Below are 59,488 nucleotides of genomic sequence, written 5' to 3' on the forward strand. Positions count from 1 at the left end.
CCAGATACTCACGGCGGGGTGACCATAGACCCTACCTGGAAAGTTCAGTGGGCTGACGTCAAGAGGGACGCCCGAGCCCTCCTCACAGCCACCAGCTGGGTACATAATGGTCTGATGCCCTTAGCATTAAAGGGAATGTGTCATTATAAAATAACCTGCTGTTTAAATCACTTTATGTATAAAAATTTTGATGATTTTTTTAATTTTCCATGTACTCCATATATTTAAACAAAAAAGATAAAATGTTAGTTTTTGCACTGGCCACTATATCTAGTGATTGGCACCACTTCTTGGTTTGTACAGATTACTTTACTGCAGTTAACTCATTCTAATCCTGCCTGTAATAATATCACCTCTGTGTATAGGTAAGTCAGGATTCACCATTCACAATAGGTGATTGTCAAAGCTTAAGTATTCTGTACAATGACCTCTGCACAGGGCACAGAGCATGCCTAGCAATTTTCTTAATGCTTTCTAAATGCTGCTAAAAACAGATCAGGTAAGATGGCAGCCCACATACTGTAATCACGTTCAGGACATAGAATTAAAAAAAATCTACACTGTGGTATTTGGTTCTGCTGAGGCTAAAATCTGTACTGCACTGTGGTATTTGGTTCTGCTAGGGTGGTCTTTGTGCTGCACTAGTACTGCTGGCCCCGCCTACTTCTGGTGCCCCTGCCTACATACGCTGGTCCTATCTACTGGTGTTGATCCACCCTTTGTCACTTAGGACCTGCCCACAACATGGACTACTTTTAGTTTCTTTTTCTTCCAGGCGCACTTTAAAGAGGATTTCTGGGAATTTTTAACTGATGACACATCCTTTGGATAGGTCATCAGTATCTGATCTGTGGGAGTCTGACACCCGGGACCCGCAATTATTAGCTGTTTGAGAAGGCACCAGCACTATGGCCACAGTCTCCTCTCAGCTCACCAAGCGCCATCCATTGTACAGAGGCCGTGATTGGAGTGAATGGGGCTGAGCTCCGATACCAAAGAGGCTGAGCTGTGTCTAGGCCATGTGACTGTCATGGCTAAGCGTAGAGAAGGCAATGGCACTACTGAAAGCACTGGTGGCTTCTTAAATAGCTGATTAGACACTGATTAACTACCCAGCATAGTTAATCAGTTAAAAAGTCCTGGAAAACCCCTTTTAAGCTCCCAGTCCATGCCTGCAGATACTCCTACTCAATGTATTTACCCTTTTCTCCATGATTTAGGCCCCATGCACACGGCCGTGTTTCACAGCCGTGTGTGGGCCGTGGAACCGCGGCCTGGATCCCTCCTGAGAGCAGGAGCGCACGGCGTCACTGGTTGCTATGACGCCGTGCGCTCCCTGCTGCCGGCACAGTACAGTAATACACTGGTATAGATCATACCAGTGTATTACTGTATTGCGGCGGCAGCAGGGAGCGCACGGCGTCATAGCAACCAGTGACGCCGTGCGCTCCTGCTCTCAGGAGGGATCCAGGCCGCGGTTCCACGGCCCGCACACGGCTGTGAAACACGGCCGTGTGCATGGGGCCTTAAAGTGAGGAAAATAACATGCCACTTTAGAAGCGGATTTTAAAACAGTTGGGTAACAATTCATGTGCACCAAGGCGTGCATTTCCTATTGGAAACTGTTTACTAGAACTTAGAATGCATATTATGTGGCACAAAACACCCATTTTAAACTACCAAATTTGGCTGTGTGAACATAGCCTTATAAGCACCATTTTCCATAGTGGATCTGTTTCCTAAATCTTCTACTAATTATATTATAAGCACAATAAAGAAAACCATAAACACTGAAGGCTAAAGAAATATTTAATCTGACATATAAGTTCATTCTAGTAGCTTTCCATGTATCTGCCAGCCTAGTAACAGGACCTGTAATTTTAAATACAGCAAGGAGATAACGCATTCTAATTTTGCAATCCCAAAGCATATATAAACATTTACAATGATTACGTAGGCTTATCAATACAGTAGCTTGGTTCATTTTTTATGCAGCCACTGTGATGCAAGACAGTCGTACCAAACTGGAGGAAAAAAAGTAATACTGTTAAAGTACAAAAATAATTAAATTAATTGGAGAAACAAGTTATTGATATTAATATAATATAACCGTTAAAGAAATCTGCTCTCAAGTACGTTGAAGGGACAGCAAGAAGAAAAAAGAAACTATTCCTTTCCCCCTAATTAACATGGAAATTAGAAAGAGGCCCCTGAGAATATCAATGCAGGCATTTGTCTTTTTAATTTGGATAAATTATGACTTTTGTGCTACACATAATACATTAAAAAGGCACATCAATGCAGGCAGTGTAATATTGTACGTAAAACCCTACACTATAATGTAGTGTCTGGCAAAAAAAAAAAAACAAAAAAAAAAAAACGCTTCCCATAACCATTTTCAACATCCTTAAAGGAAACGCTACCAAATCAAACATAGCTTAAGGCGTTTGTCTTAACCATTCCACTGCTGAAAGAACTCAGGAAAATGGGTAAGAGTTTGCATAACCGTCAATTAGCGATTTGTCTTGACACAACCTTCGGTCTTTGATGCAGAGTCTTCCCCTTGGGTAACTTGGATTCGGTTTAAAGTTAGCTATATACAACAGTGCCCGGTATGTGGACCTCTATTTGGTGGCATTTGTTGAACGTTACAGACTTTGAAGCAATCGTTTGAGGACACATCACAATTTACATAAAAATCATAAAAAGGGCTAAACAAAATCTACAAGATGCTACACACTTTACAAAGGGATCTGTGACAATTGTACAGAATTCTTTTCTGCGCAGAACAGCAAAAAAAATTAAAAGTACAGTTTAGTTCAAGTCTAGAAAATGATGTGCAAGTTACTCCATTGCATTCATGCTACAATAAATTATGACACTTTCCAGTGCATAAATAGCTCAAACTAGAGGTGTACTGAAGGGCCCTGCACTTCACTGCATGGCAGCAAGGGGGCAGAGCCTTCCAGCACCACCCAGTTTAGAATGGACCAGCTATGGCCAAGGCTACACCCACAAAACATGTTTTAGTACCATGGAGAGGGAATAATCACTCGCTATCTGTCTCAAATTCAGTGTCGGACCATTCCACAGGGGCAAGGAGGCCTTTTCTTTGTGCATATTCAATAATTGCCATATAACAAAAGTAATATTGATCCCATGTTTGAATACTGAAAGCGCGCTGAGTTCTCATCCTCTTCACTGTCTGTAGAACATCCACCGTGCCAATGTTCTCCAGCCTGGACAAACAAATATCCAAAGTACAAAAGGTACCTATTTATACAAGAAAGGGACAAAATTAGTACTAAATCTAAGTCTTCAGCAACTTCTTCTACCATATCTATATATGTGAGTACATAGAGCGTCAACAGGCAGATGAAGTAGGGCGTCACTTATCTAATAAATCACCACCCTTGAAGGGGTTTTGTCACTTCAGAAAGTGGCATTTATTATGTAGAGAAAGTTAATACAAAGCACTTACTAATGTATTGTCATTATCCATATTGCCCCCTTTCCTGTCTGGATTAATTTTTCCATCACATTATTTACTGCTTGTTTCCATGGTTACAACCACCCTGCAATCCATCAGCGGTGGCAGTGTTTGTACACTATAGGAAAAAGTGCCGGCTTCCCTGTTGGCTGGGACTGTGGGAGCTCTCATAGGCTGGTGTTTTATTTTTATTTTTTATAGTGTACTTGCACGGCAACCACTGATTGATTGCAAGGTGGTCATAACCATGGACAACGTGATGGAAAAATTAATCCAGCCAGCAAAGGAAGCAATATGGACAATAATACATTATTAAGGGGCTTGTATTAACTTCCTCTACATAATAAATGCTATTTGCTGAAGTGACAAAACCCTTTTAAACCCCTCCCAGTGATATACTGCATGAAATATAGTATACACAGGAAGGGTCACATCCCATTCAACACAGGCACAAAAATGGCACACATATTGACACACAAATGTAAGTGAATATATCAAAACACTGAAGTCAAGGATCACCAGAACAGGTATAAGTCCATTTATTTCCTTGTTTCCTCAAGTCTGGGATCGCAAAACTATCGGGCCGAAATACATATGCACCAATAATTTAAGATGAAGCTTCACAAGGGAGATCAACTAATGTTTTATGAACAATCAATTTAAATCTATTAATGCATCGCTGAGACTTATAAAGGAGAGAATTCTCATAAATAGAAGTATATTCCATTAAAAGGGGTTATCCCATCTTAGACAATGGGGGCATATCGTTAGGATATGTCCCTATTGTCTGATAGGTGCGGGTCCTACCTCTGGGACCCGCACCTACAAGGAGAACAGAGTCGGGGAGAGCTGTGGCTGGAGGTCCCCGGGGTCAGTCTACCACCAGGCGCAGCTCCCCGCCTCTCCCATTGAAGTAAATGGCAGCGCTTTGCGCATGCGCAGCCACCGCTCCCATTCCTTTCTATGGGGCCGACGGAAATAGCCGAGCCAGTGCTCAGTTATTTTCGGCGGCTCCTTATAAATGAATTGAGGGCTGCTGCACATGCACGGTGCGCCCTCCATAACTTTCTTTGCGCCGTTGTTCTTGTAGGCGTGGGTCCCAATGGTGGGACCCGCACCTATCAGACAATGGGGGAATATCCTAGCGATAGGCCCCCATTGTCTATGATGGGATAACCCCTTTAGGTCAGTAAAACAATTGTTGAAATTTATCAATAACTGCAGTCAGTCAGTTTTGCTTGAGCTTCTTTTGGTGTAGCTTGCACCAAATGTATCAAACGTTGCACTTTGTAACATTTGGCGCATCTTTAAAGGGAACCTGTCATCAACTTCATACTACCTTTGGTATGGGCAGCATAAAGTAGAGACAGGTGAGTTGATTCCATCAGTCTGTCATTTATAAGTTAAAAGTAAGTGGTTGCCGAGAACCAACATCACAATCATTGCAGACTAGGCCTGGAAAAGAGTCCGGCCACCTGAGAAGAGTCCTGGTTATTCATGGACTCCTGCCCACCTGCTGATGGCTGACAGTCTTCTACCTAGTTTTCTCCCTTTCTCTCTAGGAGAGAACTGCCAATCAGCGGATGGGTGAGGAGCAATGATTATGATGCAGGTTCTCAGCAATCACTTACTTTTAGCTGATGAGTGACACACCGCTGACATCAGCATTTCTATCACTATTTTATATTGCCCTCAGTGAGGTCAGCATAAAGTTGATGACAGGTTCCCTTTAAACCTAACACTTTTCTCTAGAAATGATACTCTTTTACTGGAGTGAGTTGGCGACTTTTTAGGAAAGTCTCAGTGATAAATCTGAAGTAAAAACACAAACTATGCTCATTTTACAATCCACTTTTCAAAACTGGAATGAGTGGTCAAAAAAAAATAAAACTTTTGCAAATTATAAACCCAAAATGTTGCAAAATCCCTATTTTGCAATGTTTTAAAGGTATGGCCGCTTTCTTCCAAAAACAGCCCCATACCTGTCTATAGTTCGTGTGTGGTATTACAACTCAGCCACATGTACTGCAGTGAAGCAGAGTTGCAATATCACACAGTCCATGGATTGGTGTGGGGCTATTTTTTAAAATAAAGCAGCCATATTTTCTAATCCTGGACAACCCATTTAAAACCAGAATTCTGGAGTGCAGGACTTCAAATATCACCCCTACACCCTCCCAATGTTCATCAAGGTTGAATCCACACTTTAGAGCTGTGCATGTACCCCCCACCACCCCATCCCCCACTAGTACAGCCTGAGTACTGCAATATTCACCTGTTCTGCCAATGCCTGCACTGCAGTGAATCACGATGGGCGGCCCCGCAGGATGTCCAGCCCACTCTGACCCCAAAGCTTGCACAGCCATGGCTTGATGTTGCTTTACTTGGGCTCTGAAGTCCAACATGGCAGAAGCAGATTTAGGCACGCCAAAATCAGGCCAACTCATGTACTGGTAATGGGCAACACTTCGACTTTCATTGGTCTAGAAAAACAAGACAATATAGACAATGGGAGATGCTGAAGTCAAAAGAACAACACCTAATGCATGGCATACACTACATAGCATTTCTCACTTCTACTGCTTTGGCTTATTTAAAGATTTCATTTGATTCCAACCATTTAATAAATGTATAATTTGTTTGAGAGACCGTACTCGTTTCTTGTCCACAGTATAGGGAAATGCACAATTTTGATAGAACCAGCTGACACCAATGACTGCATATAAACACTGGACCACCAATGATTATTAGTGGGTCACACCACAGTCACCATTAGACAGGGCTATTTTAGGGTCGTCAATCAAAGCAGAGATATAGCGATGCTCAAAGTGCTACAGCCCACCCCAATACTCCAACTGCCTGATTTGCATGAGGCTTCATTCACACGTCCGTAGTGCGTTTTGCCGATCCACAAAACACAGACACCGGCAATGTGCGTTCCACATTTTGGGGACCGCACATCGCCGGCACTAATAGAATATGCCTATTCTAGTCCGCAATTGCGGACAAGAATAAGAAATGTTCTTTTTTTGGGGGGGAACGGAAATGCGGAACCAGAAGTGCAAGGTCCCCATTTCGGACAGCACATCATGAAGCCCCATAGAAATGAATGGGTCTGCAATTCCGTTCCGCAAAACGGAGGAACAGAATTGCGGAAGTGCAAATGGAGACTAAAGATAAAAACCCTCTTATCTCCACAATGTTGCAACCTGCAAAGATAACTAAGGTATGGTTTTAATCAGAAATATGCCTGGTTTCATAAAGGTTCATCATGCTGACAGGCTCATTAACCTATGCAACCAAGAAAAGCTCTTCCCCCAAACCAATCACCACTTAGGCTGAATGATGTGGTAAAACTGGTTCTTCTTTCCAACCATCTACCAGACACCCTCCCTTTTGAACCCGTTTTCACAACTTGTGCAAAGGTCCAGCACCAGAAATAATCCAATAAAATCCACGTCCAGTCAACCATTTCCGCCAGCCCCTAGAAGTGAATGGAAGTGGTAGCCGCACAGGCACAATGCACTCCAATTAATTTCTGTAGGGATTCTGAAAATGGCCGAACGTGTCAATTGGCACGACTATTTTATTTGCGCCAAAATTCAGCTGAAAAGGCAGTTTTGTGAACATGCCCTTAGAGATAACAGGGAGGAGGAAGTTATACACAGCAGATGTGTGTGGAAAGTGAGGAGAGGATCCAAGGAGGGCAGCTCACAGGCTGTACAATACATTCAGCAAGTCTGAAACTAGAAGCAGGCTGCAACATGAATAGGGAGAGCTGAGAACCAATGAAGAAATGATGATTGTAATTTGTCTTTTATCAAATCCAGAGAAACTCTGAAATATATTGTCCATATCAGTGTCACAGTGCCCATAGCCTTTAAAAGGGTTTTCCAAAAATGTTGGTACTGATGGTCTATCCTCAATAGGTCATCAGTATCTGCTTGGTGAGGGCCTGATACCCAGGACACCCACCAATCAGCTGTTTGAGAAGGCAGAAGGGCTTGCAGTAGCGCAGCTGCCTTCTCACTGCTTTCCCGAGGCCAGTGACGACACATTCATCGGCCACATGGCCTAGGCACAGCTCAACCCTATTCAAGTGAATTAGGCCGAGCGCAATACCAAGTACAGCCGCTATACAATGTACGAAGCTGTGCATGGTGAGCACAGAGAAGGCTCACAGGGCTGATCGCAAACAGTTGATCGGCTGGGTTCCCTGGTGTCGGACCCACAACGATCAGATACGGATGACCTATCCTGAAAAATCATGGAAAAGCCCTTTAATACTGCACAGCTGAACTGTCCTTCACTACAGTATATCAGATTTTGGCTACTTTCACAATCGTGTTTTGGGCGGATCAGTCATGGATCTGCAAAAACGCATACGTTACAATAATACAACCGCATGCATCCGTCATGAACGGATCAGTTTGTATTATCTGTAACATAGCCAAAACGGATCAGTCATGACCATTGAAAGTCAATGGGAGACTGTTCCGTTTTCTATTGTGCCAGAGAAAACGGATCCGTCCCCATTGACTTACATTGTGTGCCAGTTTCGTCAAGCAGACAGCAAAACGCTGCAGGCAGCATTTTGGTGTCCACCTCCAGAGCGGCATGGTGACTGAACGGAGGCAAACTGATGCATTCTGAGCGGATCCTTTTCTATTCAGAATGCATTAGGGCAAAACTGATCCATTTTGGGACACTTGTAATAGCCCTGAACGGATCTCAGAAACAGAAACCAAAACGCCAGGCTGGAAAGTTCATAGTGTACCTGTTTATTGTAGAGATCCAGATGGGTTAATTTGAAGTCTTGGAAGAGATCTATATGAATGTTCCTGATAATAAAGTGCCCAGAATCTTCGCTTCTTCCAGCTTCAAGAGGCCAGTATTGTCCACATTTTATCCGACCTCTTTCTATTACTCTTGAGGAAAAAAAAAAAAAAAGTATATAATAGAAATATAAATAGTGGTAAACAACTATGCTAGACCAAACAAACAAAATGCAACAATAAAAATATATTTCTCATCTTCAAATGAACGTTTACAGAATGCTAAAGCAATGTAAAAAATGCTGATAAAGCAGTTTTTTAGATGGGTTCTCCGGGAATTAAGAAAATAAGGTAATATTTAAGTATTTGAAGTTACTTTATTATGAATATATTCCCAAATACCCTTCATTGGTTATAATGGCTCATTTTGTCTGCGCGGCAATGATTAGGAGAAATAAAATGTCCGCTGTCCTATTACCGTAGTACACATAAAACCTGTCCTGATCACACAGGAGGACAAGTTACTTCACAACACTGAGGTAAAGAGCTGCCTCATCCTCCTCTCCGCTCTCCTTGTCAGGGATTATCATGCTGAATACAGATAAGATCTTCAGGTGAATCTCTGTAGGAATGGAGGTCATTAGGATACCTGACAAAACGAGGCATTATAACTAATGGAAGGTAATGAGGAATATCTTTATAATATATTAATATTTAAGTCTTTTCATTTTCTTAAGGACATACTGGGAGATCTTATACATGTAGATTTACCTTGTCGTCATAACAATTATTAACACTCTTTGTTCCCACACCATACGCCAGAAATCGTCAAACGTTTTTGGCAAGGGACCTGGTTAGAGAAAAACAGCTTTAGATTTACTAGTGTTCAGTTTTGCAACACATACAAAGAAACAAAAACTGTATCTTGCAGTTAGTGCCCCCAGGGCCCCCCAACAAGTGGAGGTTGGTGGTGAAATCACAGAAAGGACTTGTAACAACTACAAAGAACACAAGAGGCTGAGTTAATACACATTTTATGCATATCTACATCACAAGTAACGCTGTAAAGAGGGGAGATTTCTCAAAACTGGTGTAAAGGAAAACAGCCATAGTTGCCCAGAGCAACCAATCAACTTCCACCTTTAATTTTTGCAAAGGAGCTCTGAAAAATAAAAGGTGAAATCAGATTTGTTGCTATGGGCAACTAAGTTTTCCATTGCACCATTTTTCAGAAATCTCCCCAAGTGTGTTTTAACCCTTTCCCGACCAGCGCTGTAATAGTACGGTGCTGGCCAGATCTTTAAAGATGGTGCCCGCTCCTGAGCGGAGAGGGTGGCATAGCCACGGGTGGCCTGCTGTTTCTTACAGCAGACACCCGCGGCTAATGTCTGCAACTGGCAGTAATGCTGATCGGGGACATTTAACCCCTCAGATACAGTGGTCAATCCTGACCACGGCATCCGAGCATGTCAAACACCGGAAGCGTGCGCTTCCAGTGATGCTCCGGCTCCCCCGCTGCGGTGCATTGGGATATATGAGAATAGCAATCTAATGATTGCTTGTTATAGTTCCCTATGGGAACTATAAAATAAAAAAAATACACATCATGGGTGTCGCGATGAGTGAAAATGCCCATAGTATAAAAATATATTCCCCATACGGCCAACAGCAAAACTGAAAAAAGGGTCAGAATGGCCGATTCACCGTTTTTGGTCGCTTAATTTTCTAAAAAAAATAATAATTTAATAAAAAGTGATCAAAGAGTCGTACATACCCCAGAATGGTATCAATGAAAAGTTCAGATCGCCCTGCAAAAAATGACCCCACGCTGCTCCGTATATATAATTACAAAAAAGTTATTGGGGCCAAAATATGGCGACTAATAAATAAAACGGATCTTCCCCACTTTTGTTTATTGTTTTATCACTATCAAAAGGCAAGAAAAACTATACATATAAAAAAGGTATCGCCGGATTCATACTGACCTGTAGAATAATAGTAACTGTCCAGTTTTATCGCACATCGTAAATAAAAAAAAAAAACTTAATAACTGTGGTGGAATTTCTTTTTTTTTTTTTTGCAATTTCACCTTATTTGGAATTTTTGCCCCCGCTTCCCACTACATCATATGCAATATTAAATGGTGGCATTGGAAAGTACAAATTGTCCTGCAAAAAACACGCCCTCATATGGCTATGTAAACAGACAAATGAAAAAGTTATGGCTCTGGGAAGGCAGGGAGCGCAAAACGAAAATGCAAAAAAACAAAACAAAAAAAAAACAAAAAAAAAACAACTCTGCGGTAGAAAGGGTTTATCCAGTGCTGCATTCACAATTCTGCAGGTTTAATAACTGAAACACTCCTTGCTGTCTTGAAGTCTGCACAGGGTGCTCTAGTGTTCTGCCTATAAAATAGGCACTGTACAGTAACTTGATGTAAATAGAACTACTTTAATTTGGGCACACATCTAGACGAACTTTAAAATAAAAGGGGGTAGTCCATACGTTCTGCATAAAAAACAGAACATGGTGTACAACGGTAGAAAGCCATATAGCGTACCAGTATGTTTTAGTCTTAAGGGAGTGTATACTACAAACAAGAATTTAAAGGGGTAGTCCCATCTCAGCCATTCTTGACCTACACAGGAACATGTGTCTTTTGTGGTGTCAAAGTTGTGGTAGCAGCAGAACATGCCATTTTAAATCCCATAGAACTGGAAGCATTGAGAGTCAGCATACCACATCCTGCTTCGTTGTTTCCATAAACCTGGTCACCACATAGTAGGGGCATTCTGATCTCAGACATGAATGAGATGGAAAACCTCCTTTACATAGTAACGATCATGTAGTTTTTTTTTCTTACTATGACATAGGGACAAGGTTTTTTGGAATATACTTTATTAGGGATTAGCGTTTCCTCTTCCACCCTGCCTCTCATCTCACTACTCCAGCCCCTGCCTCCCTAGCTGTGCCCTCTTTACTTGTCACGCTGCCCGACTTATTGCCAGTGTTAACCGCTGGCAGCTCTGTTCATTTAGTTCTATTCATTATGCTTCTCAGTTACCAAGTACAGGGAAGAGCAAGAACAGAACTGTCGGTGCTTAGCGCAGACAGTGTGCATCACGCACCCGTATTCCCAAATATCAGTATTTAGTGGTGGCTACATTCACATGACATTAAAAAACAGATGCAAGACTTTTATTTTATTTTAATTTTTTTTTTTAACAGCGGTCACACGTTCATTTTAAGAACAATGGATGTCTAAGGGGTTATTTACATGGCATGTGTTTGACGGCCAGTGAATAACGGACGTAAAAAAATCAGAACAGGTTTTCTTTCATTGGTTTTCAAATGACCGAAAGCCCCCGTACATTTGAAGGGGATCAGTTTAACGTCCACTTCTCAGAAACTTTATAATGCCAGATTCTGAACATCAAGTCTAGTGTCTGCCACATTCTCAAGACTTCTCGACTTTGGGCTCATGTTCACTAGTGTTTTTGCACAGGACCAATGCCAAGTTGTATCAAGCCATACTACAGCACCCATAGAACTCTATTGAGCCTTACAGTAGCCATGTATGCCTGCCATTTCATACAGAGGCAGATTTTTTCTTACATTCCATAAGAATAGTTAAAAATTTTTTTGAGGGGGCGTGCTCAATAGTACACAGAATGATCAGGGAGTAGTGAATATAGCAGAAGCTGGTATTACTGACACTCCCTGGTCTTGTCCAAGTGCCGCGCTGTACTCTGTCCTGACAGCATAGTGTGTGTGTAAGGAAATAGTCCAGCGTAGCAGGAAGAGCACGCTGGATCTCGTGGGGGCCATGAAGATTGGGGAGCCTGGTCTGGGGGGCCATGAAGATTGGGGAGCCTGGTCTGGGGGGCCATGAAGATTGGGGAGCCTGGTCTGGGGGGCCATGAAGATTGGGGAGCCTGGTCTGGGGGGCCATGAAGATTGGGGAGCCTGGTCTGGGGGGCCATGAAGATTGGGGAGCCTAGTCTGGGGGGCCATGAAGATTGGGGAGCCTAGTCTGGGGGGCCATGAAGATTGGGGAGCCTAGTCTGGGGGGCCATGAAGATTGGGGAGCCTAGTCTGGGGGGCCATGAAGATTGGGGAGCCTAGTCTGGGGGGCCATGAAGATTGGGGAGCCTAGTCTGGGGGGCCATGAAGATTGGGGAGCCTGGTCTGGGGGGCCATGAAGATTTGGGAGCCTGGTCTGAGGTCCGATGAAGATTGGGGAGCCTGGTCTGAGGTCCGATGAAGATTGGGGAGCCTGGTCTGAGGTCCGATGAGAGGAAATTTTTCTCTCTTTTTTTTTTTAAATCATCATTTTAAAACCTAGGTGAATCTTGTGGAGCAAAAAATACAGTATGTATGCACAGTTCCTTTTCTGCTAAATAATGTAATCTATACCATTTCTAATGTATGCAGGGCTTAGGCCAATGGTTTGGATTTTGTTGCATCTGTCATCTGTTCCTATAGTTCATCCTGAAAAAGCTTAACACAAATTACCTTGAGTAGCAATATAGGCATATTTTCTTTTATATCCATCCATAAAACTGGCATTAATGTAGTCAGTCGTCTATAAAAGCAAGATCAAATGAAAGGTTAGTACTTCTAAACCTGATGTAAATTAAGACAATATACCCAGACACAGATGAGAAACTGCACAGCAATACAGAAGAAAAAGCAGTGGAGTACTAGAAACTAGGGTACTACTGATTTATAGAGCAGTATAACGTCTGGATCACATTTAGGCCTCATGCACACGACCGTTGTGTGCATCCGTGGCCGTTGTGCCGTTTTTTTTCGCGGACCCATTGACTTTCAATGGGTCCGTGGAAAAATCGGAAAATACACCGTTTTGCAGCCGAGGCCGTGATCCGTGTATCCTGCCCGTCAAAAAAACATGACCTGTCCTATTTTTTTGACGGACAACGGTTCACGGACCCATTCAAGTCAATGGGTCCGTGAAAGAACACGGATGCACACAAGATTGGCATCCGTGTCCGTGATCCGTGGCCGTAGGTTGCTTTCATACAGACTGATCCGAAGATCCGTCTGCATAAAAGCTTTTTCTGATCTAAGTTTTCACTTGGTGAAAACTCATTTCCGACAGTATATTCTAACAGAAGCGTTCCCATGGTGATGGGGACGCTTCTAGTTAGAATACACTGCAAACTTGGTACAAGACTGCCCCCTGCTGCCTGGCACCACCCGATCTCTTACAGGGGGATATGATAGCACAATTAACCCCTTCAGGTGCGGCACCTAAAGGGGTTAATTGTACTATCATATTCTCCTGTAAGAGATCAGGGCTGCCAGGCAGCAGGGGGCAGACCCCCCCCCCCTCCCCAGTTTGAATATCGTTGGTGGCACAGTGTGTGCCCACCATCGCCCCCCCCCCTTCCTCCCTCTATAGTTAAAAATCGTTGGTGGCACAGTGTGCGCCCACCATCGCCCCCCCTTCCTCCCTCTATAGTTAAAAATAGTTGGTGGCACAGTGTGTGCCCACCATCGCCCCCCCTTCCTCCCTCTATAGTAGTAACAACCATTGGTGGCAGTGGGCGGCCTCCCATCTCTCCCCCCCCCCCCCCCCCCATCATTGGTGGCAGCGGAGTTCCGATCGGAGTCCCAGTTTAATCGCTGGGGCTCCGATCGGTAACCATGGCAACCAGGAAGCTACTGCAGCCCTGGTTACTTAGCAATAGTACAATAGTAGAAGATTCATACTTACCTGCTTGCTGCTGCAATGTCTGTGACCGGCCGGGAGCTCCTCCTACTGGTAAGTGACAGTTCTTTAGCAATGCACCGCACAGACCTTTCACTTACCAGTAGGTGGAGCTCCCGGCCGGTCACAGACATCGCAGCAGCAAGCAGGTAAGTATGAATCTTCTACAATTGTACTATTGCTAAGTAACCATGGCAACCAGGGATGCAGTAGCTTCCTGGTTGCCATGGTTACCGATCGGAGCCCCAGCGATTAAACTGGGACTCCGATCGGAACTCCGCTGCCACCAATGATGGGGGGGGGGGGGGGAAGATGGGAGGCCGCACACTGCCACCAATGGTTGTTACTACTATAGAGAGAGAGGGGGGCCGATGGTGGGCGCACACTGTGCCACCAACGATTTTTAACTATAGAGGGAGGAAGGGGGGGCGATGGTGGACGCACACTGTGCCACCAACGATTTTTAACTATAGAGGGAGGAAGGGGGGGGCGATGGTGGACGCACACTGTGCCACCAACGATTTTTAACTATAGAGGGAGGAAGGGGGGGGGGGGGGGGGCGATGGAGGGCGCACACTGTGCCACCAACGATATTCAAACTGGGGAGGGGGGGGAGGGGTCTGCCCCCTGCTGCCTGGCAGCCCTGATCTCTTACAGGAGAATATATGAGTACAATTAACCCCTTTAGGTGCCGCACCTGAAGGGGTTAATTGTGCTATCATATCCCCCTGTAAGAGATCGGGTGGTGCCAGGCAGCAGGGGGCAGTCTTGTACCAAGTTTGCAGTGTATTCTAACCTGAAGCGTCCCCATCACCATGGGAACGCCTCTGTGTTAGAATATACTGTCGGAAATGAGTTTCACGATGTAGCTCATATCCGACAGTATATTCTAACGTAGAGGCGTTCCCATGGTGATGGGGACGCTTCAAGTTATGTTCGGGTGTTCGCCTGGCCGTGCGGAGGCAAGCGGATCCGTCCAGACTTATAATGTAAGTCAATGGGGACGTATCCGTTTGAAGATGACACACTGGGGCTCAATTTTCAAACGGATCCGTCCCCATTGACTTGCATTGTAATTCAGGACGGATCCGTTTGGCTCCGCACGGCCAGGCGGACGCCAAAACGACTTTTTTCATGTCCGTGGATCCTCCAAAAATCAAGGAAGACCCACGGACGAAAAAACGGTCACGGATCACGGACCCCGTTTTTGCGGACCGTGAAAAAAAACTGTCGTGTGCATGAGGCCTTACAATGATAACTGCCATGATGACATTACAGGATGGAAAACCGTTTACCAAAGTGGAGGGAAGTTTCTATGTATGAATATGCAGCAACCTGGGCTGCAGTACAAAAATGCAATATACTAAAAGTGGAAAACATCTTAGGCTACTTTCACATTAGCGTTTTCAATTCCGCTATTGAGATCCGTCATAAGATCTCAATAGCGGGAGAAAACGCTTCAGTTTTGTCCCCATTCATTGTCAATAGGGACACAACTGAACTGAACGATACAGAATGCTCCAAAATGCATTCTGTTCTATTTGGTTGCGCTCCCATCGCAGTCGGAATAAAGCTGCAAGCAGCATTTTTCTGTCCGCAATGTGGTGTGCAGCAAGAAGGATTCGTCAATGGGGACGGATCCGTTTTCTCTGACACAATAGAAAACATGATACAACCGGATCCGTTCGAGACTGACGCATGCGGTTGCATTATGGCAACAAAAAGTGTTTTTTTTTTCAGATCCATGACGGATCGGCAAAAAACGCTAATGTGAAAGTAGCCAAACTACAGTAGTAAATAGTCAGAATGGTCTGTACATAGGGGAAACAGGGCCTGGTATTGCAGCTTCCCCCATCCGTTTGTAAAAAGCCAAGAAGCTTCACAATAAGGCCCCATTCGCAATTGCATTTTTGTTCCATGCCTGATTTTTTGTGGATTTTATGTGGACCTATTCATTTCAATGGGGCTGAAGATGATATGGATGTGAAGAGTGTGCGCTCCACATCCATATGTCTGTTCCAGGGCCCATTACAATATATTTATGCAGCAGGACGGTGGCATACATTTCTACAATTGTCAAATGACTAAATGGGGTTTGTAAAAATCCTTGCTGCAGAAACAATCCCATTCAGATTTAAGGAACATAATTTCAGATGACATTTCTGGAACATGGTACACTACTATCTAGGCTATGAGCCACGGCGCCACATATGAAGCTTTCGTGCTGCGCAGACATTGCTCACCATCTTAAAGTGCAATATAAGCTCTACTCCAATCAGCTCTCACCCAACCAGGGAGGGGGCACAGTTGGCTCTCACCCCTTAATATTAGCAGCTACCCAAAAATAACTGAAGATACTAAAGTGCAAATAACTGCATAATGCAACTTGCCACTAGGATCAAACTATAACCCTGGCTCTTTATGCGGCACTTGGCACTACAGCCACAGATAGATAATGAACCTGGCACCAAAACAGCAACACTGGCAATAGACATGCTCAACACTGAAATCCATGTATTTGATGTACTTTCCCTCCTTAGTGCTTAAATTTCATCAAAACCATACATATACTGCAAGAAGGCATCTGTGGGCAGAAAACCAGCACTGGACAACATGCAGATCACTAACATCTTTGACTAACATTTAGCTCCCCCTTCTGGAGAACTTACATAACACAGCTTGTTTTCTGAAATCCTTCCAAAACCATTTGCGTCTGCCTAGAGGTTGATTTTTAGTTTGGGCACGTTTGTGTACATCGGTACGTCTATGCAGCAGGCACAAGATCACTAGGAGGCCGCATCTGTGTATAGCTGAATAACTGCTAATCACTGCTCTATATGGATTCTGTACAAGCACGTATATGGTTTATAAGGATTGCACTATGAATAAAGCAGGCATGCGCACCACATTTGGTGCATTGCTCTTCTGAAGTAACTGAAAACGCAACGAGCACAACAAAAGCCCCATAAAATTATTCATTTTAAAAATACAAAAATCGGTAAACTGCCCATCAAAAGATTACCATGTGCAGACCACTCAATAATGTAGTCTCTGGCCTAAAATCTGCATTGTCCCCATCCCTACACATGTTCTTAAAATGTTTCACCTGTTAAAACTGCATGGGCAATTACCGCACCACAAAAAAGCTGCAATAATGGAGAAAACATGGTTTTTATGTTGCCTTTCGAAGGAGCACGTCCTAGGAAAATTCACTGCTAAACCAGGCACAGTGGGAGTTTGCCAGTTTTTTGGCGTACAAAAGTCCTAACTTTTTGTCCCAAACTGAATTTTTCGCACAAAAAACGTCAACCTTTTAAGTTTTGATGCTGATCTCACCACTCTCTTAAAAAGTGGCCTAACACATTTACTATAATTTATACTAGGAAACTGGTGGAGGTTTCAGGTGCATAGACACCACAGGTAAACTGGCTGCATGACACTGCAGCCTTTTTACTATATGACCCTCAATGCTAGCTCAGCTGAATGTAATGATACCTTTCACTTAGCGATCCGTAGCTTCATTCTGGTGAAGTACATTTATTCCATATGCAAATAAGCAGTTAAGTGCACTGAGGGGGGGCACAAGCCCCCTCTGTACACCCTTGCTCCTCCCAGTTCCTCTGCTAGACCCATCTTCTCCTTCCTGCCTAGTCATCTCATCTGGCCCTTTCAATCAAGAACAGAGAGGGGCTGGCAGAGGAAGCAGGAGGCAAAACAGTGCACAGAGCGGCTTGAGCCCAACCTTGGTGCACTTAACTGCTAATTTGCATAAGAACTTAAAGCCACGGATTACCCCGAAGGTATCAACAGCTGTGCTTGTTGTACAAGGCATTCTGCCTGCTTTAATACTGAATTTACTGGTGACCGATTCTCTTACCCTTCAATGATCCTGTGCTATTCATTATTCACATGGCTTCAGTGGTCATGTGAACAATGAACATGACACCACTGGACCTGGTAACCAGAGGGGTGAACCCCTTTAAACCATCTAGCAAGAGTATATTGGGGAAAGACCACAGCAGATAAGCCCTGCAACATAGTCCAAATGGAGTGGTTGTGTCAAGGTTGCGAAGTGGCCATAGCAGCCCTAATTAAACTAATGAGGAGCACACTGTTTAGTAGGTTTGCATAGTTAATGGCCTTGTGGCACCCGCAATACTGTGCGGCCATTAACAATGCATAACCTATAAACAGTGCAGTCCTCATTAGTTTTAGTGAGGGTTTCTATGGCTTGTACAGCTCCGTAGCACCCGACTGCGCTGTGTGGCAGTGCCCTCTAATGGAAGGTGATTTTCTATCAATTAGCTGAAGGTTACCTCATCTGTGCCAATAAGTCCCAGCTTAACCCTGGACTGGTCCAAGCACAAAACATCACTGTACCTATTCTTGGCTTGATTGTAAGGCTTCCTGTGAGAAGAGAGGGAAATACAACACTAAGAGGCAATCCAATACAAACATTAATCAAAATCAGGAGCATTACTACTAGTAATGAATATAGTAAAAGCTGAAAAGAGACAAGTCCATAAAGTTCCACCTATCAAATGTTTTGTGGTCGTTTTCATCATCACCCTAAAAGAAGGTCAAGCCCAAGATACTTTTCCTCCCTTGTGTATCCACTGGTGTGTGGAAAACGCTGCATGTGCGAGTCCAGCCTTAGTACTGCTTGATTCTCTAGGATCTTTGCTTATTCCAACAATATTCCAATATTATTTTAAATACAGCAAGAAATATTGCTAATGCCACTCATCACAATGGCACATAATGCGGCCTGCACACCTTTACGTTAAGGAATTTTCTGGATCCACGTGATTGTAGCTAGTCAGCTGCTGACAAATGAGGCCTTTATGGTTAGTGAGGGATGAGAAGGTGAATCAGGCAATTGGGCTCCAACAGTGAGGCGTACTGATCACTAAGGAAGTTCCAGGAACATCTAATTACAGTGCTTATTAAGTGGGTCATAGAGAACACCTACTATATTATCAGACAGGCCATGAAGGGTAAGGCTCAGCTGTAGCAGTGGAGTTCTCTACCAGCGACTTTGCTCTACATTTAGTTGCTAAAAAGGATACCACAGGGAATTTTAAAGGGGTTTTCCAGGTTAATATTGATGGCCTGTCTTCAGGATAGGTCATCGTTATCTGTTCACCTGTTTGAGAAGGCCGCTGCAGCCTCCTCTCAGCTTACCGAGCCTTCATTGTACAGTAGCTGTGCTTAGTATTGCATGGGACTGATGCGCGTCTAGGCCTCTTCAAACTTCTGATTGACGGGGAAGGGGGTGCTAGATCATCAATATCAAAATCTTGGACAACCCCTATAAAGCCTTGTTTGTGTATGATTGAGGCCTTAAAGAGCTACTCCAGTATAACCTGACTCCTATTGAAAGTATGGAGGTGCAAAGAAAAATCCTATGAATTGTTACATAAAACCCACACGAGAACTCACCACTTACTGGCCCAAAATGTGGTGTTTATGGCTCCTTGCCTAGGGCTACAACCTGTAGTTCAGATTGCAGGTCGCACATGCTCACTGCCAGCACCTATATCAGACACTCGGGAGTGAGGAAGCACAATATGAAACACACAAGAGCCAGGGGAAAGCTGAGGGAGTAGAAGAGCTAGGAATAGAGATCAGCAATAGTTATAGTCTACTACCTACATGGTGTGGTGCTAAAGACACTGCCACTCCTGCAGCACAGAGAAGGAGCAGCAGTGCGACAAAGAAGGTCATTTTGCACATTTAGGATGTGATATTAGCATCAAACTATCTTATACAGCCCTTTTTTCCCCAAGTTTCTTATTTGACTCCGGAATAACTCTTTAAGGGCGCATGCACACAAAAGTATTTTTAGGAAAGCAACTGTAAAAGATGCAGACAGCACACCAGTGCAACATAACAGAACATGCCCTATTCTTGTCCGTTTTACGGACAAGAATAGGACAGTATGTTACGTTCGGCAAAATGTGAATGAGCTCTAAGACGGCCAATCACAGATCAATAGATCCCAGTGACATTAACCTAGGGCCTCATGCACACAGCCGTTTTGGTCCACATCCGAGCCGCAGTTTTGGCAGCTTGGATGCGGACCCATTCACTTTAATGGGGCCGCAAAAGATGCGGACAGCACTGTGTGTGCTTTCCGCATCCATTGTTCCATTCAGTGGTCCGCAAAAAAATATATAACCTGCCCTATTCTTGTCCGCACTTTGTGAACAAGAATAGGCAGTTATATTAAAGGACCGCAAAACACACAACGGTCGTGTGCATGTACGCATGTCATATCAGATGTATGACTGTATAATAAAGGACAAATGAAGACATACATCTGGCTGAACAGACGACAGCTAATGAATATGTATGGCCAGCCTAAAATAAAAACAAATATGCATAAAGAATTGATACATAAAGCAAGTCTCTTCATATAAGTGTCAGCAAGAGGTGCTACAAGCTGGTGAGACACTATGGCAGGACATTCACTGAAAAGAATAGTCTACTGCTAGGGGCAGAGAAGCATATTGTACTGTTCAGCTGGCCAAAGAGCCACTCAAAAATGATGAACGAAGGTGTGAACCAAGTGTTAGGAACTGAAGGAAAACCTACCATTCGCAATATCTCTAAACATTCAAAGGATGTGAACCCATCCTGACTTATTCCTGCTCACACAGCATATTGCATTGTAGAAGCTTAGGCAATTGTTTATGGGGTACAATAGGCAACTCACCATAAAATCCTATTTCTCCTAACCTGGAAGCCAATGATTGGGACATTTCAAATGAAAGTTTATTGCAAGATACATGCAATAAAAATATCTAAGGCTGTTTCTATAGCATTTTCCTGTTTGCCGTTTTTACACCTTCTCCTGCATTTAGTGTTGGACTACAATGATCACTAGCCTTGTGTGTGGGTGGAGGACCTGCCTAAACATATACAACAAATGTATTACAAATCACAGACAAACAATATTCCTCAGAGAATGGGTTTCTTATCAGGACGTTACAACTTACTTTGATACATCAAAAGTACCGACTGGTGGCTCTTTTCTAATTTCTTCATACTCCTGAAAAATGCCCCTCTTTTTCATCCTCTTGACATGCTGAACCAAACCCAGTACCGTCATTCCTCCTTCTTCAGGCATGTGTATGGATTGCTCCATGTCTGCGGGCAGTGGTCGAGATTTCTGGGGTAAAGGCGGGATGGAAGGATTGTCAGCAGGCTGTTTATACAATGGGGTGTCCGGAGGGGTCTCCGATTGAGGAGGCGGCCTCCTACAGTTTGTGTTTGCGCTGGAGCTTTTATCACAACAATCGTAGTTGCCGCTAACGGCAGAACCATTCCAGTGCACGCAGCCACTAACTCTGTGCGTCTCTGCGTAATTCTTAGTCCTGTTTTCATGGTAATGATTGTGAATAAGTCTGGTATTGTCAGTCACATTCTGCTGGGTGCAATTAGAATTTAGTCTATCACTCACAGGATTTTGCTCAGAGTATATAACAAAGAGATGGTCCATGCAGTCTCCATTCTCCTGGCCTTGTCTAGAATTGACACAGGCCTGTATCCAAGCAACATGGCTTATTTTGGACGTTCCTCCCAAATGCTCGGGTAAAGACTCCTTGGGTATGTGGTTTACCAACTCATGGGCTTTTACTGTGCGCACCTGTGGGGGAAACATTAAGAATTAAAAGAATCCTTTGCACAAGGTCAGGTGAGTGTCAATCCAACCTCGTGTGATAAGCATTGCTAAACGTTCACTTCTCAAAGGGGTTAAAACAGTAAGACTACCTCCACATGGGTGTGGATTGTCTTGCAGAAATTCTGCACAAATTACCGTACGTTTCCTCACCAAAAACTGCATGTTACTTTTTTTTTTGTGAGGATTTGATGCATTTTTTCCCACAGATGTCACCCTTGCATTGAAAAGGGTGAAATCCACACAAAAGAACGAACACGCTGTGGATTTCAAAATCCGCACGGAACTAAAAAGCAAAATGTATGTATTTTTGCTGGTACTGTATTATGCTGAGGTTTTTCTGCAAGAGAATTCGCAATGTGTGTAGGCAGCACAAGGCGGACCATACGCAATCAGATTTTCTGATGCCGTTTTGAAGCTAAAACCAGGTGTGAATCTGCCATGTGTTGTGGTGGTGATGCATTCCGGATGCAGCAAAAACACAAATGGGGGGGCTGGGGAGAAATGTAGTTTTTGCAACATATCTGCATTTATGTTGCATTTCCTTCCAAGCAAGAGAAAGCACACAGCAAACCGGATAGATCAGCAGCATCTGATCGGCAGGGGTCCGACACATGGAACCCCCTGCTGATCAGCTGTTTGAGAAGGCACCGGCGCAGCCTTCTTGCCGTTTACTGCAGGTCAAGTGTCGTCATGACTGGCCTGGGCGCGGCTAAGCTCAGGCCAGTGATTCTAGTCGTGACGTCACTGGCCCTGAGGGAAACCCATGGAAGGCAGTGGCAATACTAGAGCGCCGCAGCCTTCTCAAACAGGTGATCGGCAGGGGTCCCGGGTGTCGGACCCCCGACGATCTGATGCTGATCTATCGAGCGGATAGATCAGTTTAAAAGAACTGCAGAACCCCTTTAAATTACATTAATGTAACTCAACTTTAAAATTAATGTACTTCAGTTTTGCTGTGTGCGATTTCTTTTTTCCCCCGTTGTCGGAAGGAAACTTCATATAGGCAGCCTAAATGTTCTTATCAAGTTTCTAGTTATTTGGAGTGGATACTCACTGAAAACAATGGACAGAATGGCTGTGCTCTTGCTTTAAGAACACTTCCAATAAAAGTTCACAGCACCACGATACATTAAAGGTAAATTCTACTTGCTTTATAAATAATGCAGTTCTTTTCTAGACAACTACCTCTTGTAATTAAGCTTACAATAATATTTTTAGAACCTCACTAGAAAACCCAAGCAAAATCATAAAAAACAAAAGAAAAAAAAAAAAAAAACTAAAGTCAAACAAGCAAAACAAAAAACACATAAAAATATAATACGCTACCCGTTCTCTCAGCTTTTCTCTGACGAAAAGTCGTAAAACAGCAAACGGAGCTCGAAACCAAAGAGGAGAGGATACAATAAAAACACATTTTAACCGCGCAGGAAAAGCACCCTAGGGACAAAAGGAAGGAATGAAAAAATTGAACATACATAAAAGAAAAGAAAATGTACCCTACAAAATGCTTCCATGTAACTCAATGCATTTCCATACACACTTGCTTGATACAGTTTATAGTCAATGTTTATTCCAGCAAACCCCCGCCCATGTAATCCTCTAAATTGTTTTAAAGGGGTTGTCTGTCTTCAGCAAATGGCATTTATCATGTAGAGAAAGTTACGACAAGACCCTTATTAATGTACTTCGATTCCCTTTTAATACAACTACAATGGAAGCTGTTATCTTTTTGAATTGAGCTCCCTTGAGTGGCAGCTACATGAGTGTTTTCAAGCGTGGGAAAAGAGAAGAAAAAGTTTTGCGCCAGGCCCTATAGCAGTTGCGTGGTCTGCCTCTATTTCAGGTAGGCCAGTGTATCGTAGGGTTACGACCACCCTGCAAACGAGAAGCTGTGGCCACGCTTTCACACTGTAGGAAAAATAGCTGGCTCTCTGGTGGGTACAACCGTGGAAGCATATATAGGCACACAAGCGTAGCAGCCACCATACAGGCCACCGCGTATCTGCGCTGCAGCAGTGGCTGTAACTACTGGAAACAGGCGATGGGAAAAGTTAATCCAGCAAGCAAAGGAAGAAATACAGACAATCACAATACATTAGTAAGTGCCTTGTATTAAAGGGGTTATCCTATGACTAATCTAAAAAATGAAAACCAGAGATCATATAGTACAAGCTGTTTCTAACAAAGCTAGAACCAGCCTTGGGCCTCACATGGGTCCAGAGATCTCCCCGTTAATTGCTCTGCTAGATTTATATCAAGCTGACAGCTCAAGGGGAGTGTCTTCTCTGCTGCAGCTCAGGGGGCGTGTCCATGCTCTCCCTATCACAGCATAGGCAGTTTTTTTTTTATGGCTTTTTGATTTCAAAACAAAGGGTGTGAATGAGTTGTAGACCTTTTTTTCCACTTTATTAAAGGAAATAGAGATATAAAAAAAAAAAAAAAAAAAAAAAAAACACACTGCTTCAACATACTACTCTTATATCCTGAATGTCTGCCTTTTTTTTTCCTGTAGACTTTTAGCTAACATCTGGAGCTGGTAATTTTTGTGTGAATCTACCCTAGAATAGGTTTTCCAGTTTGCATCATCATCCCTTGAAAATACTTCTCTATTAGGCTGTATTCACACGTCCGCAATGTGTTTTGCGGATACACGGAGACACGGATCCGCAAAACACGGAAAGCGGCAATGTGCTTTCCGCATTTTGCGGACCGCACATTGCCGACATAATAGAATATGCCTGTTCTATTTTTTTGCGGAAACGGAAGCACGGATGCGGAAGTGCGGATCCGCAAATGTGGATGCGGACAGCACATTCCGTCCCCATAGAGAATGAATGGGTCCGCACCCTTTCCGCAAAATTGCGGAAAGGATGCGGACCCATTTTGCGGACGTGTGAATGGAGCCTAAAGCTGCAAGTTGTGTGTATTGCTCTTAGCTCCCATTCTGGGCTATGGGCAGAACAATGCAATAAAAGGGTGTATAAGAATGCCAGCACTAACTGGTAATTATATAAAATCGGTCAGTATACTGTATTCATAATTTTAGGTTAGTCTTGGCATTCTTCCTTTCCTTGCACTGCTTCGTCTATTGAGTTTTTTGGGGGGTTTGTTTCAGAGTTAATCTTCAAGTGGTATCTGCCATTTTAATTTGTGAACTGCTCTGGACTGTGGTCCCATGATATGTGGTCCTGTGATATGTCCATGGGTGTGTTAAAGCAGCAACAGGGGCCATGGAAGACTAGGATCTATGTAGGTAGCCAGATGGGAGGAGCTATAAACTGGCTGGGTATTGTTAGGGGCGGTGCTGGAGCTGTGGCAGAGAAAGGAGAAGTGCATCATGGGTTTGGTTGGATACAGGGACAGGAAGTGCTACATACAGGATATGGGGGGAGAATGATTTGCTTACATGGTCTAAGAGTCCAAATTGAAAAGCACAGGGAAGATGTACATGAGCTAAGCAACTATATTAGCATATATGTAAAAACCATAGCAATCCCAGAAGGCCTCTTTAAATGTATTTAAATCACCATTCCTGACTATAACTGAAGTATAATAGAAAAGCTGTTTTACTCCGGAGATGCTGGCAGGAACCAGACAAAGGAAGGGCTTAGCTCAGGCATGAAAGAGCTGCTCACTAGCAACCTGTACTACTTACATTTTAATACTCATTAATAAGTCACACTCAAACAAGAAATCTGCTCTTTATCTGTACATTTTGTGCTAGCGCCATTGGACCAGGGATGGCCAACCTGTGGCTCCCCAGCTGTTGCAAAAATACAACTCCCACCATGCCCTCCTGTAGCTAAGGGTCCATTCACACGTTCGCAAAACGGGTCCGCATCCGTTACGCAATTTTGCGGAACAGGTGTGGACCCATTCATTTTCAATGGAGCCCGGAATGTGCTGTCCGCATTCACATTTGTGGATCCGCACTTCCGTTCCGCAAAAAAAAAAAAAATAGAACATGTCCTATTCTTGTCCGCAATGGCGGACAAGAAAAGGCATTTTCTATGACAGTGCCTGCGATGCGCGGTCCACAAAGCACGTTGCCAGTGTCCGTGTTTTGCGGATCCGCAAAACACATACAGAAGTGTAAATGGACCCTAATAGCTGTAGGCAGTCTGTGCATGCTGAGAGTTGTAGTTTTGCAACAGCTGGAGAGCTGCAGGTTGGCCACCCCTGCATTAGACCATCCCAGATTTCTAACTTCTTGTTAGTGTTCCTGTGCACTTGTGTGACTTTTTTGCATTTTTGCAGTGTTTTTGGCTGAAAATACCGCCAGCTCCAAATACCAGCTGCAGGTCTATGGGAAATATGAAATGCAGGACAAGTGTTTTTTTGTCTTTTGAACAAAATGAAGCTTGCTGCAGCAATTGGCATTTTGACACCTTCTCTACAAGGGGAAAAATATCACAAGTAAATGCTAGTGCAGTGGTAAGACAAGACTTTTGCAAAAAAAGGTCAGAAAAGCAACCACAAAAAAAGTGCCCAAAACAGACCATTGCCAAATTCATGTTTGTAGAGACCTTTACGCACAATTATGGTTTACTAGACCCATAAAAAGACACTAGACACTAGGGCTGCTGGCCTGCAGTCTTTCCACTGAAGACAATGGCTTGACAATCATGGTAGTTCAGCCCTTACAGCACGAACATACAGAGGGAGCACAGTGTGTACATCCTGCAATTCTACTCATGGAGCATTGTCTTTATTTTCATGTTTGAGCTACTCCAAGTACTTCTATTCTTAATGAAATCATTCTGTAGCATATTTTGTTATAGATATGCTTTGTAACGTTACTCTGTTATACTCCCTAGAACTTTTTGAATAAAACTGACAAATAGGAGTTACCATTCAAGTGGTTACAGGGTCAGACTATGCAGAGACTGGTACCCTCCCCCCTCAGAAAGGTAACACGCTAAGGGCTCTTTCACACTTGCGTTCTTTTCTTCCGGCATAGAGTTCCGTCGTCGGGGCTCTATGCCGGAAGAATCCTGATCAGGATTATCCTAATGCATTCTGAATGGAGAGAAATCCGTTCAGGATGTCTTCAGTTCCGGACCGGAACGTTTTTTGGCCGGAGAAAATACCGCAGCATGCTGCGCTTTTTGCTCCGACCAAAAATCATGAAGACTTGCCGTATCCGGAATTAATGCCCATTGAAAGGCATTGATCCGGACTTAAGCTAAACGTTGTTTCGGCGCATTGCCGGATCCGACGTTTAGCTTTTTCTGAATGGTTACCATGGCTGCCGGGACGCTAAAGTCCTGGCAGCCATGGTAAAGTGTAGTGGGGAGCAGTATACTTACAGTCCATGCGGCTCCCGGGGCACTCCAGATGACGTGATCACATGGCACGTCATCCATGCGCATGGGGCGCTCTGACGTCATTCTGGAGCGCCCCGGGAGCCGCACGGACTGTAAGTATACTGCTCCCCCGCTCCCCACTACTACTATGGCAACCAGGACTTTAATAGCGTCCTGGCTGCCATAGTAACACTGAACGCATTTTGAAGATGGATCCGTCTTCAAATGCTTTCAGTTCACTTGCATTTTTCCGGATCCGGCGTGTAATTCCGGCAAGTGGAGTACACGCCGGATCCGGACAACGCAAGTGTGAAAGAGGCCTAAGAAGTAGTGTCAGGTCCTATTTAACCCTAAATGCCTTTTTAAAATTAAAACATATGCCATGCGAATTTAAATAAACCTAGGTTAAGTGTGTTTATAACACAATTGCAAAAACATGTACCAGAAAGCAGTTGATAACATACCTTTAAAAGGTTCAATATCTTTACACACAGTTCATAATCAAAATTTCCATAAGTGGAATTAATCATATCATAAATGAAGATGAGGCCATTCCTCTGCGTCTCCACCCTACGGACCAAGAACATTAAGGAAAATTACAGCAGGTTAATAACCTCTTACTAACCTCAAAAAAACATTGTAAAGACTGTACCAGTAATAGCTAAAATTTCAACCAATTCAAATATTTCAAGGCTTCTCAAACATGTCCACATGCTTCAGATCACCAGCAATTTCATTCAAACTGTAGCATATAAATGGGTTTTGGGGAAACAGAGCTTAAAGCTAATCGCGCCTAACAATATTTCATTCATGTGGCTGCCAGCGTCTTAGTTATTCATGTAGTTCTTGATGTATGAGCTTTCTTCCAGAAAGTATTATCAGCATGGAACAGGCACTAACGGCAAAAATCAATAAAACAATACATGGAGATCTGCTTTCACATACTGGCAAATAATGTCGTTCACTGATACCAATAAAATCACAAATTATAATCATAACCTCCACATAACCATAAAACATTTGCTTGAAATGTATTACTCATTTCTCCCAAAAATATATTATGGCAAAGCATCCCCTGCAACCTCATTCTGTTCTGATGGGAAGGAAAGGATTAAGTGATCCTTCATCAATAAATTACCTCTCAATGGCTTTATCTAGCTGGTAGATAATTGCCTGGAGAACAGCCTTATGCGTGGTTACATCCGGCCGGTGGAGTCTAGCAGTGAACAAGGCTAGCGCTGCTCCATTTGCATCTCTTCCGGGCTGTAATTGAGAAGCACAAACACTGTCATTATGAAATGCTAGGAAAAGAAATGTATAGCCCTATAATTTTACAGCTTAAATCCAATTAATCTATGCCGATACACTGAGAAAGCCGAAGAAAAAGACGTGGTTTGGACGTATAATGTACATTTCCAAGACTGTCTCATAATTCAGATTATTGTATAACCTAAGACAGTATCAGTATCTTTGAGGAATCAGACAAAACCCCAAATTTTGTATCACTATATGTGACTCCAGCAGGGGGCCACACACCCAACTTGGCCATGGGTTGGTAGAGACGGCAGATATAGGGCTTGTTTACAACGATATGTTCCAGGTTTTGATAACATATATAAAGAGGAAAGACAGACCCCAAAATACAGCCATAAACAAGCCACACATGTCAAGAGTGAGCAGAGACAGCACATTGACTCCCATAGCAGTGAGTGCAAGCAATGCACACCAGCCTGCCATCACCGCTACGGTGCCCTACCACCCTATGCAGGCAGGTGGCCATAAGTGTGGTAAAAGCCATGCAGAGCCTCCAACCATTCCGATTTAGAGGTAACAAATTTACAAAGTAGGGCGAGTACTGAACGCAGCTGGAAAACAGAGTTGGAGGAAGAACATGTACCGCCTAACCACAGGAAAGGCGATTACTGTGGGTTCATATGTAGGAACCCCGCCAGAACACAAGAACATAGGTCCTAGAGTACCTTTTATAAATTAGAAATACCACAGGGTTCAGCTATTTCTGGTGGATGGAGTGGTGGTCATGCAACTACTGCTCTAGTCACACAGGGCAACCCTGTTCTCATAATCGCTGTCCGTACAGTAAGCCCCCCAATAATCATACATTTATCACCTATCCTACTAGAACAAGCCTATTCTGGCACACTAACCAAATGCAGTCAAGAACAATTTAATTCACTTAACACTGCTACAGTTACATGGATAGAGATTATATAATCTCCAAACCCCTTTAAATGTAAAGCTTTAGAAGTGAAAATACAGGACTTTGCCATTGGTAATACTTACTAAAACCGTAAATTTACCACTCAGTAGCTCAGAGCGTAGAGGTTCTTCATCTGGATTTATGTTGTAGATCCCTTCTTTAAGTCTTGTGTTCTATTAAGTAAAGCAATAGGTAAAGCACATGAGCAGGAGACTATTTTACCTGTGTTGTTCCAGCCATCCCAAGTCACCTTGCTGTCCAAAATCACTCTTCAACATACATATTTATATGCCTCTACAATATTCAGCGGTGACGCGGACTCATTTTATTACAAGTGATTAATCACAGGCTGCAAAATCTCATTGGGTAACTGAATGAATAAATTCACTATAAAGTAATGAGGTGCTCAGGAAAGTGGAGGAACCTAGTGTCTTGAAGGGATTTTCAGTTTAAGGGATCCCGACACTACTCCACCTGTCATTATATAGCTTTCTCTGCTTACTTACATACAGTGCACTACATTATAACTTTTAGAGAAAATTTTAAAACAGACATTAAATGGGCATGTTTAGAACACTAAACCCCAGCAGTATAACATACTGGTATGACAGGTTCCCATTAAAACATATACAGTAGATATAAATGTTAAAATATCAGGTTTCTGTGATGTAAAAAATGAGACAAAGATAAATCATTTGAGAACTTTATCCACCTTTAGTGACCTAAAAACGCAATTGAAAAAAAAAAAACTGAAATCTTTTAGGTAGAGGGAAGAAAAAATAAAAAATTAAAATATGGTTGCATAAGTGTGCACACCCTTAAACTAATACTTTGTTGAAGCGCCTTTTGATTTTATTACAGCACTCAGTCTCTTTGGGTATGAGTCTATCAGCATAGCACATTTTGACTTGGAAAGATTTGCCCACTCTTTGCAAAAACACTCCAAACCTGTGAGATTGCGAGGGCATCTCCTGTGCACAGCCTTCTTCAGATCACCCCAAAGATTTTCAATCGGATTCAGGTCTGGGCTCTGGCTGGGCCATTCCAAAACTTTAATCTTCGTCTGGTAAAGCCATTCCTTTGTTGATTTGGATGTATGCTTTGGGTCGTTGTCATGCTGAAAGATGAAGTTCCTCTTCATGTTTAGCTTTCTAGCAGAAGCCTGAAGGTTTTGTGCCAATATTGACTGGTATTTGGAACTGTTCATAATTCCCTCTAGCTTATCTAAGGCTCCAGTTCCAGCTGAAGAAAAACAGCCCCTTGGCGTGATGCTGCCACCACCATGCTTCACTGTGGGTATGGTGTTCTTTTGGTGATGTGCAGTGTTGTTTTTGGGCCAAACATATCTTTTGGAATTATGGCCAAAAAGTTCAACCTTGGTTTCATCAGACAATAACACCTTTTCCCACATGCTTTTGGGAGACTTCAGATGTGGTTTTGCAAAACGTAGCCTGGCATGGATGTTTTTCTTCGTAAGAAACGCTTTCGTCTTGCCGCTCTACCCCATAGCCCAGACATATGAAGAATACAGGAGATTGTTGTCACACAGCCAGTACTTGCCAGATATTCCTGCAACTCCTATGATGTTGCTGTAGGCCTCTTGGTAGCCTCCCAGACCAGTTTTCTTCTCATATTTTCATCAATTTTGGAGGGAAGTCTAGTTCTTGGTAATGTCACTGTTGTGCCATATTTTCTCCACTTGATGATGACTTCACAGTGTTCCATGGTATATCTAATGCCTTGGAAATTCTCTTGTACCCTTCTCCTGACTGATTACTTTTAACAAAGAGATCCCTCTGAAACTTTGGAAGCTCTCTGTGGACCATGGCTTTTGCTGTGGGATGCAACTAAGAAAATTTCAGGAAAGACCAACTAGAGCAGCTAAAACTTTATTTGGGGTTAATCAGAGGCACTTTAAATTATGGCAGGTGTATGCTGACTCCTATTTAACACGATTTTGAATGTGATTGCTTAATTCTGAACACAGCTACATCCCCAGTTATAAGAGCGTGTGCCCACTTCCGCAACCACATTATTTTTGTTTTCTTCCCTCCACCGAAAAGATTTCAGTTTGTTTTTTAATTGAGTGGTACAGTTTATAGGTCACATTAAAAAGGTGGAATAAGTTCTGAAATGATTTATATTTGTCTCATTTTTTTACATCACAGAAACCTGACACATGGGTGTGTAGACTTTTTAAATCCACTGTATGTGTACCAATAAAAACAGGATTTCCAAAATGAATTATTGCTTTTTAGAGGGTTTTCACAAAAGTTGCCTAACCTACCAGGGCACTTTACACCGCACACATCTATCAGGCTAATGTGTGAAATTTAGTGAGTACACTCAAGGTCCACTACCAAAATCAGGAATTTCCCAAAACGCCCACTCCTGGTCTGGGTTTGCATAAACCCCACCCTATTTGCAGTCTGGTTGAGGGGATTGTACAGCCAATTCAGGACTGTTGGAAGCGTAAGGAGATCTCTACCTGCTTCAGGCCAATCTACATTCCTGTCACATCTCAGGGGTGTGAAAATCATATCGCCCGACACCCAGGACATGCAGTTCCGGGCGCCGAGCAGGTAGCTTGTGCAGTAGCTTAGCCCTGGTTATATGGTTTTGATTTAAAATTATTTTTTGTATCAGGACAAGTAGATCGAGCCCCAGCATTAGTCCTTCGACAAGTAGGTGTTTTTTTATTTTATTTCCACACCCCTGCATCTCTAAGGCTAGGTTCACATGCTGTTCCAAAACAGTGAGAGAACCAGAATTGCAGGACACTACTGGCACCCAACAAATCCCTTTGACTATGAATCCACTAGGTTTCTGGCATGGATAAATACACATGAACCTAGCCTTACACGCCATCATTACAACAACACGTATCTAAGTTGTTCATTGTACAGATTCCGGCATCTGACCGCCCCGATCACATGTTGATGACTTACCCTGAGAATAAGTCAGTCATCAAAATCAAAGCCCTGGAATCCCTTTAAACACAAGGCTCATTAATATCCAAGAATGAAGAAATCGGCCTGGACTTACTCTGTAAGCCTGGAATAAATCAATCGCTCTAGAAACATCAAACTTCCGAGCCATTAAAAACTTCACAGCAGTGTTAGGAGGCACCGTAACCACTTGTGGTTGTTCCCGAGTCTTCAATTCGGAAATAAACTCCTCAATTGCCTGTCAAATGAGAAGAAATCATTATTGTGATGAACTAACTGCATCCTAAAAAAGCACGTCAAATGTAGACTGGACCATGAAGACTGACTGGTAACAAACAGTCCCTTCTGCTCTGTAACCTGCCGCAGGTTGCCTTTAATTAACCCCAGTAGAAATCTCCATTAGGACCAAAGGGCAAAAAAAAAAAATTCCGCAGTAGAACCAACAAGACCAGTTTATTAATAAACTACCACCATACTAAAAATAAGCCTTGCTCCAATAGGTCTACTGCTGACACCCCAGCTGATGAGTTGTTTGAAGCCATGTCTCTCTGATGAGCGCTGCGGCCTCCGCGCAGCTTGCAAGGCACAGCACAGTTCATTAAAAGGGGTTGTCTGCTTTTTTTTCCATCGATGACCTATACCCTTGACATAGGCTAGGATACAGCCGAAACGTTGCTGCTTGATTTTATGGCACACTTTCTGTAAAGTCCGTCCAATAAAGGATTCACTGGATACTGCCGATTTGCTATACCCAGGATAGGTCATCAATATCAGATTGGTGGAGGTCCGACTACTTGCATCCTCGACGATCAGCTATTTTAAGAGAAAGCGCTGCCTTCTCTTCATTGTTTACCTGCTCGCTTTTCAATATCTCAGTGGTGAGCAGGCATAATTACATCTATAGCGTCCTCATTCACTTCTATGGCAAGGCTCAGTCTGTTCAAGTGAATAGCACGGGGATGCCATAGTTGTAATTACATTGCTTGCTGCTGCAGTTGCGACGGTGAGCACGTAAATAGAGAAAAGGCAGCGCTCGTACGACTGGTTCGGGTGTCAGGAGTTTGATCCTGGCCAACCTGATATTGATGATCTATCCACAGCCCCATTCACTTGAATGAGATTGAGTTGCGCCTAGGCCACATGATTGATAAACGTGAGGTCACAGACCTAGGAAGAGGCCACAGTGCACACCAGAGCTCATCTACCTCCTCAAACAGCTGATCAGCGGGGGTGTCGGGAGTCCGATCCCCACCCATCACATATTGATAGCCTATCCTCAGGATAGGCCTCCAATATGAAAATCTTGGAAAATCCCTTTAACTGACGTATAGGAGAAAAGTTCTATAGTGAATGGCGCTACAGCCACATTACAATGTGTATTGATATTTAATCACATTTTATAATAAAATACCAGTTAAAAACCCATCTAAAGAATTGTTGATAATGTTACAAGGTAGAAAATAAGCGTGCTGAAAATAAATGCCATCTCCTCATCCTTCCATGGATACTGCTAGCAGAGAATCAATAAAAGATCATCAGGAAGGGAGAAGGAAGTCATCTCACAATGGTTCCCAAGGGAGTTGTCGGAAATATTTCAATATACAGACACAGAGAGACAGATGAGAGCTGTCAATAGGAATGGGAAGACTGTTCTAAAAATCAATATGGCAGGTCCAGCATCTCATTACCATGTGGAATACATTGTACTACCGTACATCTAGATGTACAAACAGGATACCACGTAGATCTGTGGCACCATACTGAACACAGCCAAATGGATTTCCCTATAGCACCCTCATTTATTCCCATAGGCAGCAATCACAGCAGAAATGTGGTGCTATGATCATAATGGTGGCCAAACACAGAAAAAATAATAGGCTGATCAACCAGCTGTGGTGAAGGAAACTACAACTCCCAGCATGTACACTTGCTCAGCTGTTCTCAGAAATCCCATAGAAGAGAATGGAGCATGCTGGGAGCTGTAGTTTCACCACAGCTGGAGTGCCAAAGGTTGCCGATACCCGTGATATAAGATCAATTCATCTCATCAGCAGGACTTCTTCACTTGTGGGGGGCTGTCACCACCGGAGGAAGAAGAGCCCACTTGCCTCAAGGTTGACAGGACTGGACATGGCTCTGACAATTTCCTGCCCTCACAGATGGGAAACTGATAAATGTCTGAGCCTGTCAATCTTGAGGCAGGTGGGCACTTTCCCTGCGGGGACAACCCCTCCCCACAAACGAAGTCCTGCTGATGAGACAACTCGATTCACTCATCCCTAATGTTTCCTACAGACAATACACGGAGCAAGTAGCAGTGTCACGGTGGTTGAGGATTCACTGTACCATCGCTAACCACAACCACACAGTATTGCATTTTCATCCATATCATATGACATGCAAAGATGGTTTATACACAGAACTTTCATATGTCTGCCCATACACACTAGACAGACTGATTGACCCACTTCAGAGTCTACACTTGCGCAGTGAGCCTCTCAAGCCAAGGACACAAAAAATTGGCTAACTGTGCAAGCGCTGAAAGCTAATCTGCGCACTAAAAGCACCCAGGCATCAATCATGGGGAAAGAGGCGGGATTTGGGGGCAGGGGCAGGGCTAGCTTGACTTGGAGATCTTGAACACTGCTCCTTTGACTTCAAGCATCATGGGATGAATAAAGTTGTTTTTTTGGCAAAGTTTTGGTATGAAACAGGCAAAGACATAGCTGGTAACATAACAGCTGTGAGGTACTGTGGGCGGTATGAGAGGCATTATGGTGGCGAAAAGTTCCCTTTAGAATCTATGTCTCCAGCAGCTGACTACACAGGGCTTGTTTGTAGTCTGTAACCATGAAGACAAAGGTCTGCAAAGGAAATGTAGACAATACACAGAAGGAGTAGGAGATTATCAAGACTATAGAAGCACTGGAGCCATAAACCTGGCTGCACATATGTCTAATATCCTATATGAATGACTTGTGATTACTCATGTGTAAAAGCTCCAGGAATGAGGAAGAGCCTATATAAAAAGGCAGGAACATGCCAACCATGCTCCTTACTCCGCCACAATAGAGAGCTCGGAGGCCAAGCTCAATGCCAAGGCTTTACCTGCAGCTAATTACTGTCTAGAGAATGACAAGTGCGCTGAAAGGCTGCAATTTACTATGTCCGCTGATGATTTTATAAATTAGACAGCACATAATTACATGAGTAATCTAATATGATAGGTCTGCTAAACAATGGCCATGTCAGAATAATGAGCAGTCAGAAACGTCTACAAATATCCAAGGGATTTTCTGGGAACTGAAAAAAGTGATTACTAGAAAAAGCCTAGTAACATTACAGAGGGATAAGTAACTGAGTGAGTCAGACCAAATCCAAGGTTGTGGATCCCACCAGCAACCTCCCTATCAGACGGTTTGTATAGACCATGCTCAACCTGCGGAACCGCAAAACACCATGTTAGTGTGAATGCAGCCTAAAGGGCATCTGTCAGATTGGTAAAACTGACTGACCTGTTACATGTGCACTTGGCGCTGAAGACAAATGTGTTGGTCCCATGTTCATATGTGCCTGCATTGCTGAGAAAAATTATGTATTAATATATGCAAGTGAGCCGCTAGGAGCAACAGGGGCTTTACCATTACACCTAGAGGCTCCGCTCTCTCTGCAGCTACCACTTCCTCTCCAATTTGATTGACAAGGCCAGGCAGTGAAAACTTTATCATGCATCGCCCTGTCAAAGTGCAGAGGGAACTGCAGTTGCAGAGAGCAGAGCCTCTAGGTGTAACAGCAACACCCTCATTGCTCCTAGACAGACACTCATTTACATATATAAAAACTTCATTTTTCTCAGCAATGCGGACACATGAACATGGGACCAACACAGATGCCTTCAGCTGCCAAGTGCACATGTAACAGGTCAGCCGGTGTCATAGGTACAGATTAGGGATGAGCGAATCGACTTCAGGAAAAAAAACAAAAACCACTTGGTACCAAACCCAAGTTCGGGAAATTAGTTTTTTTTTTTACAGTAGAAATCAATCGCAAAGTAATAACTTCAGCTCATCAGAGCCAATACATTCTAATACTGTACGGGGCACTCGCTCTGTACAGTATTAAAACAAAGTTGTATGCAAATCGACTTTGAATGTTTCATCCGAAGTTGATTCGCTCATCCTTCGTACAGATCTGCTGACAGGTGCCATTTTTATTTTATTTAAATTGTTTTTATTGAGTCGAGTTTCAATACACAAATCGGAGGATCAAGTTCCTCCTGAAAAAAGAAAAAAACAAAAAAAAAAAAAAAACACATGTAATAAACATATCAACAGTAAGGTTTAGGCAACTAGATCTCTGTTGTGGTTCTTTATATAGCTTAGTCCGGAAAAGTCCATTATAACGGTCTTGAGCGAGTTATGAAGCTTGGACTAAAGGGATCTGAAAGAATATCTCTGGAGAATAATGCCGATGGAGAATGATCTGGAGGACCATAGTGTAGCAAGGTAGGGAGACATGTTGGAACTTAAAATGCCCAGTTTCTTAGGCTCCTTTCACACTAGCGTTCGCTGGTCCGCTCGTGAGCTCCGTTTGAAGGAGCTCACGAGCGGACCCGAACGCAGCCGTCCAGCCCTGATGCAGTCTGAATGGAGCGGATCCGCTCAGACTGCATCCAGTCTGGCGGCGTTCAGCCTCCGCTCCGCTCGCCTCCGCACGGACAGGCGGACAGCTGAACGCTGCTTGCAGCGTTCGGGTGTCCGCCTGGCCGTGCGGAGGCGTGCGGATCCGTCCAGGCTTACAATGTAAGTCAGTCAATGGGGACGGATCCGTTTGAAGATGCCACAATGTGGCTCAATCTTCAAGCGGATCCGTCCCCCATTGACTTTACATTGAAAGTCTGGACGGATCCGTCCGAGGCTATTTTCACACTTAGCTTTTTTTTTTTCCATTTTAATGCAGACGGATCCGTTCTGAACGGAGCCTCCGTCTGCATTATTATGAGCGGATCCGTTCAGAACGGATCCGCCCGAACGCTAGTGTGAAAGTAGCCTAAGTGAATCATTGTTCTCTGAAGATCTTCCATTTATACCAAGTTTTATTGAACTTATGGAATGAGCGCATTTCCCATGCCGAAATCTCCTTAAGGGTCCATTCACACGTCCGTTTTTTCTTTCCTGATCTGTTCCGTTTTTTCAGGAACAGATCAGGACCAGATCTGGACCCATTCATTTTCAATGGGTCCTGGAAAAAATCGGACAGCACAATGTGTGCTGTCCGTTTCCGTTGTTCCGTTCCGCATGTCCGTTTAAATATAAAACATGTCCTATTCTTGTCCTGAAAAATCGGATCCTGGTACAATACAAAGTCAATGGATCCGCAAAAAACGGATGACATTCGGATGTCATTCCGTATGTCATCCGTTTTTTGCGGATTCCGTTCCTGGAAACACATAACAAATTTTTTTTTTTTTTTTTTTCAATTTTTTTTCAAAGAAATCCAAACAACTTTATTTGATTATTGAAATGTATACATGTTTCCGTTTTTTGCGGATCCGCAAAAAACGGATGACATACGGATGACATACGGAAACATTTTCAGGAACAACGGATCCGCAAAAAACGGACCGTTTTTCAGGATGAAAAAAAACAGGACGTGTGAATGGACCCTAAGGCTGTATAGCTGATCAACTTTAAGAGACCATTGTTCGACTGATGGGAGGTCCTCAGAGAGCCAATATTTTGGTATAAAAAACCTAGCTGCCATGATCAGATGTCTGAACAGCTGTAGATCAGGTCTATTGCGAATGGATGTGTAAAGGTTTAGAAGGGCAGACTCAGGGGAAGGTCTAATCGAGGTCTTGCATATTTGGTTAATCTGCTCCCACCATTTGTTGATATTTGGGCATGTCCACCAAATATGGAGGAAGGTGCCCCGTTCTTCAGACACCTCCAACAAGTGTCAGAGGCAGACGTCGAGAATCTGTAAGTCTTGTCTGGAGTTTTATACCATCTTGTGATGATCTTATAACCATGTTCTTGGAATCTTACACAGCTTGATGATTTGGGGCGGGGGGGGGGGGGGGGAGAAAAGGATATATTCAATCTCTGAATTGGTAAAAGTGACATCTAGGTCTTTTTCCCCATTGTCTAATAAAGGCTGGGGTAACCTTGGTAGGGGGGATTCAGAGTTTTTTTTTGTAGATTTGTGATATGAGCTTCTGAGGGTTTTGATGGCTGCCAATTAAGCTCTCAAACCATACCTGAGGTCTGTATAGATCACTGAGACTCACGTTTTGGGAGAGATAGGCTTTTAAGAAGTGTAGGGAATTAATATATAGATAGTAGATCCCTGTTTTTTGACCTAGGTATTCCAGTGTGGGAACTCCAAAAGGAGTTCCTGAATTCTTATAGAGGAGTGCCAAATTTTAAGGGGAAGGCTATCGTATAGAGCTTTGGGTGCCAAGTTTAGGACCTCTCTAACTTGTAGAAGCGGGGAAGGAACGGGGATTGAGTACTGCGTTTTTTGGAACCAGTCCTAAGCAGAGAGAGTTTTCACAAGGGAAGCAGCTGGGGTAAGAGCCAAGTGGGTAGTTTTGGAGCCCAATAGTATTCCTCTAAATGAAGTGCCTAACATATGTTGTTCCATATTTACCCATGATTTATTTAGTGGAGCTCTCAACCAATCTACTACTCTAGCAAGGAGGATTGCCCTGCCATATCATTCGGGGTCCGGTAGTGCAATACCACCTAGGTTTTTAGGGTGGCTTAAGGTGTCGTATGCAAGTCGGGCTCTATTTTTGTTCCAAACAAAAGGATCTGAAGATAGATCTGAGGGACTTCTAGAAGGATTTAGGGATTGGGAAGGACCTGCTGGAGGTAAGTTAGTTTTGGTAGCACTAGGGACGTTAGGATATTTTTCCTTCCAAACCATGATAGACAGGTGCCATTTAAACACAGTTTTTCTTTTGTTGATCCGAGGCTCTGTTCCTCAGTTATGATACTTTTTCAGAAAAAGCTAATTAAGCCTTTGGTGCAATAAGGATGTCAGCTTTACTCTTGCAGCACCCAAGTTCCCCTCCTTTCTTTGCCCAACTCCTCCCTTGCTGCTTCGCCATGGCCTGGCTATGTCAATCAAAGCTGGCCACAGCAGCCAAGCCTATGTAATTTGCACGTAGGGGAGATGCAGAGACAGCCATGGAGCGATTGTCAAGGAAACTGGCGGCGGGGCCAGGTAAATATGGTCAACACCGACGATCTGGGCATTGTGTGGGTGTTGTAGTCTTGGAAAACTCCTTTAAAGAGGTTTATCAGGCTCAGGTTAGGTCATTAATATCTGATCGGTGAGTTACTAACAACCTGCACACCCACCGATCAGCTGTTCCCTGAAGCCTCTGATGCTGGAACTAGAACTCGGAAAGGAACAGGAAGTACAGCTTTGTTGAAAATTTTGTGGCCGTGCCGGGTTACTGCAGCACAGCTGACACCGAAGTTAATGGAAGCTAATTTGCAGTAGCCTGGCACAGCCACCACACCATTCAGAGGGCTAGTTCCAGCATCAGAGACTGCAGGAAACCGCTGATCGGTGGAGGTGCTGGGCATCAGACCCTCTACAATAAGATATAGATGACCTATCCTTTGGAGAGGTCATCAATATCAAGTGCTTGGAAAACCCTTTAACCCCTTAAGGACCAAACAGATTTTTGCAAATCTGACATGTGTCACTTCATGTGGTGATTACGCTTTTACTTCTCCAAGCCATTCTGTACTTCACGACAGTGGTAAATTTGAATCAAAATATTTAATTTAAAAAAAATACCAAATTTACAAAAAAAATTGGGAGAATTCACAACTCTCCAAATTTCAATTTCTCTGCTTTTTAAAACAGATAGCGATACCTCATATCGTTATTACTTTACATTCCCTATATATCATTTTGTGAATGCCATTTTATTTTTGGGAACGTTAGAAGGCTTAGAAGTTTAGAAACAAAACACACTTTTTAAGGACCAGTTCAGGTCTGAAGTCACTTTGTGAGACTTTCATAATAGAAACCATCCAAAAATTACCATTTTAGAAACTACACGCCTCAAGGTATTAAAAACTGATTTTACAAATGTTAACTCTTTAGGTGTTCCACAAAAATTAATGGAAAATGGAGATGAAATTTCTGAATTTCACTTTTTTGGAAGATTTTCCGTTTTAATCTTTTTTTTTTACGCCAACAAAGAAAGGGTTAACAGCTAAACAAAACTCAATAGTTATTGCCCTGATTCTGTCGTTTACAGAGACACCCCACATGTGGTCATAAACTGCTGTACACATGGCAGGTCGTAGAAGGAAAGGAACGCCATATGGTTTTTGGAAGGCAGATTTTGATGGACTGTTTTTTTGACACCATGTCCCATTGAAGCCCCCCTGATGCACCCCTACAGTAGAAACTTCAAAAAGTGACCCCATTCTAGATACTACACCCCTCAAGGTACTCAAAACTGATTTTACAAACTTTGTTAACCCTTTAAGTGTTCCACAAGAAATAATTGAAAATGGATATGAAATTTCAGAATATTTTTTGGCAGATTTTCCATTTTAATAAATTTTTTCCGCTAATAAAGCAAGGATTAAACAGCCAAACTAAACAATATTTATTGCTCCGATTCTGTAGTTTACAGAAACACCTTATATAATCTTAAATTGCTGTATGGCCACACGGCAGGGCGCAGAAGAAAAGGAACGCCATATGGATTTTGGAAAGCAGATTTCACTGGGATAATTTTAACTTGCCACGTCACATTTGAAGACCCCCTGATGCACCCCTAGAGTAGAAACTCCCAAAAATTACCCCATTTTGGAAACTACAGGATAAGGTGGCAGCTTTGTTGGTACTATTTTAGGGTACAGATGATTTTTGGTTGCTCTAAAAGGTAACAAAAAAATAGCTGTTTTGGCACAGTTTTTATTTTTTGTTATTTACAACATTCATCTGACAGGTTAGATCATGAGCTATTTTTATAGAGCAGGTTGTTACAGACGCGACAATACCAAATATGACAACTTTTTTGGGTTGGTTGTTTCAGGTTTTTTAGTGTCTCCAGGCGGGCGCAGCTCCTGCACTCGCCCGATCAGCCCGTGGTACGGCGGAAGGCATTCTGGCAATTCATCCCCTGCCGTACATGCACATAGTTTTGTGTTAAGGGGTTAAAGGCTACTTTCGATAATTCTGGTATTGAGATCCGGCAGATGATCTCAATACTGGAATTAAACGGATCCGTTTTGATTTTGCACATGAGGATGTATCTGTTCCGTTGTGTGAAATCAAAAAACGGGAAAAAAAACTGATCCATCACTACATACATTGAAAGTCAATGGGTAACAGGTGCAATTTTTTGACCAGACAAAACCACAGCTTATATCTGTTTTGTGTCCGGTCACAAAGCGGAATGCTTACGGAATGGAAGACATCTTGACCGGATCTCTTTCCATGCAGAATGCATGAGGACTAAATGGAAACATTCTTTTCCGGTATTGAAATCCTCTGTCGGATATCAATACCGGAAAGCAACGCCGCAAGTGTGAAAGTAGCCTAAGCGAAATGCTATATCAAAATTTTAAGAAATTTGGGGAGAATGGCTAGGTACTCAGGCCCCTTGCGTCCATTCAAATGTTGGGAATACTCACATTTGTAGCAAACTCAGAGTAATGTATGTGTCTCTCTTGCTTTGCGATGTCTTGAGTTGTTCCTATGTCATATTGGATATTCTTACTCTACTTCCTTGCATCCAAGTATAACAGACATATGTGATGGAAAAAAAACTCCCTTTTTGTGATTTCTGTCAGAGAAAGATGTGCTGTCGGCGGCTGGTATGTGTACAGTCGTGGCCAAAAGTTTTGAGAATTACATAAATATTGTAAATTGGAAAAGTTGCTGCTTAAATTTTTATAATAGCAATTTGCATATACTCCAGAATGTTATGAAGAGTGATCAGATGAATTGCACAGTCCTTCTTTGCCATGAAAATTAACTTAATCCCCAGGTCCTTTAATGCATTTAATTGCTGTCATTAAAGGACCTGCTGAGATCATTTCAGTAATCGTCTTGTTAACTCAGGTGAGAATGTTGACGAGCACAAGGCTGGAGATCATTATGTCAGGCTGATTGGGTTAAAATGGCAGACTTGACCTGTTAAAAGGAGGGTGATGCTTGAAATCATTGTTCCTCCATTGTTAACCATGGTGACCTGCAAAGAAACGCGTGCTTCCATCACAGGCAAGGATATTGTGGCTACCAAGATTGCACCTCAATCAACAATTTATAGCATCAAGAACTTCAAGGAAAGAGGTTCAATTCTTGTTAAGAAGGCTTCAGGGCATCCAAGAAAGTCCAGCAAGCGCTAGGATCGTCTCCTAAAGAGGATTCAGCTGCGGGATCGGAGTGCCACCAGTGCAGAGCTTGCTCAGGAATGGCAGCAGGCAGGTGTGAGCGCATCTGCACCCACAGTGAGGCGAAGACTTTTGGAAGATGGCCTGGTGTCAAGAAGGGCAGCAAAGAAGCAATTTCTCTCCAAAAAAAAAAAACATCAGGGACAGATTGATCTTCTGCAGAAAATATGGTGAATGGACTGCTGAGGACTGGGGCAAAGTCATATTCTCCGATGAAGCCTCTTTCCGATTGTTTGGGGCATCAGGAAAAGGCTTGTCCGGAGAAGAAAAGGTGAGCGCTACCATCAGTCCTGTGTCATGCCAACAGTAAAGCATCCTGAGACCATTCATGTGTGGGGTTGCTTCTCATCCAAGGGAGTGAGCTCACTCACAATTTTGCCCAAAAACACAGCCATGAATAAAGAATGGTACCAAAACACCCTCCAACAGCAACTTCTTCCAACAATCCAACAGTTTGGTGAAGAACAATACATTTTCCAGCACGATGGAGCACCGTGCCATGAGGCAAAAGTGATAACTAAGTGGCTCAGGGACCAAAACGTTGACATTTTGGGTCCATGGCCTGGAAACTCCCCAGATCTTAATCCCATTGAGAACTTGTGGTCAATCCTCAAGAGGCGGGTGGACAAACAAAAACCCACTAATTCTGACAAACTCCAAGAAGTGATTATGAAAGAATGGGTTGCTATCAGTCAGGAATTGGCCCAGAAGTTGATTGAGAGCATGCCCAGTCGAATTGCAGAGGTCCTGAAAAAGAAGGGCCAACACTGCAAATACTGACTCTTTGCATAAATGTCATGTAATTGTTTATAAAAGCATTTGAAACGTATGAAGTGCGTGTAATTATATTTCACTACATCACAGAAACAACTGAAACAAAGATCTAAAAGCAGTTTAGCAGCAAACTTTGTGAAAACTAATATTTGTGTCATTCTCAAAACTTTTGGCCACAACTGTACATGCAGCAGTTATCAGGAACAGGACTGACGTAGTAGATCTCCATCATCATATCCTACTCGTTTAGACACGTGTGAAGAATACCGGAGAGAAACAATCACCTTACATTTAGGAGGTCATTAAGAAATTATTGTTTGAAATATTGGAAATCAAAGTACAAATTGGGCCACACTGAGGGGCCCACTTCTAGGGGTCAAATGTTACGTGACTGTTCACACTACATATTTTCACCAGTAAGAAGCATCAGAATTCAGATCTAGCCTACAAAATAATTTCATCAGCCAGAACATGGAAGCAGCGGCTTCCATTAGTCATTTAGACCTCAATTACTTTACTTCCGCTCTTCTTGCCAAACACATGGCACATTTAAGATGTAATTACTCTTACTTGTGTTTAAAGGCAGAGAAATTCTATTAAGTGAAAGACAAAATAAAAATCCATACAAACATCTGCTATACGGTAAAAGAAACCTCACAGATGGCCAAGTTAAGAATTTACCAGTAAGTGGGAACAAACCGCCACGGATCCTACAACCTTTAATATAGAAGGATGTAGAAGGGGGAAATCAAGTAAAATGTTCCTCTGACCAGAGATCTAAAGGTGGTCATACAGATTAGGCCTCATGCACACGTCCGTTCCGTTTTTTGCGGTCCGCAAATTGCGGATCCACAAAACAAGGAAGCCGTACGTGTGACTTCCGCAATTTGCGGAATGGAACAGGCGGCGCATTGTAGAAATGTCTATTCTTGTCCGCAAAACGGACAAGAATAGGACATGTTATATATTTTTTTGCAGTGATACGTAACGGAGCACCGGATGCGGACAGTACACGGAGTGCTGTCCGCATCTTTTGCGGCCCTATTGAAGTGAATGGGTCCACACTGGAGCCGCAAAAACTGCGGCTCGGATGCGGACCAGAACAACGGTCGTGTGCCTGAGACCTTAGGCTAATGTTGGCCAAAGCAGTGGACCATCTAATGTGTGTGGGGTGTCCTGACATTGCCACAAAGGCGGAGAAAGTGGTCACGCATGGGGATAAGCCGCCACTGGGGGCGTCTGGCAGTGGCTTATTCACCCGAGGAGAAGGTCTATGGCCACCTTAAAGGGGTTTTCCGGGACTTCATTATCAACGGCCTATCATTAGTATAGGACCTCAATATCCGATCAGTGGAGGTCTGACATCCCACCAATCAGCTGTATCAGGCGGCAAAGAAAACTATGACCAAATACCATTAGGATCAGTGTCGCCATTCCAGTTTACAGAAAAAAAGACAATGCAGCAGCAGCACCCTGCATTCCGCATGTGGATCCAACACTTCCTGAACTTTATGGCGGCCATTATGGCGCATAACAGGTAATATTTAGTGTTAGGACCAGTCTTACAGAGATCGCCTTGACGTTCGGCAGACGGGCCAAGCATCTCACTTTATAAATAAGCGTAGCATTAGCACTATAATTTTTGTGACTATGGCATTATTGTACTTTATCTGATTTGCAGGCTGCTGCTGCATGGTATTTTTTTCTGTAGGTCTTTGCCATGGCAGCGTGCACCTGTGCACTGGGAGGTGCTGACTAACCCCCTTTTTTTGCACATTCCAGTTTACATACATACATTTTTATAAAAAGGTACACTAGCATAGCATACCCGAGGTCAAAAAGACATGCCTGACCTCCATCGGGTGAAAGGCCCTTATAGATACATTTGATGTACATGCCTAGAACTTTCCCAGCACATAAACCACATGTAGGACTGAAGCGTAATGTGAACAAAGCCTTCTGTCACTCTTTGCAAAGCTACTAGAAGAAACAAACAAAACAAAAAAACGCAGGAAGTTCAGCACCAGTTGCACGCTTCTGCCAGTATGCCGGAAATCCAAAATGTAAGAGAGAATTACACCAAAGATCAAAAGTGGGTACATTTAATTTCAGAACATCAATTTATTCTACAAAAGCCAGCCAAAAACCCCCAAGAGTTTTAAAAAAGGATGACGAGAATACCAGAGTTCAAAGCAGGCTACTTCCATTAGTAACTGTATGGGTCAAGAAAATATGTGGAACTCTACTGGACTACAGCAGGAGGGGACAACTAATGTGTCTGCACCAATTTGCGACACTATTTAGACAGGTTTTAGGTGCAGACACATTAGCAAATCTGGGCTCTTTCCATCTTCACGCTGTATCAGAGCACTAAGGAATCCAAAAAGTACCAAAGGCAAAAGAAAACATGCAAATGGAAAAGGAAGTAATATTCCTGCAGAGTCCATTGATCACGAGCACAATCAACTACTACTTTAGGCTGGCTTTCCTAGACCACGTACATTATTTAGGACTTTATTGAAGGGACATGTCTATCGATTTCCTTGAAATCACTTTTTAATACCCTATGGCAGTGATGCCTAACCTCTGGCACTCCAGCTGTGGTAAAACTACAACTCCCAGCATGCTCCATTCATTTCTATGGAGGTCTGAGAACATCTTGGGAGTTGTAGTTTTACCACAGCTGGAGTGCCGGAGGTTAGGCATCACTGCCCTATGGGGAGATTTATCAAGACCACCACTTTCTGTGCCCCGCACTGCTGGAGGGATGCACCTCATTCTCCCTCATGCTCCATTCATTTCTATGGAGTTCTGAGAACAGCCAGGCAAGTGTGCATCTTGGGAGTTGTAGTTTTACCACAGCTGGAGTGCTGAGGTTAGCCATCACAGCACTAGATGTTAATATTCTACTTTTTTTATTTATATTAAATGCAGATTTTCTAGATAATATTTTTTAAGTCACTCCACATATTCTACTTCCTGTCCTGGCTCTAACTTCCTCTTTGGACTGTTAGCACGGCAACTCACCTCAATTGATTTTCTCAGTCAGACCATCACTCTTACCAGAGATAGGACCCCCATGTAGTGACTCAAGCATCATAAATCACACTAATCAATGCAATACTCTTCTATAAGTATCTTTATCTAGGCCTGTCGAAGAGCTGTCATTGCTATCCTAATTCTACACCCCCATTTTCATGAAGCGTACCCTTGAGATAACAACTTTCAGTTACTGCACAGTAAACAGACAATGGATTACCTATTTGTATAGGAGGTCTTATCATTGGTGCGGACTTCTAAAGAAGAGCTTTATTTTGTATTTCATATTCAATGGTATACTACTGCCAAACTGGGGGGGGGGAGGAACGGGGAAAAAAAAAAGAACTCCTCCTTTCTGAAGGAAGCACACACTATATAAGGCCGAGTTCACACCTGCATAGGTTCTCCATGCAGACCAACTTTTCCAGTCAAAATGCCAGAAACCACCACTGAAACCCACATCTGGCTATGCATTACAAGTCCTATTATAAGTGGAAGCCACAACACAGAAGTGAAGTAAGCCAAAAAGGTGTTACTTTCATGATATTTATATTTTTTCTCCCTTCTCACTCTTGAGGTCCTAGTCTATGGAGACAATTACTAATATGACTGATAACACTGAGTAGCCTAATGACTGTCAAAATCCATCCACACCCACTTACGATGGCCGAAATTATTTACTGAAGTCTCGTGTGACTTCGGAGATGACGAATTTCACCTCGCCGGAGACCATACATTTGAATGCTGTACGGAGACTGATCTCTGTACAGCATTCAAACTAAGTTTTGACCGAACAGACTTCGGATCTATGATTCAAATCTCGCTTCCCTCAACCCTACTCACTACACATTACACTCTGGCACTTGTATATATACCACATATTGATGAGTGTTCCCATCAGGCTGGTCAGCCATGACGGCATATCCACAGGCAGGCTCACATTATCATCATCTATTGTAAATGTGTATGTAGTGAGGCCTTGCTGCCCCCTCCCCGGCAGCTCTGCAAGTGGAGTGAACCAGTCCTGCTCACATACTAGGGCAGGTTGCTGTTGGCCATTTGAAATCATTCCCGCAGAAACCCTATAACTGCAGTTGTGCCTACACATAGGGTTTGCTTGTAGTCTGTAACTGATATTTTGAGTTCAAGACTAGTGGTACTTTATGACAACTTGAAGACTTACATTTACTTGCTAATCTGGCCAGCAAGCTTAAACAAGTAAACCAGATAAATATTGCAATGTAGTCACACACAAAGGGGATATGAAAATACCCAAAATGCTAATAATAGGAGGACATATTCCAGTAAAAGAGAAATGAAAGAGGTATAGTTCTCCCTAAGAATACATTCATGTGTGGAGCTTTTCTATTAACAAGGGGAATGTTTGCATTTTGTCCTGCATTTCTGAAGGAAACCCCATCAGCTGGGTATTGTCCCTCCCATGCCACCAGGAGTATCAGACGTTTCTTCTCCTGATGTGTCCAGTGGTGTCCTAAAGGGGTTGTAAAGCCTTGATGCAGAAAACTCCTGGGTTACTAACCTGTGCCCCTTAACAGAAAAAGCTCCATTCACTTATCTGCAGTCCTGCTACTGCTCCGGTCCCAGCCTGTAGACCAGGAGGCAACTTTGAAGTGACCACTTCGGCCAACATAGGCCTCAGTGGCTTGAACAATACTTTTTTTTTTTAACGTTATTTTTGGTCCCCCTAGGATGCAATGTGTTTACCACTGTAGTCTATGGGAAAAAGCACTGCTTAGCTATTAGGCCAAGCCACAAGAACTTTCCTACGACAGGCCTGGAAGCAATCTTATTGTGTGTGGGGGCGTATTCCTGGTAAATAACCGAACACAGACCACCTTTCTCCTCCTTTCTCCTTGGTTACCAGCATGAGTCTCTGCAGATTTGCACCATGCTGCATCATGACCATAGGTCACGTGGCCCAGAGGCAGCTCAGCTCCCACGTGCCCAATAGTTGTGACGTCAGCGGCCTAGGGTAAGCAACGAGAAGGACGTAGCACTTACAGGAGAACATGGGCTCTCACAAAAAGCTCTTTGGCGGGTTGTCAAAGCCTCACCGATTACATGCCAGTGACCTATCCAGAAGTCAGCACATCAATCACAAAGTTGGATAATCCCTTTAAACTTAACTTACACAAAACCAGACACCCCATTCTGCTTCTTGGTGGAATCCACTTGAGTACTAGATCTTTTTCCAAACACCAATTTTGTGAGCCTTATTAAAGAAAATAATGGGATATGCCATTTTTTTTTTTTTTACATATGCCTTTAAATATGGATGGGATTTATACTGTACACAGGCGTATTGTACAGTGCCACCAGTGTGAAAAATCACCCCAGGCTGCAGCTTTGATCCCCAAGATCAGCAACAGAGTTGTAACAGAAGGGATTTTAGGCTGGGTGTCCCATGGTGCAATTTCACCCTGAATTTTAACAGAACCTATAAAAAGGAAATGGACGAAGCTCTCCAAAGGACTTGTTACCGTCATTCGTGAAAATAAGACATATCCCCTATTTAAAACTCTCCGATATGTCATATCTTACGAAAAAGGTAGATGTATTGCAACCCAGCAAGAACTAGACAACGCTGGCTACCGAAAGCCCACTTATACTGAGACTCTCTTCAGGAAAACAAACCAATGTCAAAGCACTGATCATTCTATATCTACTACCATACATCGGAGGCCATATCTCAAACAGTATGCTCCGTGTGCACTATATTACAGACTACGATACCTACAGTTGTCCATCAGGACATTTACTGCAGAAACACCTATGATACCCAAACCCATCTGAAGAAAAGGGCCCCAAGCACCATCCACCAAGAATAGAAAGCCGACTGCTCACACGAGGCTCTCTCCACTTGCTTCTATGGGACTATCAAAAATCCACACCGTATTATAGAAGAGCAAAGTGGATGAGATTTTACCATGGCTTTGGAAAGCACAAGGTGATATCTGTTGTGTGGCAAAATCTACAGGTTTTTTTTCTGCTCCGTTTACACCCCATTTGGTACCCTTAGAGGAATGCCGTCACATTATGATCAGTGAGGGTCCAGCCTCTGGGAGCCCCACCAATTGTGAGAAGGCTGCAGTGCCTCTTTACCATTATCCACTTAAATGGACAAGGAAAAAACTGTGATGGGGATGCATGGCTGCCCCAATCATTTTCAGAATCGACTGGGGTCCAAGTCATAAAGTGATGGTGTATCCTAGCAATCTACCATCACATTATGAGCTGAAAATACTCCTTTAATGAAAGCTGCTGAGAGAGCTACATAAATAGTCTATGGCGTACGTGATGATGATGATGATTGACAGGGCCGGATTAGTTCAGCAGAGGATTCTCCAGTGGGACCTGGGTCACAAGGGAGAACTCCACTTGGAGCAACTTGCCTCAGATGGTCTATTTTGTGGAACCTCACAAAGACTATTAGGAAGCGCCCCCCACATGCACCCATGGAGACCAATGACCTGGATAATCACAGCTTGGCCATATGCAGCCAGACTCCCCGTGGGGTGGTACCATAGGTCTTTTTGATGAAATCTCCTGTGTGGGCATTGATAGCTGCAGAGTCTACAAGGTAAATTAAAGAAAACATCCCATAGTCATTGCCTCCGGAGGGCCTAAGGAACCCAGTCTGACACAGATGATTGACTTAATGTGGGCTACAGCTTAGGATGAGTTCACATCAGCGTTCAGCCTTTCCGTTCTCCTGCTCAGTTATAGGAGCAGGAGAACGGAAAGGACGGATTCGGCAGATAACTGAGCCAAACGGAGCCTACGGACGCTATAGACTATAATGGGGCCCTTTAGGTTTCCGCTCAGAAAAGGATTTTGGAGCGGAGACAAAAGTAGTGCATGCAGGACTTTTGTCTCAGCTCCAAAATCATCTTATGAGCGGAAACCTAACGGACCCCATTATAGTCTATGAGGTCTGTAGGCTCCGTTTGGCTCAGTTATGTGCCGAATCCATCCTGTTCTCCTGCTCCTATAACTGAGCAGGAGAACGGAAAGGCTGAACGCTGATGTGAACGAACCTATACTGTGCTCATAAATATTACAGGAATATGCAAAAAGCCTACCCTACACCAATAAACACCTAAAAATAGCACAGACCAAATAAGATGTAAAAAATAGATGGGGGTCATTTATCAGAACTGGCTTAGTTACCCATAGCAACCAGATTCCAACTTTCATTTTTGACAGCTCCTTTGGAAAATGAAAGGTGGAATCTGAGTGGTTGCTATGGGCACCTAAGCCAGTTCTACTTTACACCAGCTTGATAAAAGACTTCCCCCCAGTCTTTATTGGGAACATCAGGAGGGTAAGAAATATAAAAGATGGAGAAGTCAGTATCTACTAAAGGCAGCATGAAGTGCGGATAATACATGACACATAGATATACAGTTACTATAGTAAGAGACATGAAATACTACATGAATACACTTAATAAACCACACCTATGTGCGCCACTTGTACCATCAAACTTATCACACCACTAGACCTTAACATAAATGCAGACCGCTAACCAGCTGTATTTCCAACGCATTTCACCTCTGGCTTCCTTAGGCGCAAAGTGATCACCTCCTCCGCACCCAGGAAAAGATGGCCAAAGGCAACTCGGTATCCACCACAATCCTGGTGCCCAGGATAATAACCCCCTCCCTCCAAAGCACAGAAAGATGCCAGTTGTATAGCACCAGATGTGTGTGGCAATGACGCACATCCAGAACAAGATAAAAGCGCACATACGACACAATATCCATGGGAAGTCACCGCAGTAGCAGCATACAACGCTGAGACGATGGGTCAGAAGTGCGTCAATCTGGACCATAGAAAGACAGAACTACTGCCCGGAGGAAGCCAACAGCGGAATGCGCTGGGCACACAGCTGGTTTGCGGTCTGCATTTACTTTAAGGTCCACTGGCATGATGTTTTGATGGTACGAGTGATTTAATAACTGCGTATCTGCCATTTCACATCTTTTATTATAAAAACCGTATAGCTACGTGTCAGGTATTAGCCGCACATCCTGCTGCCTTTCGAGCATACAGACTCCGCCATTTTTTACATCTTATTTGGTCTGTGCTATTTTATAGGCGTTTACTGCTTAGCTACTAAAGCCGAAACAGTGGGCAACTATGGCAGATGTCTGTACCCCCCCAGAGTAAAAAAGACACGAATGATTCACTAATCTGCCGAGGAGCTGGCGGCACATTCATCACATGCGCCCACCACAAGGTTTCCAGGTAAGCACTAGGAAGCAGGCACAGTAGGACGGGTGTATGACCTGCAGCGGATGGCGGCGCACGTTTCTGAAGTCTTTCACCAGGTGTACCGTACTGATCATATGCCAGGCTGTACCCAGCGTCGTTCATGGCCACTGACATACATAAGGCCTCCTACACACGACCCATTCATTTCTATAAAGTCCATTCCTAGTGATGCTGATTGGCAGGACTGACCTACGGACCTGGTCAGGTGGGCAAGGCCTCACTCAGGTCAGGGGTGCACCCATTTACTGAAAATACACAGGTCTGCCCACTTTTCCTCCCCATTTTGCTGCTGGAGTGACGGCTACCAGGTGCTGAGATGGTAAAGCTGGTGCCCAGGGAGCCATTCTCCTCACAGACCACACATATGTGGATAGGAGGCCGGCAGCCAGGGAGGGGTCGCCCGATCCGTCAGCAGCTGGAATGAGGGAGGCTGCACACTGCAAAGCCCTATGGACATATACTGCTTCCTGCCCCATCCTCCGTGATCCCACACATGCACCCTGCCTCAGCTCACCCGTTCCTCTTGGGCCGTTAGATGGTTCTCCGCCATGTTGCTTCGCGGCTCCGGTTCTCCGGCACATCCGGACACCTCCAGTGGCTCCGAGCTCGGTACGGACGCGACAGAGGTCGGGACTCTGCTTCTCTCCGGCCCTGCACCGCAACACACCGAGCTCCCTGCACCGACGTCAGAGTGGCCGCCGAGCGTCCCGGCCTCTCCTCCTCCCTTTGGACCAGGAGAGAGGCGAGGCCGTGACGAAGCGGGGATGGAGCTGCCCATGGAGCAAGGGCGGGGTTTCCGCGGCCATCTTTGATTTGGGAAGAGGCTTGATTGAATCATGCAGCGCGACCACTGTGGGGACTGGGGACGGTTTCCTCAGAGAGATGGAGGAGACATATATTAACCAAACAGCCGATAAAGAGCCGTGTACGTGGAGGGACGGGCTGGCCTTCCCGGCCGGGGCTGCAGTGGCGAGCAATGGCGAGCAATGGCGGAATTCATGTGTGCACGTGCAGGGCGCGAGAACGTGTCAGACATGTCAGAGGCGTCTCACCTCAGTGTTCAGGAGGCACGGAGACCTGCTGGGATGTACAAGCGTCCCATATTACAGCAGAGGCCTAGGCACTGAGAAGGAACCCTGCGTGCCATGTAATGCTACATACTGACTGGTTCCTTGTGAACTTGCAGGGGGCGACCTAAATGGCCCTGCGAAAAACTAAGAGAGGCCCTATCTTGGACCAGCAATACCACAGTGCAGCACAGAATACCGCCCAGCAGAGCCAATTACCACAGTGCAGCACAAAATACTGCCCCAGCAGCACCACATACCACAGTGCAGCACAAAATACTGCCCCAGCAGCACCACATACCACAGTGCAGCACAATATACTGCCTCAGCAGCACCACATACCACAGTGCAGTACAATATACTGCCCCAGCAGCACCACATACCACAGTGCAGTACAATATACTGCCCCAGCAGCACCACATACCACAGTGCAGCACAATATACTGCCCCAGCAGCACCACATACCACAGTGCAGCACAATATACTGCCCCAGCAGCACCACATACCACAGTGCAGCACAATATACTGCCCCAGCAGCACCAAATACCACAGTGCAGGACAATATACTGCCCCAGCAGCACTAAATACCACAGTGCAGCACAATATACTGCCCCAGCAGCACCAAATACCACAGTGCAGCACAATATACTGCCCCAGCAGAGCCAAATACCACAGTGCAGCACAATATACTGCCCCAGCAGCACCAAATACCACAGTGCAGCACAGAATACCGCCCAGCAGAGCCAATTACTACAGTGCAGCACAGAATACTGCCCAGCAGAGCCAATTACCACAGTGCAGCACAATATACTGCCCCAGCAGAGCCAATTACCACAGTGCAGCACAGAATACCGCCTCAGCAGCACCAAATACCACAGTGCAGCACAATATACTGCCTCAGCAGCACCACATACCACAGTGCAGTACAATATACTGCCCCAGCAGCACCAAATATCACAGTGCAGGACAATACACTGCCCCAGCAGAACCAAATGCCACAGTGCAGGACAATATACTGCCCCAGCAGAGCCAAATACCTTAGTGCAGCACAATATACTGCCCCAGCAGCACCAAATACCACAGTGCAGCACAATATACTGCCCCAGCAGCACCAAATACCACAGTGCAGCACAGAATACCGCCCAGCAGAGCCAAATACCTTAGTGCAGCACAATATCCTGCTCCAGCAGCACCAAATACCACAGTGCAGCACAGAATACCGCCCAGCAGAGCCAAATACCTTAGTGCAGCACAATGTACTGCCCCAGCAGCACCAAATACCACAGTGCAGCACAATATACTGCCCCAGCAGAGCCAAATACCACAGTGCAGCACAATATACTGCCCCAGCAGCACCAAATACCACAGTGCAGCACAATACAGGTCCTTCTAAAAAAAAATAGCATATTGTGATAAAGTTCATTATTTTCTGTAATGTACTGATAAACATTAGACTTTCATATATTTTAGATTCATTACACACAACTGAAGTAGTTCAAGCCTTTTATTGTTTTAATATTGATGATTTTGGCATACACCTCATGAAAACCCAAAATTCCTATCTCAAAAAATTAGCATATTTCATCCGACCAATAAAAGAAAAGGGTTTTTAATACAAAAAAGTCAACCTTCAAATAATTATGTTCAGTTATGCACTCAATACTTGGTCGGGAATCCTTTTGCAGAATTGACTGCTTCAATGCGGCGTGGCATGGAGGCAATCAGCCTGTGGCACTGCTGAGGTGTTATGGAGGCCCAGGATGCTTCGATAGCGGCCTTAAGCTCATCCAGAGTGTTGGGTCTTGCGTCTCTCAACTTTCTCTTCCCAATATCCCACAGATTCTCTATGGGGTTCAGGTCAGGAGAGTTGGCAGGCCAATTGAGCACAGTAATACCATGGCCAGTAAACCATTTACCAGTGGTTTTGGCACTGTGAGCAGGTGCCAGGTCGTGCTGAAAAAATGAAATCTTCATCTCCATAAAGCTTTTCAGCAGATGGAAGCATGAAGTGCTCCAAAATCTCCTGATAGCTAGCTGCATTGACCCTGCCCTTGATAAAACACAGTGGACCAACACCAGCAGCTGACATGGCACCCCAGACCATCACTGACTGTGGGTACTTGACACTGGACTTCAGGCATTTTGGCATTTCACTCTCCCCAGTCTTCCTCCAGACTCTGGCACCTTGACTTCCTAATGACATGCAAAATTTGCTTTCATCCGAAAAAAGTACTTTGGACCACTGAGCAACAGTCCAGTGCTGCTTCTCTGTAGCCCAGGTCAGGCGCTTCTGCCGCTGTTTCTGGTTCAAAAGTGGTTTGACCTGGGGAATGCGGCACCTGTAGCCCATTTCCTGCACACGGTGGCTCTGGATGTTTCTACTCCAGACTCAGTCCACTGCTTCCGCAGGTCCCCCAAGGTCTGGAATCGGCCCTTCTTCACAATCTTCCTCAGGGTCCGGTCACCTCTTCTCGTTGTGCAGCGTTTTCTGCCACACTTTTTCCTTCCCACAGACTTCTTACTGAGGTGCCTTGATGCAGCACTCTGGGAACAGCCTATTCGTTCAGAAATTTCTTTCTGTGTCTTACCCTCTTGCTTGAGGGTGTCAATGATGGCCTTCTGGACAGCAGTCAGGTCGGCAGTCTTACCCATGATTGCGGTTTTGAGTAATGAACCAGGCTGGGAGTTTTTAAAAGCCTCAGGAATCTTTTGCAGGTGTTTAGAGTTAATTAGTTGATTCAGATGATTAGGTTAATAGCTCGTTTAGAGAACCTTTTCATGATATGCTATTTTTTTGAGATAGGAATTTTGGGTTTTCATGAGCTGTATGCCAAAATCATCAATATTAAAACAATAAAAGGCTTGAACTACTTCAGTTGGTGTGTAATGAATGTAAAATATATGAAAGTCTAATGTTTATCAGTACATTACAGAAAATAATGAACTTTATCACAATATGCCAATTTTTTTAGATGATCAGAGAGACTGGCTGAGCGTGGAGGAATCTAACAGCCTCCTTGATTTATTTTTATTCAGTGTTTATAGGGTTAATGACCACTTCCCTTTTCTCAGCTGTTGCTCAGTGGTCATCGCTTCTACGCTTTATAGTCTGACCCCACCCTTCTGACTATGCGGTAGATGGCTTTATTTGGGTTTGGCTGAGCTGGTGGGAGGTTGTCTCCGGTATACCTGTTCTTCTATCTCTACAGAAGTTAAAGGGGTTGTCTGGGTTCAGAGCTGAACCCGGACATCCCTCCATTTTCATCCGGCAGCCCCCCTGACATGAGCATCGGAGCAGTTTATGCTCCGATGCTCTCCTTTGCCCTGTGCTAAATTGCGCAGGGCAAAGGCATTTTTTGGAGATCCGGTGACGTACCGGGGCTCTCCATGGGGCTGCCAGGAACCCCGGTGACGTCACCGGCACTGATGGGTGGAATTTAGCTCTGCCCTAGCCAGTAAAACGGCTAGGGCAGAACTAAAGCCCGCCCCTCAGAGCCGGTGACGTAACCGAACACACTGCCGGGCGGAAGTTACTGCCCGGCAGTGTGTTATTAAAAACAAAAGAGCCCTTGCCCTGCGAGATTTAGCGCAGGGCAAGGGAGCGCATCGGAGCATGAGATGCTCTGATGCTAGCCTCAGGGGGTCTGTCTGGGTGAAAATAAGGGTATGTCCGGGTTCATCTCCGAACACGGACAACCCCTTTAAGTGTCACATTTGTTTTTATTTGTTATATTCTCTGTTGTTGTATCTGGGCCTGAGACAAAGACTTTTATTCGTCCATCTGGGGGGGAATGGGTTGTCTCTGATCCTAAACTTATTCCAGGGCCTTATAGGGAAATCAGAGCCTAGGTATCCTGCATATGAATTTTTCTACCTTCAGGGTCTATTCATATTGATTGGTAGTCAGGGCCTGGATTAGGGTTGTCTAGGAGGTGACCTTTTTCTTCCCTAGTTTCCAGGCCCAGTAACTGTTTCCCTTCCCTCCTGTGTTCAGTGTGGAGTTTCTCCCCCACACTGATCGTGACATTATCTACCGCCATAAAAATCGCCATTTCGTTCAGGTCAGTGCAGCTATGGATCCTTTGTCTGTACTGGTCGAACAGCTGCAGGGACTGTCTTTGGAGGTATACCTCCGTGCGACAGTCTTACAGATTCAGAGACCACAGGTGGCTGGTTCTGATGGTGGGTACCAGGCCTGCCCTGAACCTAAGGTTGCCCTTCCGGACAGATTTTCTGGGGGTAGTAACAATTTCATTCGGTTCAGGGAATCGTGTAAGTTGTACTTTAAGCTGCGTCATGCCGACCGGACGGTAGATTAATTTTTTTAGAGCCTTGGGTCATATTTATAATGACCCGGATCGGATCTCTTAGGCTGAGACCAAGTTACGTGATTTACAGCAGGGAGAGCGCTCCGCGGCTCTGCTCTCCGTAGCCAGTTCTGTCAGGGTCTATCTGAGAGGCTGCAGGATGCGTTAGCCTATCATGAAAAACCTGAGTCATTGGAAGCAGCTAATGTCCCTTGCTGTAAGTCTGGATAGATGCCTGAAGGGGTGAACTAAGAGTCCTCACCCTCAGGACTTACTGTCAATTAAGGTGGCGGCTTCCTTTGACACTTATAATAGAGATACCTGTGGTTACGCCTTGTGAGGAGCTACTCCTGAGACTGCTGGTAAGAGCTCTGGTCATATGAAGGAAGTCTGTTTTTGTTGTGGAAAAAAGGGACATTTTGTAAATATTTGTCCGTACATTCGGCGTCAAGGTGTAAACAAAAGAAAACCGCTTAAAGAGGACCTTTCATTACAATTAAAAATCTAAACTAAGTATGCTGACATGGAGAGCGGTGCCCAGGGATCTCCCTGCACTTACTATTATCCCTGGGTGCCACTCCGTTCTCCCGCTATAGGCTTCGGTATCTTCAGATTTTCGGCTCAACTGGGAGGAGCCTGCGCTTGTTCTCCTGGGCGTCTCCTTCTCCAATCGCAGCACTCAGCTCATAGCCTGGGAGAAAAAAAACCTCTCAGGCTATGAGCTGAGCGCTGCGATTGGCCAGCGCTACAGCCTGGGAGAAGGAGACGCCCAGGAGAACAAGAGCAGGCTCCTCCCGGTTGAGCCGAAAATCTGAAGATACCGGAGACTATACCAGGAGAACGGAGTGGCGCCCAGGGATAATAGTAAGTGCAGGGAGATCCCTGAGCGCCGCTCTCCATGTCTGTATACTTAGTTTAGATTTTTTATCGTAATGAAAGGTCCTCTTTAAGCAGTTTTCTTTTGTTTACACCTTGACGCCGAATGTACGGACAAATATTTACGTTTATTCTAGAGGTTGACGTATCCGAGGTAGAGGTGGGAGCAGTTTTGTCGCAAGGTCCTTCACCTAGTAAATAGCACCCATGTGCTTTTTTTCTCTAAAATACTCTCGACTGCTGAAATAAATTATGACGTGGGTAATAGGAATTTGTTGGCCATTAAGTTGGCTTTTGAAGAATGGCACCATTGGTTGGAAGGAGCAATTCATCCTATTACGTATTACGGTAATTACCGGGGGGGGGGGGGGATTCTGAAGATCCTAGTCCTATTTTGTGTGGAGGGGTAGTCATATCTGCCCTATATCCTGATCTTGAGGCTAAGGTGTTGGAGACCCAAGAGGATACACCAGACTCTTGTCCTTCAGGGAAATTGCTTGTTCCTTCAGACTTATGTCACAAGGTATTTGAGGAACATCACTGTACTGTCTTGGCTGGACACCCTGGGAGTAGATCCACTGTCAAGCTCATCTTGCGCAGATTTCGGTGGCCAGTGCTGCGTAAGTGTGTTGAGGACTATGTGTCAGCCTGTTGTACCTGTGCTCGTGCTAAGGCAGTGATCTAGCCAAATTAAATTTTTAGTCGCCAAATCGAAACCGAATCAAAATTTTGGTATAGTGACAACGCTACGCCGATCAGATCGGCGTAGGGGTTGTTTTGATACCAAAATTTTGATTTGCTTTCGTACCATAAAAAAGTATTGCGATACTCAATACCACGCGAAAAAAAAAAAAAAAGCTGCGCGCATTTTATGAAACGTTTAGCCCATAATAGAACAGTCCTATCCTATTTTTTTGGGATGACAAGGTGACTAAAAAATGGCGAATCGCATGGTTTTTATTTATTTATTTCTGTTACGGCGCTCACCGCATAGGAGATATTGTTTAATAATTTAATAGTTTGGACTTTTCGGACGCAGTGCTATGTAATGTGTTTATTTATTTATTGTTTATATATTTTATATATAAAATTTCACACGGGCTGAAATGCGTGAGGTGAACGCATTGCACCCGCACTGAATCCAGACCCATTCATTTCTATGGGGCTGTGCACATGAGCAGTGATTTTCACGCATCACTTGTGCGTTGCGTGAAAATCGCAGCATGTTCTATATTGTGCGTTTTTCACGCATTGTAGGCCCCATAGAAGCGAATTGGGCTGCGTGAAAATCGCAAGCATCCGCAAGCAAGCGCTGATGCGGTGCGATTTTCACGCATGGTTGCTAGGAGACTATCGGGATGGGGACCCGATCATTATTATTTTCCCTTATAACATGGTTATAAGGGAAAAGAATAGCATTCTTAATACAGAATACTTAGTACAATACGGCTGGAAGGGTTAAAAAAAAAAAAAAATTTACTCGCCTTAATCCCGGCTTCTCTTCTGTTTTCATCTTTGCTGTGCACAGGAAAG

The 59,488-nt window shown here is 44.0% G+C and overlaps 1 protein-coding gene across 2 annotated transcripts; it reads right to left on the reverse strand.

The window, feature by feature from the left end:
* Positions 1 to 1,791: 1,791 nt before the first annotated feature.
* On the reverse strand, positions 1,792 to 52,471 carry LOC122945392 (tyrosine-protein phosphatase non-receptor type 9-like). 2 transcript variants are annotated; one of them, XM_044304470.1, is made up of 14 exons: positions 52,220 to 52,471; positions 32,256 to 32,396; positions 29,294 to 29,383; positions 28,131 to 28,255; positions 27,457 to 27,562; positions 23,013 to 23,123; positions 21,465 to 21,650; positions 21,001 to 21,173; positions 18,316 to 18,406; positions 12,781 to 12,850; positions 9,037 to 9,115; positions 8,268 to 8,418; positions 5,766 to 5,973; positions 1,792 to 3,273 (listed from the first exon to the last, which is right to left on the reverse strand). In XM_044304470.1, exons 1-14 carry the CDS (start codon positions 52,253 to 52,255, stop codon positions 3,050 to 3,052), a joined length of 1,791 nt encoding a protein of 596 aa, XP_044160405.1. In that variant the 5' UTR covers positions 52,256 to 52,471; the 3' UTR covers positions 1,792 to 3,049. The 2 variants fall into 2 exon arrangements, with proteins under 2 accessions (XP_044160405.1, XP_044160402.1); XM_044304467.1 differs by having other exon boundaries at positions 21,001 to 21,650.
* Positions 52,472 to 59,488: the final 7,017 nt, after the last annotated feature.

Source organism: Bufo gargarizans, chromosome 1, assembly GCF_014858855.1.
Source record: "Bufo gargarizans isolate SCDJY-AF-19 chromosome 1, ASM1485885v1, whole genome shotgun sequence".
In the NCBI taxonomy this organism is placed as follows: Eukaryota; Metazoa; Chordata; class Amphibia; order Anura; family Bufonidae; genus Bufo; species Bufo gargarizans.

Coding starts and splice junctions, on each gene's coding strand:
- LOC122945392 (XM_044304467.1), bottom strand. CDS start 52,255: ATGGCGGAGAACCATCTAACGGCCCAAGAGGAACGG. Junction 23,124..27,456: donor AGATATTGAACCTTTTAAAG/GTATGTTATCAA, acceptor TTTTGTCCCTAG/GGTGCTTTTCCTGCGCGGTT. Junction 9,116..12,780: donor TGCCTATATTGCTACTCAAG/GTAATTTGTGTT, acceptor TTCTCTAACCAG/GTCCCTTGCCAAAAACGTTT.